Below are 67,615 nucleotides of genomic sequence, written 5' to 3'. Positions count from 1 at the left end.
TGTCATGAAGGCACCCCTCAATATGGTAGAGGACTGCTGCTCGAAGCTACGCAAGAGTCTTTAAGGGATTCAAACATGAGTAGTAGATAGTACAAGTGCATTCTCTAGTTTAATTTAGGGGGTGCAAGTTAGCATACTTTGTGTTTGACTTGATATTAAGGGGGTGTTTGGTTAAAAGGAGTTGGGGTCTAGAATCAGAATGGGAATGAGTGACTTCCCATTCCAACTGTTTGGTTAGGAGAAGTCTCGTTCCGATTCCGATTCTGAGATGGAATGAAAATGATCTAATCTACCTAAAACTCAATCCCTAGTCTTTTTTAAGGATTCAAATTTTTATTTCGATTCCAGTCACGAACCAAATACTTTAGAAGATTTAGTCATTCCAATTTTGATTACAATCCATTCCAATTCTTATTCCGATTTTGATTCCGATTGCATACCAAAGATCTCCTAGGAGTAAATCTATGTCAACCCAAAGGGTACCATCAGCCTACTCTTTAAAACAAACTAGGCAACTCAAGCTTTGCTTAAGAAAAGCTAGAGTCATGCTTAATTTGAAGCTAAATAACATGATCTTGAACCAAAAAAAGACAGGCTTGAAAATTCTGAGCCAAGCCAAAAAATCAGTGAAGCTCAATCACTCAACTCAATAAACCTCGAATATAATTTACTATATTGTATATTGTACAGACAGTGACTTATTTCATTAACAAATTGACTAATGTCTTTGTTTATTCTTACAATCAACTAAATGTTGATATAGACTTGAACCCAAGCATGAAATCAAGTTTGAATCAAGTTACAATTCAATTAAGTTAAATTGATTTTAGCTTACTTTAGGGTTACTAAGCTACTCGATCAGACTTATGTTTGACTAGATTTGAAATTAAGCTTGAAATAATGGTGAATAAAAAGTAAGCCGCTTCTCAAAATTTAAGATCAAAATTGATTTTAAACCAAGCTCAATTTAGCTCACGTACAGATTAGTCCACCCCCGTTTTCCATTCCAAAAGCTAGAATAAAAAAACCTAAATCTACATGCCCCCAACTCCAACCCAAAAATTGGCCCAATAATATCTACAAAATTTTGATCTGATGTAGTATAAAATTTCACCTCACAAATTTCAGCCCCTTGATTATACCATCCACTTCAAGCCGGTTTGTTGTTGATTTTAAAATCTTTAAATTGTTCATATCTGATCAGCCCATTTAAACTCATTTCTCATCAAACCATTTGAGGCCTTTTCAAGTCATCTCCTAGCCTACCTCCGTATCTTTTCCCTCGATTGTCACTCACATCTTTCTCATCAAACGCCCATCTATGTTACAAGGGAAGTGAAAGAGCAGAGACTTATATTTAGGGGGTTGATTTGGTATAATTGTAGAAAGATATCCTGCTAAGAACATTAACATCAACATTTAAATAACTAGTTCACATTATTTATCTTTTTATTAAAGAATTATGAATATTGGATTAGATAAATGTATTTGCTACATAAGGAATGTCTATGTCTTTTTGTTTAGTTAGTAAGAAGCTTCCGGTAAACTCCAAAATATAATTCTTTGATATCTATGGCAAAGTTTGAAAACCAATTGTTATATCCTAATTTTATCTTAAAGAACAAGGGTAATTATTATCAGGTAATTAACATCTAATCTTTTTTTAGGGAAGCCATTTGAAATAAAATGTATAGCTCCATAGATTACATTGACATGCACAACCAAGTTTATAAAAAAACTCCCAAATGCATTGAAAACAAAATGTAGCAAGACAAAAGCTATCATAAATTATTGTTAATGGTTAAAAAGAAAAAGAAAAAGAAAATAATTCCACTGATAAAATAGATTGTATAAACATAATATATAGTATAGTATAGTATAGTATAAAGTAAGTATAGTACAACATGTATGCATAGTCTCCACAAAGGTTAAATCCTAGTTAGCTTGACCTGTGCTCAAATGCAGCTCAATTTAATACTATTATAGTATAATGGTCACAACTTTGGTCAAGTATAGCTTACATTAATTTACTGTATAACTAACCCATGATTGAGAACAAAAATTCTTTGATGCCTGCATGAGAGAAGATCATATGGAGTGACCTTCCTTTTTTACCATGTATCCTATAGTATCTATCTTAAAGTGAAAATCAAAGAGTCAAAGTAGAACATGATTCCTCCTACTAATGGAATCTGTCCAACCCATGACTTACAAAAATTAAAAAAAAAAATACATGAATTGTCATCCATGAAGCCTTCATCTATTTCTTTTTCATGACCAAGTAATCTTCCCTCTTTGTTTATTTGTGAGGTTTTTATTGAGATTCATTGCCAAGTCTCAATCTAATTAGAATTTTATTTCTCATTGATCATTAATTTTAACAACTTTAAGATTCTATTCCTAGTATTGTTTTATTTAATTATTTTCTTCTAAAAATTTTTAGAATTTATGTCCTAATAGATTTTTGGTTTGTGAGTCAAGGTAGAAGTTAAATTTTCACCTACATGGTGGTCTATTTAAAAAAACCTTTAGTATCTTGTTAATATGTGGAACCATGTGGAAGATAATGAAAAAAGTGGTGGAAAGAAAGAGAGAGGAGATATTATTTATACATATGCAAACTCTTTTATGAGGAATCTTTGTGAGGTTTTAATCTCTATTCTTCTTTGAATAAATTATTTTTTCTCTTAATATTTTATTCTTTCATAATTTTTTTCTCATGATTCTATGCAAATATTTTTTGTTTAATATTTATTTTGAATCTTGGATCAGCATGGTTGATCTACTATATGTAGCATGCCGTTCTATATGGTATGAGAGCAAAAATTTTGATATTTGCCGTTTTGCATAATATTAAAGTCAGATTTTGAAATTGATGGCTCATATATTTGTAACTATATATGATATTAGAGACATAGGCTTTGAGAGTGGTTGAGCAATTTATGACTTTGATCAGATTTATTTGGAGCATAATTTTTTAAAGCAGTGACATGATTATTGGTAGTTCCCAAATTTGTAACTCAGTATGGTTGAAGAGCTTTCAATAATTCATAGTACAATGGTGCAAATATATGAACTTTTATTTGATGATTCAAGAGGTGAATTATCATGACCGAAGCTATTATTATCTCTATTAATGGGTTTAATTATGAGATGCCTGATCTTACCAACATCAATAAGGCTATTTTTACTGCTACCACTTATCTTCAAAAGTTGAGCAATACTTGTTATGCATATTAGAAGATCCTTATCAAATTTTATTTGATAGGCCAAGATTTATAGGATAGTTTGGATGAGTTAGAAATGATGCCAACAGATGAGATTGTGATAAAAAAGTAGAATTTAAAATCTCAAAAGATAATATGAATTCTTTAAATTTCAGCTGATAAAGAAAATTATCTTCATATCCAGAATGCAAAGGAGCTGAAGAAAGCATGGGATATTCTTATGATCATGCACTTAAATTTATGTAAGCCAAGACATCCCAAATGAAAATTACCTAAAGAGTGAATTTTGGTTCCCGACTTTCTGACAAATTTCAAAGAGGAACAAAATTAGTTTAAGATGAAGATTTGAAACAAGGGGATCTTGATTAGTTAAAGATTGGAGCAACTTTTGAAGAATCATAGTATGACAAGATTGATCATTTTGAGGATCAATTAAGTCCAGAAGAGAATCTTGAATAGGAAAAACTTGATCAGATGGCTGCTGTCTCAAATTCAAAAGAGATCATGACTGAAGAATTCACTAATTTTGGAATTATTTAGGAAAAGTCAAAGGATGCTACAATTGATCCAGTTTTGAAGCTCCATATTAAGAAATCAAATCATTAGAAAGAATTCTATGTTGAAGCTATCCAAAATCTAGATGTTTCTGATGGAGATTTAGTTAGCTATGAAGATGAAAAGCTGATTGTTTTAAAGTAGCTTCGGAGATCAAGGAATAAAAGGATCTGTTTGGTGGAGATGATTCTTATTGTGTCTTAGTATTGATTGATTTTGAAGCTACTTCAAAGTTTGAGCTGCTAGAAGACTTTATGTATAAAGATTTGGTTCTATATGTAAAAGCCAATTGTGTATAGATATTTGAAGCTCCTCAAATGGAGGCACATGGGTATGACCAAATTTTTATTTTTGAAGCTCCTCACAATTATTGTAACCGACAACTTGATGTTTGTTAGGATGAGCTAGATACTTAAAAGAGTTTCAGCATCGAGATCGTAGAGTGAATATCGAGAGAAAGTAGTGCAAGTCATCATCATCTTCGACATATGCATTAAAAAAGATGAGCTAGCAGAGAAATTATTGTTCGAGCCAATAAAGGAGTTCCATTGTTCAATTGTTAGTTCAATAAATTGTTACATATTTTTATTACTGGAGCAATGATGGCAGTGACTATAATGGCACTTTATGACATTGACAACTTCAGTATTATTAGTATGGACTTTGCAATAAGGGAGAGTATTGAGATTCATTGCCAAATTCCAATCCAATTAGGATTCCATTTTTAGATGATCATTGGTTTTAATGATTTTAGGATTCTACTCCTAGTATTGCTTTATTTAATTATTTTCTTTTAAAGATTGTTAAAATTTGTGTTCTAATAGATTTTTGATTTGTGAGTCAAAATAGGAGTCAAACTTCCATCCATATGGTGGCCTATTTAAAGAGATATTTGGTATCTTCTTAATATATGGAACAATGTGGAATCGTATGGAAGACGGTGGAAAAAGTGATGGAAAGAAGCATGTGAAGACTCTTTTATGAGAAATCTTTGTGAGATTTTGATCTCTATTCTTCTTTGAATAAATTATTTTTTTAATTTTTTATTCTTTCATATTTTTTTCTCATGATTCTCTATAAATATTATTTGTTTACTATTTGTTTTGGATCTTGAACTGGCACGATTAATCTATCATGTGTAGCATACCATTCTACAGCTCCCCCCTCTTCCTTGAGTCTCTTTCACCTTCGAATCTTCTTCCTCTTGAAAGCATCCATCCCAAGTATGTATCATGTGGCTATAGAGTATGTACTAGTAAATATCATGTTCTAAAACTATATATTAATTTGTTTGAAGGTATATATTAGAGTGCTACTAGGTATGTACTAAAGAAGATTAAAATATATATAAAAAATCTATCAAAAATATATTATCTGGACATGTGCTATGTATTGTTTGAACATGATATTTTGAAAAATATATATCAATTTATCTAGATATGTATCGATTTATCTGAAGGTATGTATTAAGTTGTTGCTGGGTATGTATTAAAGAAATTTAAAGTATGTATCAAAAATCCATCAAATGTATATGTATCACCTAGATATATATCGTATATTGACGAATACGATGTTTTAGAAATTGTTTCACTTTGCTTCGATATGTATTAATTTGTCTAAAGGTATGTATTAAGTCGTTGCTAAATATATATCAAAAAAGTTTAAAGTATATATCAGAAACTCGTCGAGTATATATTATTTGGATATATAGTAAATATTATATTTTGAAAACTATATATCAATTTTTTTGGAGTTGTATATGAATCATTAGATGATTGATTTGCTAGACATGTATCACCTGGCCATGCATTACGTACTAGTAAATATAGTCCATGGCCATAGACAGGATGGGGCTCGTATTTCAAAGGAGGACAAAAAAGATCGAGGTGGAGGAGGAAATCACTACTACAGAATAGGCTTATGGTAGTGCTTACTATGGCAGCGGTTCAAAAACCGCTGCCATAGCAAGTATAGCAGCGGTTATTCATAACAGCTACCATAGTAACTACAGCCATAGTCCAAACCTATTGTAGCGGTTATAAAATAACCACCGTAATAGGTTCTAGATATTATAGCGGTTGACTAACGATGATCATAGATTGGAGATATAGCAGCAGTTATAAATAACCACTGCCAAAGGTTCGACCTATAGCAGCAGTTATGTGTAACCGCTTCTATAGATTTGACATATGACAACAGTTATAGTAACCACTGCCATATCTCTGATCTATGACAGCGGTTAGGTGTAACCACTGTCATAGGTCAAACCTATGACAGTGGTTAATAATAACCGCTACTATAATTGATTATAGCAGCGGTTTAGTGCAACTGCTGCTATATAGACTAAATATATTTTTTTTTCATATTTTTTTTTGAATATGGTATAATTTTAAAATTTAAAGTCCATCTTCATCATTCATTATCTAAATAATTATCGTTAGAGAATAGTCACAAAAGACTGTCTCGATCCGATAGCCCTAACTATGTCGATTCATAAAATTTGATTTCGACAGTCACGAATGATCATATGATGATCTGATAGATAGAAACCACCGATAGATCTAAGAACTTACAACGATGATCTCGATAATATTTGTAGCATACTATCAAAATTTTACTTCAATCAGACATCATTATCATGGTCAATTTAGCATGGGATGATTTCAATCATTAAATAAAAAATGAGTAATGAAGTGGCCAAACGGTATCCAATTATAAGATAATTTTTTAGATAAATAATCTTTATTACTACTTTAATTATTTATACAATGGTGATCACAAAATCCAAACCGTGCTTACATGAACCATCCATGTTAAGCAAATTTTACAAAAGCACCAGCATAATTACTTAAGGACTTTAAGAATAAGTATCAAGAGACATAAATTTGGATTATTCATATATGTACTGTTTGAATTTTACGATCACCATCATACAAATGATTAAAGTAGTAGCAAAGTTCATTTATCTAAAAAATTATCTCATAATTGAATACTGTCTGGCCTTTTGATCACTTATTTTTTATTTAACGATCAAAATTATTTCGTGCTAAATTGACTATGATAATAATGTCTGATTGAAGTAAAATTTTGATAGTATACTATAAATATCATTGAGATCATCATTGCAAGTTTCTAACTCATCGGTGGTCTCTATCTATCAGATCATCATGCGATCATTCATGACCGTCGAAATTAAATTTTATTGATCGACATAGTTAGGGCTATCGGATCGAGGTGATCTTTTGTGACGATACTCTAACGATAATTACTTAGATAATGAATAGTAAATATGGATCTTAAATTTTAAAATTACATCATATTTAAAAAAATATAAAATTTATATTCTACTTATGACAGCGATTATTCATAATCGTTGCCATATGTTCTTATTGCAGCGATTATGCATGTATATGGTAGCAATTTTTAAAATTACTGCCATAGGTTAGGTCATTTTTTTCAGTTCTCCACCCTCTCTTTTTCATTTCGCGTCAGTGTTTTGATTTTCCTCCTCTCTCTCTCTCCTCTCTATTTGAGCCCTACCTTCTCCACCGTCGGCCCACCCCGTCGTCGCCCCCTTCCTCTAGTGCTGTCGCTGGCTCCCTCTTCCCCAATCACCCTCGACTCCTCGCCCCACCTCCCTCTTCCCCGACCTCCCTCAGCTCCGCCTCCCTCTTCTCTCGGCCCTACCTCCCTCGGCCCTGGCCTTCTTTAGCCCCACCTCCCTTTTCCCCCAATCCTGCCTCCCTTAGCCTCGACCTTCCCCAGCCCCGCCTCCCTTGGCCTTGGCCTTACCCAGCCCCGCCTTCCTCTTCCCCGGCTTCGCCTCCCTTTTCTCCCGGTCCCACCTCCCTCGGCCTCGGCCTTCCCCGGCCCCACCTCCCTCTTCTCTCGGCCCAGCCTTCTCCAGCCCTGCCTCCCTCTTCCCTCGACCCCACCACTAGCCCTCTTTGGCCCGACGCCCCACCTCCCTCGACCCCGACCACCTTTGGCCCTGGCCCCCTTTGGCCCTGCGTCGCGCCCTGCCGCCACCCCCTTCCTCTAGCACCACTGTCAGTGACCCTCACAGCTCTGTGTGACCCCTCTCCTCACAGCTGCAGGTATGATTTTTATTTTTTTTCATTTCATGTCATATTATTTTTATAATTATATTTATAATTATATTATAATAATATTTAATAATAATTATGTCATAATAATATTTAAAGAAAATCACCATCGGTGGGTTCTGGGCCTTGTCGGTGGCTGTGGGCCGTGCCATCGGGTTCTGGACCGTGCCGGTGGGTTCTGGACCGTGCCGGTGGGTTCTGGGCCATACCGGTGGGTTTCAAGTCATCGGGTTCTGGGCTGGGCCAACAGATTCTAGGTCAGGCCAGTGGGTTCTAGACCATCGAATTCTAGACCATGTCGATGGATTCTGGGCCGTGCCATTTTATGAAAAGTATTTTCTTTTTTTTTCTTTCTTTTTCTTATAAAGAGGCTATGATGATTTTGGACGGAAAATAGTTAATTCTTAGCATGATTTTAGTGATATTTCTCTCTTATTTTTTCTCTTCTTCTACAAATATTTTAATAATTCCGAATGGCAATGTGATCTTGGATGGTCTGCGGCTATTTAGCGGGCAATTGTTCATGGCCGATTTGGTTTACTTATAGCGGATATCGAAAGTAACGTTGTAATGCATGATTAAATAGTGAATTTGAGCCTCCCTTTTACATATTATTTTTATAATTATATTTATAATTATGTTATAATAATATTTAATAATAATTATGTCATAATAATATTTAAAGAAAACAGCCGTCGGCAGGTTCTAAGCCTTGTCGGCAGCTATGGGCAGTGTCGTTGGGTTCTGAGCTATCGAGTTCTAAGCAGTGTCGGTGGGTTCTGAACCATACCGATGAATTCTGGACCGAGTTGGCAGGTTCTGGGCCATACAGCGGGTTTTGAGCCATACTGATGGGTTCTGGGTCATCTGGTTCTAGGCCAGACCGGTGGGTTTTGGGTCGGACCGACGGGTTCTGGACTGTGCTAGTGGATTCTAGGCGAGCGGATTCTGGACTGTGCCGGCGGATTCTGTGCCATCGGATTCTGGACCATGCCACTTTACGAAAAGTATTTTCTTTTTTTTTTCTTTCTTTTATTTTATAAAGAGGCTATGATGATTTCGGATGAAAAATGATTAATTCTTAGCATGATTTTAGTGGTATTTCTCTTTTAGTTTTTCTCTTCTTCTATAAATATTTTAACAATTTCGAGCAGCAAGGTGACCTTGGATGAAAATCGAAAGTAACGTTGTAATGCATGATTAAATAGTGAATCTGAGCCTCCCTTTTACTTTAGAATTAATATAATTTTTGTTATAGAATTTATTATGTAAAATTTTTTTGACTACTGTTTAGTTCCTGTTGCTTTTGCTTGTTGCATTGTATAACAATAGACCCGTCAATTAATTAGTTGATGACGATGTTGGACCATACATACAAAGTGTTTCTTTAAGACAAAACTTATCTGGTGTTGTCGAAGTCCCAGATATATTTATCAGGAGTGATGGTGATATTCACATTGTAAATGCCATTAGGCGATGAGTTCAACATCTTGGTATAAATATTAATATTTATTTATTAATGCTCTACTAATATTATTGTTCAACAATATATTATATTGGTTAATGTTCATTAATGTTGCAAGTCATGATGGCACCAAAACATCATCTAGCTTTCACCCCCACCTCTCAGCAGGCTATTTTGCATCAGCTTCGGCTTTACAAGCACCACCGACATTTGAGCCTCCATCGGTAGCCACGTCTCCAGCACATACTCCACCTACCGATGAGGCTTCACCAACATCTATGTCGCACAATTTCAATGAGAGTAGGTTTTCATTATGTCAATTATTTATTTATTTTATATATAGTTATTGCACACTCTTATATATTCATAATGTATTTTTATTACAGGTGCATCATCCAATAGAATATTTTGCGGTTCCACACGCCAGCCGCATGTGTGGAACCACCAGCATCAGGTCATGATAGAGTACGATCAGGAGGGGAGGCCAGTAGGGGAGACCGCGCAGGAGATGCATTCCTTTTTTGGACTGCTTGTGAGGCAATCCGACATCATTTCCGTACTGCTTATAGATTGGCGATTAATGGATGCTGGTGTTAAGGATCGGATGTGAGAGAAGATTTAGATAAGTGTATCTTAATTATATATATACATGTGATATGTTTACACTATGTTTGATTAGAATAATTCTGTAACTGATTTCTGATAACTTTGTACAGAGAAGATACGAATTCTCAGATCATGAGAGGACTCGAGATGCCCGACTGTAGAAGATTGGAGAGTTATACCAGAACTATAAGATCAAACTCCATAGAGGGTGGCTAGAGCATCGTAGGGACACTAAGGAGGAGCTTGTTTCTTAAATCCAGGACTGTCCCCTGAGTCAGTGGGAGGGGATGGTCCGGCATTGGAGGAACCAGGAGTTTTGGGTTTAATTTGTAACTTATAAATTTTTTATTATACTAATAATTATATTTAATTTTAATTTATATAATTTAAATACTTTTTAGGCTGTCTCCTGTCAGAATTGGGAGAATCGAGCTGCTCAAGAGTACACGCATACTCTTGACCGTGAGTCTATGGCTGGTATTACAATAAAAGAGATTTTTTATGATAAATTTATTTATGACAGAAATATTTTTATTGCCAATAAGACTATTTGTGATGAAAAATTAAATTCATCGTTAATAATAAAATATTTATGATAAATTTTTTTTTATTATAAATAGCTATTATTTACGATAAAAATAATCATTATAAATAATAAAATATTTAATTTAATTTTAAATTTTTAAATATTCATGATGAAAATATTTTCATCATAAGTAATATAAGTATTTGTGATGAAAATTTATTTTTTATCACAAATAATAATTATTTACAATGAAAAATTTTCATCACTAATATTTAAAAAAAATAAAAATTTTTAAAAATTTAAAAGTTAGAGATTATTTATGATGAAAATATTATATTATAAATAATAGAGTATTTACGTTGGAAAGTATGTTTTCATCATAAATATTAACTTATTTACAATGAAAATATTTTATTGTTAATATATGAAAAAAATTAAAAAAATTTAAAAATTTAAAAATTATAAATTATTAGCAATGAAAATTTTTTATCATAAATAGTAGAGTATTTACGACGAAAATCTATTTTTCATCATCAATACTCTACTATTTATGATGAAAAATTTTCATCGCTAATATTCAAAAAAAATAAAAAATTTTAAAAATTTAAAAATTATAGATTATTTATGATAAAAATATTACATCATAAATAATTGAGTATTTATGATAAAAATTATCTTTTCATCGCCAATACTTTCTTATTTATGATAAAAAATTTTTATTGCTAATACATGAAAAAAATTAAAAAAAATTAAAAATTTAAAAATTATAGATTATTAATGACAAAAATAGTCTATTATTTACGATGAAAAAAATTAAAAATTGATCATTATTTACGACAATACTTTTCATCTCTAAGTTTCTCTAAATCTATCTCATTGCTCAATTTTGTATAGGTTGTTGGTCCTATAGATTGATCAAAGATCACAAAGTACAAAGATCTTGTATATGCCTAAGAACATAGGAAGGAGATGATACTGGATATTTATATGTTAAAATATGATCCATAAAAAGATTATTCACATGGTACTTGATCTTTATATGTTAAAACATGATACTGGATCTCAATTATTTACGTTAAAAAATTTTCATCGCTAATATTTAAAAAATAAAAAATTTAAAAATTACTAATTATTTACGATAAAATTTAAATTTTCATCGCTAATATTTTTAAAAAATAAAAAATATAAAAAATATAAAAATTATAGATTTTTTACGATGAAATACTAAAAATATCATAAATACTTCATTATTTACGATGAAATAATTTCATCGTTAATAATTAAAAAAATTAAAATTTTAAAAAAATGACTTCCGACACTGAAAAAGAATCATTCTTTCAGTATCCAGACTTTGTTGGATGATGCAACAAAATTCTTCACCCACAACCGAATCAACCATTTATAAGATTCAGGAGCAAATCGCCTCAGAAAATTAAATGCATGAAATTTGATTCAGAAAAAATATCAATTTCTAACTGTATAAAGAATAAAACTTTATCAACTCTTCGATGGACTAAATTATATTATTTATTTCTAAACCGTATGTGGAAGGCCTTTGCTGGATCCTTTAATATTATTTTTCAAGAGTGCATTCATGGTCTTAATTGGTATGCAATGATTGTTTGTCGTAGATACTCTCTAACTAGCTGAACTCTTATTATTGCTATCTAGTTCAAGATTTATCTTAAGATTGACATACTCTTGAGCAAGTATTATCCTTTCTACTATGCTCCTTTTGCATCAGATCTCAAGGGTTTTAACTGCTCGCAGATTAAATTTAAGTTCGGATGCTATTCAAACTTTTCGATCAACTCATGGCAGTGTTGCCAACAAAAAAGTAAATCTAATTAGTTAGATTTTTTTAATTATAAATTATGTTTGATTGTTAGTTAACATCTGTAATGGATCAGCAGAAAAATAATTCTCATCCGATGGTACATGATTATGTAATTTTATTACGTACGTAATTTTTTTATGTACGTAATTTTTTTAAAAAAAATTATAAATTAACTATTTATATAAATTTTTTATAAATTTTAAAAATTTTAAAATTTTAAAATTATAGATTATTAGTGACAAAAATTTTTCATCATAAATAGTTAGTATTTACGATGAAAAGCTATTTTCTATCGTCAATACTCCACTATTTACGATGAAAAATTTTTATTACTAATATTTAAAAAAATAAAAAATTTTAAAAATTAAAAAATTACATATTATTAGTGATGAAAATTTTTTATTATAAATAGTGGAGTATTTGCGATGGAAATCTATTTTTCATCGTCAATACTCTACTTTTTATGATGAAAAATTTTCATCATTAATATTTTAAAAAAATAAAAAAATTTAAAAATTTAAAAATTATAGATTATTTATGATAAAAATATTATATTATAAATAATTAAGTATTTATGATAAAAATTAACTTTCTATCGTAAATATTAAATTTTTTATGATGAAAAATTTTCATCGCTAATACTTAAAAAAATAAAAAAATTTAAAAATTTAAAAATTATAAATTATTTGTGATAAAAATTTTATGTCATAAATAATAGAGTATTTATAATGAAAAGTATATTTACGTTGTAAATACTTGCTTATTTATGATGAAAATTTTTTATTGCTAATACATGAAAAAATTTAAAAATTTTAAAAATAAAAAAAACTATAGATTATTAGCGATGAAAATTTTTCATCATAAATAGTTGAGTATTTATGACAAAAATCTACTTTTCGTTACCAATACTCTACTATTTATGATGAAAAATTTTCATCGCTAATATTTAAAAAAATAAAAAAATTTAAAAATTAAAAAATTATAGATTATTTACGATGAAATTATTACATTGTAAATAATTGAGTATTTATGATAAAAATTATCTTTTCATCATAAATACTTAATTATTTATGATAAAAAAATTTCATCGCTAATACTTAAAAAAATAAAAAATTTTAAAAATTTAAAAATTATAGATTATTTGTGATGAAAATATTACGTTGTAAATAATGGAGTATTTATGATGGAAAGTGAATTTTCATCACAAATAATTACTTATTTATGATAAACTTTTTTTATCGCTAATATATGAAAAAAATTAAAAAAAATTTAAAATTCAGAAACTATAGATTTTTAGTGACAAAAATAGTCTGTTATTTATGATGAAAAAAATCAAAAATTTATCATTATTTGTGACAATATCTTTCATCTCTAAGTTTCCCTGAATCTGTCTCATTGTTCAGTTTTGCATAAATTATTGGTTCTATGGACTGACCAGAGATAATAAAGTCTAAGGCCTTGTATCTATCCAAGAACATAGAAAGGAGATGATATTGAATTTTTATATGTTAAAACATGATCCACAAAAAGGTTATTCTCTTAGTACTTGATCTTTATATGTTAAAACATGATACTGGATCTCAATTATTTATGATAAAAAAATTTTATCACTAATATTTAAAAAAATAAAAAATTTAAAAATTACTGATTATTTATGATAAAAATTAAATTTTCATCGCTAATATTTTTAATAAATAAAAAATTTAAAAAATATAAAAATTATAGATTTTTTGTCATGAAATGCTAGAAATGTCGTAAATACTTCATTATTTATGATGAAATAATTTCGTCGTTAATAATTAAAAAATTAAAATTTTAAAAAAATAACTTCTAACATTAAAAAAGAATCATTCTCCTACTATGCAGACTTTATTGGATGATGCAATAAAATTTTTTGCCCACAACTGAATCAACCGTCTATAAGATCTAGGAGCAAACCGCCTCAGAAAATTAAATACAAAGAATTTGATTCAGAGAAAATGATAATTTTTAACTGTATAAAAAATAAAACTTTATCAACTGTTCGATGGACTAAACTATGTCATTTACTTCTAAATTGTATGCGGAAGGCTTTTGCTGGGTCCTTCAATATTAATTTTCAAGAGTGCATTCATGGTCTTAATTGGTATGCACTGATTGTTTGTCGCAGATACTCTCTAACTAGCTGAACTCTTATTATTGCTATTCAGTTCAAGATTTATCCTAAGATTGACATACTCTTGAGCAGGTATTATCCTTTTTACTATGCTCCTTTTGCATCAGATCTCAAGGATCTTAGCTGCTCGTAGATTATATTTAAGTTTGGATGTCCATTAAAATCTTTCGATCAACTCATGACAGTGTTGCCAACAAAAAAGTAAGTCTAATTAGTTAGATTTTTTTAATTATAAATTATGTTTGATTATTAGTTAACATCTGTAATGTATCAGTAGAAAGATAATTCTCATCCGACGGTACATGATTATGTAATTTTTTTACGTACGTAATTTTTTTATGTACATAAATTTTTTTGAAAAAAAATTATAAATTAACTATTTATATAAATTTTTTATAAATTATAATTTTTTTAAAAATTTATAAATTTAAAAAATTTAAAAACTACAGATTTTAGTGACGAAAATTTTTTATCATAAATAGTGGAGTATGTGTGATGAAAATATATTTTTTATCACCAATACTCCACTATTTACAACAAAAATTTTTCATTGCTAATATATTAAAAAAATAAAAAAATTTAAAAATTTAAAAATTATAGATTATTAGTGACGAAAATTTTTCATCATAAATAGTAGAGTATTTACGATGAAAATCTACTTTCTGTCATCAACACTCCACTATTTACGATAAAATATTTTTATCGCTAATATTTGAAAAAAATAAAAAAAATTAAAAATTTAAAAATTATAGATTATTTACGATGAAAATTGACTTTTCATCACCAATACTTTCTTATTTACAATGAAAAATTTTCATCGCTAATACATGAAAAAAATTAAAAAACTATAGATTTTTGGTGGGAAGAGAATTTTTTTAGTGGGAAAATAGGAGAAATTCTTTTTTTTGGTAGAAATTATTAGCGATGAAAATTATTTTTCATCGCTAATAACGTTATTAGCGATAATTTTTTTTTCATCACAAATAATTTTTTTTTAGCAAAATTTTCTAATCATAATTTTTTTTTTGAATTATTAGTGATGAAAATTGCTTTCCGTCGCTCATAACTTTATTAGCAACAAAAAATTGCATCGCTAATACTCCTACTTTCAATGTCAAATTGACATCCCTTCATGCGAAACTGCATGAAACCCTTTTTTTCTTCCCCCCTTCTTTCCCTGATCTCTCTCTCTCCCTAAGTTCTCCTCTCTCCGTGCGATCCTCTCCGTCTCTTCTCGCCGACGAGCCCCTCTCCACCACCGTCGTCTGCCGTCCGACCGCATTCATCGATCATGCCGCCCGCCGTCCGCCATCCGTCAGAGGTAAGGTTTTCAACCTTTTCTTTTTTGTGTTGATCGGGGGGCAGAGCCGTTCGCGGGGGGAGGGGGGGTGCCATGGGCCGCCAGCGGCGCCATGGGGCTAGGGAGGGGTCGGTCGATGGGGAGGGGGCGGGATCCAAATGTGGGCGGGGCGGGATGGGGCCAGAGAGAGGACTGGGTCTAGAGGCGATGGAGATAGGGTCGGGGAGGGGGTCGGCCAGCGGGGAGGTTGTCTGCCGGTGGGGAGGTGGGGCTCTAGGGCGTAGGCACGCGGGATGGGGTGGGGGGCGGGATGGGGCCGAGGAGGGGGCGGCCGGCGGTGATGGAGACGGGGCCGGGGAGGCTGTCGTCGGGGAGACGGGGCCGGGGAAACTGTCGCCTATGGAGATGGGGCCGGGGAGGGGGCGGCTGGCAGCCGAAGGAGATGGGCCCGAAGAGGGGGTGGCGGCGGGGAGGGGTTTGCACGATGGGGAGGAAGGGAAGAGAGAAAGGAGGGGGGAGAAGAAGAAAAGAAAAGAAAAGAAAAAAAAATTTAAAAGAAAAAATAAAAAAATAAAATATTAATAAAATATTTTATTATTTTATTAATAAAAATAAAATCTAAATCACAATGCGAATTGGATCGAGGTCAGGATCTGGATCGAGACCTCGATTCAGATAGGGATCCAGATCGGGATTTGATCCGGACGGTGCAGGGTCTGTGACAGTGCCAGCATCGTGGGAGCGGAGGCCGTAGGAGGCCAAGTCCGGGCGGTGCGGGGTGTGTGACGGCACGAGTACCGGCATCGTGAGAGCGGGGGTCACGGAGGTCGGGTCCAGGTGGTACGAGGTGTGTGATTGCACCGGCATCGTGGGAGTAAGGGCCATGGGAGACCGAGTCTGAAGCTCGTTCAGAAAAAAATTATTTAAAAAAAATATTTTTAGATAAAAAATATTTTAAAAAAATAAAAAATTATAAAATAAAATTTAGATAAAAAATATTTTAGAAAAAAAATTAAAAAACCATCGATTCCTCAGAATTAGGTTTCGTGTTATTATTTTGTATGCTCAACTGCTTATAGTTTATTTTATATTTGTTGCATAAATTTATTTTATATTTGTTGCATGCTCAACTACTTATAGTTTTTGTTATTATTATTTAATATTATATTCATTTATATATCAATAATTGTAGGTATGACATCAGGAGACAGACGACGACGTTCGTGTTCGCTGTCTACCTCGAAGGTTAAGGTGCTTTCATCGATTTCTACTACTGCACCAGTTCTGTCATCAGAACGTCCTGCATTGGCAGGTCTCAGTGAGACAGGTTCGAGTGAGGCGGATCCGAGTGGTATTATTATTATTTTTATATAATAGAATTTAATTTTTTTATTTGAATAGCTATCATATTAATGATTTATTTATTGTTATTTCAGGTCAGTCTCCATCGGTAGTGAGGTGAGGGCGAGGGCGAGGTCCATCGAAGAACCTCGCTCTAGAGCGTTGGAGACGCGATCACCTGAGACAGCGTCTCTGTATTGAGATACCACCCGACTACATCAGACCCATTAGGAGATGGTGCGAGCCATGGCAGACCAAGCTGGGTATCATATACCGCAGTTATGCCCCTGTGACGCTTTTCGATTGACGTCATATTGTACCATCTCAGAGAAGAATTTTTTACACCCACTTATAGGTAAAATAAATTATACAGTGAATATTTAATTAGTATGGTATTCTTCTAATATTTGTTATTGACAGGATATTTTTGATATTATTGATTTTGAGGAGGATCATGTGCGGCGAGCTATGGACGTTCATTTATCTTTGTGTTTCAAGGATTATCGCCACCGCATCCATCAGCATTGGTACCATATGATGCAGGATCATAGGGAGGAGGCAGTGCGACAGCGGCTCTATGATAGCATCATTATGGATGATTGGACTGTCATATGCTGGCATTATGAGGATCTGGCATATCAAGTTACACATCCAATTTTTTTTTAGTTTAATTATTGAATCATTTATTCTTAAATTAAATTTATTATCTATTAATTTGACTGGTAACTGTATAGAGAAGATGTGTCCAGAACGTCGCGAATCGGACGAGATAGACCGTACCGTATTGTGGGGATTCGAGATCGTTCGCTCGTCACATGGAGCAGATGGTAAGTAATTTTTAATTAGTATATAATTTTTTAGCTATTTAAATTTTTTTTAATTAATTATTCTCAAATTATAGAGAGATGTTGAGAGTGACGAGCTTCCTGATAGGATCGATATATACCTGCGGATCCACCAGCGATGGTCAGGAGAGTGGACGACGGAGAGTCAAAAGCTCTTTGTAAATTTTTTCAATTATTTTTTTCATTCGCAGTCTTATTTTTATTACAAAATTAAAATAATTATAACTTTAATTTTCAGGACCGTATGACAGACATGAGATCCCAGCCTACTCTTGAGGGCTCGATCGCACCCACAGATGATGAGATTTGTAATCAGGTGCTTGGTCTGAGATCCTATTATATTATGGGTTTAAGGTATGGGATCACTGCTCTCTCATCCTCATGCTCGTCTAGGGCTGACATCCATGCTGCTTGCGATGCTCGGCTGACGGAGGTGCAGAGATAGGCTACTAAGGATCGATAGCGAGCTTATGAGTTGGCTGCACGCGTCGACGAGCATTAGTGGCTCCAAATCCAAATGATGGAGCGAATGACGCAGATGGAGTGGATGATACAACCGATCAGACAGCAGCAGGTTGGTCCTAGCTCTTCCGAGCGCTTCTTTTTTCCAGCTCATTCTCCTTCTACAGATGCCGATATTTGACGGTCTCTTTATGTAGTTTTTTATTTTTATTTCAAATCTCTTATAATTTTAATTTAATATAATAAAATAATAAAATTTACTTATGATTTTATTGTGTCAATTTTTTATTTTTATTTTTAATTTATAAAAAATATTATAAATATAAATTAAAAATATATATTCATAAATTATTTTTTTTAAAAAATATTTGTAAATTATTAGCGATGAAATTATTCATGATAAAATATTGGTCACCAAAAATATTTTACTACGATGAAAAACTGATCGTAAATAAAATTTTTAATAAATTTAAAAATATTAAAATTTTATATTAAATTACTAATGATAAAAATATTTTTATTATAAATAATTGATATTTTATTAGTAATAAAAATTTATGTCAAAAATTACTGTATTTACAACGTAAGCTTTACGTCGTTAATATTTTTTAAATTTAATTTTTTTAAAAATTTATTATTAAATTATTAGCGATGAAAAGATTTTTGTCACTAATAATGACATTTGTGACTAAAACTTTTCATTGCTAATATTTTTCATAAATTTAATTTTTATAAATATTTTTAACTAAATTAATAGCGATGAAAAATTTTCATCGCAAATGTCCTTATTAGCGGTGAAAATCTTTCCGTCGCTAAAAGTTTTTAAAAATTTAATTTTTATAAAAATTTTTAATTAAATTAATAGTGATGAAAATATTTTTGTCATTATTAATCTATAATTATTAGCGACATTCAATTTTGTCGCAAATATTTTTTTTACGACTAAAATTTTTCGTCATAAATAGTTTTCAAAAAAATAAATTTTTTTAACAATGAAAATTTTTCATCGTAAATAAAGATTATTTGTCATGAAATTTTTTTTTCATCATAAAATATTATCAACGACACGATTATTGACGATAAAATATTAGCGACAAAAATTTTATCGCTAATAACTATTAGCGACGAAAGTAGGTTATTAGTGACGAAAAATTTTTGTCGCTAATAACTTGTTTTGTTGTAGCACAGTCATGTATATAGAGAGATAATAAATTTTGACCCCTAATTTATATTAAATTATTATTTTTTTGCTCGTTTCTAACAAGTTGATTGATTGTTATAGCTGACGAGAGTGGGGGTGATGCCCACCGGTAGCGCTATCTTTCGATCCAGTCATACGGGCAAGAAGGGCAGGCTAATGAATGCTGCGATCAGGAGGATTTTTGTAAGTAATAACTAGAGTATAATTAGTATGATTAGTATTATAGCATTTCTTATGAGATTTTATTTAAATTTATAATTACAGGAGCAGTTAGATGCGCTTGCGAGCGAGGGCTCGGACACCTCTGGCCCTCATGACCATCTATCTTAATTTTTGAGACCTGAGCACTCTGAGAGGATTCGTTGTAGGTCCGAACATACGCTGACGAGCTACTGGTCTGAGGCGAGCGTCTCCTCACATGCTTTCGAGGTCGTCAGTCAGGAGCAACTTGATAAGGTTTGGCGCAGGCAATTCAAGCTTAGGAGCATGCATCTCAGACTGAGAAGTGTGCATCTCAGCTATAGAGCATCATGTCCGCTACGGTGACACAGCTCTCTACTCACTTGGAGTTGATTTTTTGAGTATTCAGGATATGTTGGCCAGCATTTCAGCTCCAGCCCCTCCAGCTCTTGCTCCAGCTCCTGCTCCAGCCCTTCTCAGTGATGACAAGATGCTTGGAGAGAAAGATTTAGATTTAGCAGATTTTTGATATATTTTATTTTTATTTAAAAAATATTATAATACAATTTGATTAGTAATAAAATTTGAGTATTTGAGACATATTCCTGCATTAGTTTTATGTAAAATTTTTGGTTCTTTCAAGTTTTAACTTGAGCAATTATATATTGAACTACGTTTATCAGGTAAAAAAAGATGAAAAAAAATAAATTTATACTTTTTTTTGCTGTCCAATAGCCTACGGCAGTGGTTGCACGATCGCTGCCGTATCCATGCAAACTGTTATCATATATCTATGCCAACCGCTGCCATAACAGTGGTTCAATAATTACTAATGTAATCTACAATAGCGGTTTTCTAACTGTTGCTAGAGGATCTATAGCACCAGTTTAGGAATCGCTGCTGTAGATTCTCTAACCTAAACTGCTGCTATAGATGTTATAGCAACGGTTTACCAACCGCTGCTATATACCGCTGCGATAGATCTGATTTTAGCAATGTTTTAATAACCACTGCTATATCTATGTACGGCAGCGGTTACTGTAATCATTGTAATAACCGCTGTCATAGGTCTATGGTGATGGTGATAGTGACAGTGGTTGTAAAATCACTATCATAAATTATGACAGTAATTTTTTGGACTACGACAATGGTTCCATATAGATAAAAGGAAGGGTGGCTTGATATAAAATTAGACAGCGGTATTGGAGGACAATCTTACGGGCGACGTTAAATGTATTTTTTTTTTTTTTTGTTTTCAAAGTCGTGGGACAAACTAACTCCGTCAAAAAAAATCACATCTTATTTTGGCCCTTCGATTTTCACTTTATAATAGATATGATGGAAAATATGGCAAAAAAGAAAAACATGCTCCATACCATCCTTTCTTGTGCATGCACCAGAGGATTTTTTTTTGTTTCTTGCAGCCGATACATTCCACCCAGAACAATTGAGATACATGCATGAGTAGCTGCAATGAGTTGGATATGACTTAACAATACCTTCCCTTGAAATAAATCTGATTTCAATCGATCAAGCCAAGTATCCTTGGTGCACCCACGCTGTACAGTAGAGAGATTAGACAGAAAAGATGGCGGAAGCTCGGCTGTCTAGTCCTCAGTCCTCACATGAAGAAAAGCTACGGATAAAACAGTAAAAATGGAAAACCAAGGGTAAAATATGCCCCCCAATGCAGCTCCGATTCCGTGGGTAGGGCCGACACAGAGAATCCCAGTTAAATCCAAGCACTTCGGACAAAACCAGGTCCAAAAGACGCAGAAAGAAAGAAACAAAGCGAGAAAGAATACCATTTTTTTTTTTGGAGGAGAGAGGAAAGCGCTCTATTCCACCTCCAAAGGCAGAATATGTCACTCTTTTTATTCTTAACCCTTGGAGGGCAACCTACCGAGCCAGCCTAAAGCAATAACAAGAGCTCCGTCCTACCTAGTTTGGAGAGGAGTTGTTTTCTTAATCCTTGCCTTCTGTTGGTGGGTGCCGGACGGTGTGCTTAAAGCTCCCGTAACGTGTTCTTAATTTGAAAAAACTTTCTAGAGGGTATGGTGTGGTGTTTCAAATGAAATTCTTCTCCTCACGACTTTTTAAGCTCTCCATGATCACCACCACCTCAATCCTTGTCCCCCCACCTCTCTCTCTCTCTCTCTCTCTCCCCCCCTCCCCCCCCCCACCCCCCAACCCCCACCAACCCACCGCGCCTGCCCAATTCTCCCTAAGACAAGGCCATGTTGTAAGGCTTTTCAAGAAGTGGGGTTTGTTTGGCTTAGGTGGGATGAAAGAAGAGGTAAAATGGGTTGTGCCTGGCTCCCTGTATGCCACTGGCTTAGAGACTAATCTACCAACAGATTAGCTACTGCGGGTGGCGTGCGAGGAGCCAAGCATACTCTCTCTCTCTCTCTCTCTCTCTCTCTCTCTCTCTCTCTCTCTCTCTGTTGTTCTACATCTTATGTGTTCTTAGAATGCTAAAAAATGGGATGAACTGGATACGGCATATGTTAGTCTCAAGGTATCTAATCTTTGTATTATGCTTGGCAGCTGTAGAAGTGATTTGGCTTCCACAACTCATCAAGCAGAAGAAAGAAAGGTTTTCGCTACTAAAATCTCTCTCTCTCTCTCTCTCTCTCCTTCCTCTCCCCCCTTTAATTTGTAGGGCATCTATGTATCCATACTTGTGATTTTAGCTTAAAAATAAACATGTTGTCATCATTGACTACTTATGGGTATATGAATTTTGAGAACGATGACCAAGAGACGAGTTATCGATTTAGAAATGTGAGTTTGATTGGTGCAATATAGCATTGCCTCATAATTGTCTTGGTATCTTGGCCATTTTATATATTTCATCCAGTTTCTCTTTGTGCTAGTGAAGGTCTTCCATCGTTCAAAATAAAATTTAAGAAAAGAAGTTTCTTGATGTATGTTTGCTTCATGGTTAATGATGCACCAAAAATGATGTTTATGGAGAATGATATCATTGGTTTTAGCTTCTTTTCTTAATTTTTTCTTCAATCTATTATCAGTTAATAGATCAGGGAAGCATTCATTTGGTTAATTGTGAAGAAAATCAAGAGGAAATCTCTCTCCTTGATTCTTTCGTTACCAGATGACCCATTCTTAGACAGGTTTTTGTATTCCCTTCAACTTCTTAGTGAATGAATAGCTAGGTTTCTTGAAATGTGCTTACCTCTTGGTTGATCATGCACGAGTACTAATGTTAATAGAAATGGTATCATAGGTTTTGGCTTTTGTTTTCTCTTCATTGGTCAGAAAAGTATTCTTAAATGTTGAGGGTGAAGATGTATTTTTTTTCTTTAAAGAAAAAATTGTATGGAAATCCGTCTCCTCCATTCTCTCCTTTATTGTAGATAACCCCTCCATAGATAGTTTTGATATCTTAATGACAATTATTGAACCCGAAATTTTCATTGTTTATTCATGACATGAATGTAATTTTGGTAGAACAACTTGAATCTCTTGATTACAGGGACAAGATAAAAATAAAGAAGGAAAAAATAAAACCGAAAAATTTTATAATTATGTGAAAAATATAACATAAAAATAAGTCAATGAGATCCCTAGTTTTGGAGAAGGTTTTTGGTAATATATCTGAAAGAAGAGTGTAAATCCTCTCTAACCCTAGTTAGAAGAAACTCATGCAACTAGGATATGTAGCAGTTTTCTATGGGTTGTGTAACTTGGCTCCCCATTTAATACATTGGGTGGCTGGTTTTAAATGAAAAGAGAATTTTACCAAAATTTTTGCCTGCAGGCTTTGTCCACAACCTGCATTGAAGAGGATATCCTTCCAGAAAAAATATATTTTATTGCTATTAGTTGATATGACTCATATATAACACATTACTAATATTCTATGATGGAGAACCCTTGAGCTGCCATCTTATTTTACATTCTAATATTCTCATCAACCTCCTAGACTGTCTATGAAGCCCTTTCCTTTTCTCCCAAACGTTAACTACACACATCAAACTCCAAGATCACTCCTTAAAAACTCAAAACTTTAACTAGATACAACTGTTGTAATTTTGTTTGGACCACCATATGTCTCTTTGCAAGTGGATTACAATATAGGGCCAAGAATTCTGAAACCATAGTTTCACCAAGAATTCAGTTTCATATTACCATTTGTTTGTTTTTAGACTTTTTCTCCCTTTCCTTCAACACAATGTTCCTCCTAGAGCACCGTGACCTCTCCTGGCCCACTTAGTTGCAAGTCCTTTAGGAGCTCATCAAAGAGAAAAAGCTTTTGTACCAAAAAGATTGCTTACCGTGTCCACTAAATGAGCAGCCTCTCAATTGAGCCTGGCATGCTCTTTTGTTGTTTTGCTCCCGTCCGTGGAACCGAGACAAAAGTATTCTATTTCTCCAGGGACAACTGTCAGCTTTCCATTTTCCCAAGGTCTGACAGGCTGATGTCCAAGTCTCATATGTTTCACGGCGTTATGGAGCAGAGGCTGAACTCTGACCCCTCTCTACGGCTGTGGTCCTTTCCGCTTCCCACATCGCCCTCTTTTTGGTGAAAAATAACTTACAAACATCACAAAACAATCCTCAAACATAACATATAAATTTTTCACAAGCTGATCCTCAATCTTTTTGAGCAATGCTAGTTCTGAATTTTTATTTTTTCCAACGTCATGGTTTGAGTACTTTTTACAGTAGTAATTGATTCAGCTGATATAGTTATTAGATATTGATATCACTGTCATAGATTTGAATAATGGCCATCATCTAATTTTGGCTGGGTTTTCTTCTATCTTGAGTTAAAGAAGAATAAAAATAATAAAAAATTATGAGGATTGGACCATATTTTTTTTTTTCTTGTTCTTTTGTGTGGTAAGGGGTTGTTGTCAACTTGGTATCTTAGGTTGTGAGCAGTTTTAATTTCTTTGTCAGTTGGTTTTAGCTTTTGTGGTCACATGAATTTGTCATCCAATTAACATGCATGGATAATGCTGGACATTCTTTTCACGTGTAGTACGCGCAAACATTTAAATTTATGTTTGCATATTTAAAAAATGGCATGGTTCAATTATTAGTTGATTTACGGTCAAATGCAATTATTCATGTAAATCTGTTCTATGTGGTATATTTGGGTCTTTGATTGCTAGCATCAAGGGTCCCCGAAGAATTATGTCATGTATTAAGCTCTTTTTCTTTCTAAAATCATGCAAGGTAAAATATTTGTTGGATGATAGTTGGTATGTGAGAAGCAATTTGTCCAAATAAAGATATTTAGAAAATAAAGAATTTACTCTATGTAAAAATAAAGGTGGTTCCCTTAGTCGACTCATCAGATACCTGATCTGTCCTTAATAGGATAGATTTATCCAATCCATTTAAACTCGGAGGTGGATATAAATTTTAAATATAACATTCAAAGCAGGTTCAAGTTGGGGATGGATAATTAATGGTATACGGTGCCTTGAACTCGATCCAATATAATATAACTTTAATCCAACTCCCCTCCCCCTCCGGTTCAGTTGATAAATGATAACAATCACAGCCCCATTTGCCTTGGTTGTCCCTCTTCCCTTAGAAATTATTGTTGCTGAAAATTAGAAAACATATATATTCTATAAAAATCACAATAGTTAATTATTCTTGTCTATTTTATTTCTAAGCTCTCAATTAATTTGGCTTATGTATGAACTATTCTTATTAGAATACATTGTAGTTGTTGATGTACTCTAAAATTTTCTCTATTGGAATCAAAAGTTAGATCATAAAACAATAAACTACGAGCTTCTCTCATTATATCTTAGTTGTAATCTTATTAATTATAATTATAAGTTATAATTATCCGATCCAATCCAACCTATCTTGTCGGTCCGATCCGACCAACCTCATCCCGCCCCATCTACTTAACCGACTTGGCCCAAGAGCCAAGATAGGTATGAGATGAGCATGGTGCAGGATTTTTAATTGGGGTCGGCCTGACCCACATGAAACATGAATGTAGCATGTGGCCAGCTTATTAATAAAATTTAGTAGGCAAATATGGAATACTATAATAGTATAGTCCAAATAAACCAGCTGCCCAATACAATTAAGAAATTACTTAGGGTATGGTTGGTTATATTTTTTTATTTTTGATTTTAAAAAAATATGTTTTATTTTTTTTGATTTTCGTTATTGAGTAAAAATAAAAAAATAAAAAATATGTTTGGTAATTACATTGCCATAAAGCAAAAACCAACGTTTGGGGATGGCAGATGAAGAGCTCAACGCGAGAGAAAGATTCAGGAAGAAAGGGAGAAGGAGATGGGGAGGTAAAGAGCTCGATGAGGGAAAAGGATTCGGGCTCTTTACATTTTGGTTTGGCATTTTAGATGTACGGAAGCAAAAAAAAGCAGAAAAACAAGTTTGAAAAAATAAAAAATTTTTGTTTTACATATAAAGTAATTATTTTGATTATTTTGATTTTTACTTTTTACTTTTTATGATGTTATCAAATATTATTTTTTAATTTTTATTTTTTAAAAATTAAAAAATAAAAAAAATATTTTTTTAATGACTAATCAAACGCACCCTTGGAATCTAAGTTGCACTATAGGTCAAGTTGCATCGCTTGACTTATAATATGGAAGCTCACTATTTTTATTTGCGATTCAACTGTAGTTTGAGTTGCGAGATCGATTAAAAAAAGGAAAATGCAACATAAACTGAGACATTCTACTTACAAGATGTATGGTGGATGTGGGGCAGGAGGTGCGAACTATTCACTTCTAATCTCAAAAAAGCATGAAGTCTAGATGCAGCGGCTCATCCGACTTTCTGCATGATGCTGTAGCTACCCTTCTCTCTCTCTTGTAAGCAATCCCCGGTGCCCCCTTCTTTCTCCTGCGCCCTCCCACTTTTCTCTTGTGAGACCCCTCTTCACTGCTCTTCTTCATGCACGCCTCCCCAGGCGCCGCTACCACCACAACCCACACCCCCCCCCCTCCTCCTTTTTCCTTTCTTTCTCAGAGTCATCCCATACTTCCCTCTCTCTCTCTCTCTCTCTCTCTCTCTCTCTGACACACACACAAAGGATCTAAGGGTTGTGTTTTTGGATTTCCCTCACCAAGATACAAGTTCTTGGGTTTCATAAAAATTATTTTTGGGGACTTAGTGGAGGGCTTAGCTTTTGAAGATTTTTTGGAGACCTCGGATAGCAATGGATCGTAGGAGATTGAAGGTTTTGGCTGCAAGCACTTGCGATCTCAGGGTGGATAGATTCTGCCTTTATCTATTCAAAAATCCATGGCTTGAGTTTTGCTTAGCAATTTACTTTGAGGTTTTAGTGTTTGTCGTCAACTTACAGACCTTTAATCTTGAACAAAAATTGACGACTTTTCAAGATTGTTTTATTAGACAAATACTTTGTCAAAATGACTTGGTATGCAGAGGTAGATGGAATAACAAATACAAATTTTGAAGTGGATCAAAACCTAGTTTAGATATAATATCTTAAATATGATTTTTAGGGAGAGTGTAGTTTGATACCTTGTCTCAGTATCTGGAAAGTTTTTTGTCATAATTCAATTGGGAAGTATCCAAAATGTTGTGGTGATTGCGGCTATTCACTGAATAGGACATGAGATCCTGACATTAGGGTTATGGCTGTATGGCTTGAATATTTGGCTCTGAAACTTTGTAATTGGGAGTTGGAATAGTGCACTAATTATCTGTTGGTACATATAAACCATTCTCACTATCAAGCCACATGGCAATATCAGGATTGTTTGAATTATAAGTCTATTTTCTGATCAGGTCAAGTCGGTTGTATACCAATCTGTTGATCTGTGTTAATCTTCAGCTCATCATTTTATTGATATAACCTAACTTGAGTTGATTCTTAATGAAACATGATGCTCAACTCAGTCAGTTACCGATTTACGATAAGGCACATAGGTTCAAGACTAATGTGACCTTAAAAACATAGATGATTATCTCGTAGCTGGCATCCAGTTCAGCAGTAGCTGTCTTTCAGTCATTTTACAGCTAAGCTCTATATGGGCAAACAACCCACGATCTTCATACAGCTAGCCATTCTGTTGTAATAAACTAACGACCTAACAAACTCTTAAAACGACCTAACGATCTATGAGTGCCCCCTCTATATAAACCATAAAGTAAGTCATAACTCACAGTGGTGAGACTCTGTTGAATCTTTTCAGCTCCCCCACTGAAAAAAATAAGAGTTCTCACTCTGTTCTCCTACAATCTTCTCTCTTATCTTCCAGTCTTTCCATTTCTACTACTACTTCTCAAGGCTCCAACTGATTTAATCATTGGAGGATCTTAATCCGGAGAGAACCCCGTCGGATCTAGGACTTCTTTTGCAGGATTTCTTATGGACTTCACCAAACTGCACTCAAAAGCACTCCAGCTCGGTGCAAGACCGATCTCGCCATCTATCTTTCGAAGCCTTGCGATATCAGATTGGTGCTAGAGGAAGGACAGCATGTCCCCAGAAATCACGATAAGAATATTCTTTATTAGGGATGGCTATTAGCGACGGTTGATTGAGATATTTATCGATGAATAATTGGCCAAAAAAAAATCGTTGTTAAAGGATTGAAGATCTATTAGCCACGGACTATTTTGTTATTTGCGACGGCAATAACTCTTAAATTTTAAATATTTATTATTTAATCTTAAATAGTGATTAATAATCACTTTAGCAATGTAGCACTCGTAATTGCTAATATAAAGCCCTAAAACCTCCCTATTCCTGACTGATATTTTTTTGCTGCGCCCCCGCATCTCCAATTCTTCTCCTACCTTCGATCCACCTTCTTCCGTCGTTGCACTATCGAAACCCTACCAGAGCCCCCATCCCCGCCCCAATTCCCATGCCGTCATCCTTGCATCCGATCCATCGTCCCCCGTGCCAAAGCTGTCGTCCCTGCGCCCCCACCTCTCCCTTTTTTCCTGCCTCCTCCATTCTTCCCCCACCACATTGTCAAAAGCCTACCAAAGCCCCCTCCCCACACTGCTGTTACCATGCCAAATCCATCACTCTTGCATCAGATCCACCATCTCTATGCCGGATCCATCGTCTCCCATACCAGATCCATCATCTCTCGCATCGGATCAGCTGTCTATGCACCAGATCCATAGTTCCCATGCCCTCATCATCCTCCCTCACCATTCTCTCCTCTTTTTTCCATCCCTTAGTGAGTAGTAGCAACGACGACGATGATGGAGCTATCTCCACACATCGTTCCCTCCTCTTTCAATTTTTCATATTTAAATTTAAATTTATGATGTTTGTTTAAATTGATAATATTTGAATTTAATTTATGCATGGGACGAGCATCCTGACCCTCCCCATTTGTAATACTGTTCGATATTTTGAAACCTCTGGAATGGGATTTGCCTGGATGCTCTACTGGAGTGGTAGAGGGTACTGCCTCCATAGATGCCTCGATCGATTTAGTCCATCGACACAGGATGTGCGACTTGACTGCCCTGGGTGATAATCCCTAGTGCCTAGGTTGCATGGCCCGATCATCCTGCGGTCGAAGCCTGCGTGTGCGGGATACACATCCCGGCCCTCCCCATTTGCAATGCTACTCGATCTTTTGGAACCCCCATAGGGGGATTTGCTTGGATGCCTTGCTGGGGTGCTAGGGGGGCCGCCTCCGTGGCTGCCCCAACTCAGTCCATCGATATGGGATTTGCGACCTGACTATCTTGAACGGTAGTCCTAGGTACACAGGACATACAGCCTAGTCATCTGGCATGTCTCAAGTCTGCATGTACGAGACGCACGTCCCAACCCTCCCTATTTGTAATGCTGCTTGGTACTTTGGAACCTCCAAATATAAAAATTTTAAAAATATTGCATTGCATAGAATCATAGATCCATCTTTTGATTAATGTAATTATTCTACGGTATTTGTATATTTATATATTTCTATACGGATAAGAGAATTATGTATATTGGTCAATTGATTATCCAATATAGACAGTTGAAAAAATATAATTAATTCTATAGATCATTATAGTAATTAAATGGTATATTGAGGGTTCAAAAAAATTTCAAACCATATTTTTCTTTAGTTTTCCTCATACATCTTAAGCTGTGTGGGGAGAACTATGAAAAAATACGATCAAAATTTTTTTGAGCCACTATTATGTATCGTTTGATTACTGTAATTGATCTATAGAATTAATATAATTTCTGAATGAGATAAAACTTTCTATACCTATTAGTTGATGGTAGGATACATTTATTATATAAGCCAACTGAAATAATAAAATAATCATTTAGCAATTGCCTTGTATTTGTATATGCAGAATTCTTAGGTAGTGTATCATAGACCATAGTTGGATGGATCATCGAATAATCGACGGGATGATTTCTACTGAATATAGGGAGGGCATAGAGTACTTCTGTGATTATGCTTTTGAAAATATGACACTCTTACATCAAGGATGGGCTCGTTGTCTCTTGTAAGAGATGTGGTAATAGAGAAATGTTTGATAGGAATACAATGATTGTCCATTTATATAGAAGTAGATTTATATCCAACTACAAGCATTGATATCTGCATGGAAAGATGTGAGAGACTGTTGTAAGGGTTACAAGTGAGTAGGATAGGGATATAGATAGAGTGGTAGATATGATTATGGATGCGGTCGGTCTTGAATTTAACTAAGATGTGAAGGATGATCCAGAAGTGGGCAACGATAAGTTCTATCATATGCTGAGAGATGCTGATGAACCACTATGGTTGAAATGTTAAATACACACTGTATTATTAGTTATATCAAAGTTATTAAACTCGAAGATCAAATTTTATATGACAGTCAATTGTTATGATAGAATGGTAGCAATCATAAAGAAAATGCTACCGAAAGATTAGAAGCTTGTTGAAAGCTTCTATGCTTCAAAAAAAATGGTGAAAGAGTTAGGTATGTGATACGAGAAGATAAATGCATGCTGTAATAATTGCATGCTTTTCTATAAGGAAGACCAACTGAAGAGCTAATGTGACGTATGCGGTGAAAGCCGATTTAATCCGAGACAAGAGGGTAGGAATCAAAAGGATATACCATATAAGATTCTTCAATACCTTCTCCTCACTCCTAAGCTTCGGAGGCCCTACTTGTCCAAGAGTACTGTTGGACAGATGAGATGGCACAAAGAAGGGATTCTTAAGCACTCTGATATGATGTATGATTCATCAGACAGTGAGGCATAGAAAAAATTTGATGCTTGCCACCCTTTATTTGCTCAAAAATCATGCAATATCTGACTGAATCTATCTATCGATGGGTTTACACCGTTTCATCATGTAGCGGTTCTTTATTCATGTTGGCTAGCCTTTATTACTCCATACAATCTGTCGTCTGGGATGTGTATGAAAGAACATAATATCTTTCTTACATTAGTCATTCCTGAACCACGACACCCTACAGAGAAGCATTGATATATATATCTAAGGTCTCCTGTTGATGAGCTAAAATTCTTATAGTCCGATGGCATATGCACTTTTACTGTATCGAAAAAATAAAATTTTATAATGAAGGCTGCATTGATGTGGACTATAAGCGAATGATACCAAACATTTGAAATAGTCGATAAGTAATGGTAAGTATATCAATCATCTGAAGAAAAGAGTCGACCCCAAGGATAAAGGAGTTGACTCTAGTACGTTGGAGAGGACTGGCACATAGTGGAGTCGACCCCAAGTAAGGAGACAGTATAACGGTTAGTTTTCTTTATCTTTATGGTGTACTTATTTTATTTGCTTTTCATACTTACCTTGTATCATTTTAATTCTTACATTACTTGTTATAATTATATAATTAATCTGTGAATCTATTTATTTTTAATTTCAGAGATTATAGGATGTCTACTTTTAGAGGACAGAGCTCTCGAGAAGAGAGCTCTCGTGGGGCCAGCTCATATGGTTCTGCGGCACCTATACTATATAGTAAACTTTAATACTTTAAAAAAAAAATTAGATTATTTTATCCTCCATTATTAATATAATATTCTTTATGATGTTTTGCTACTTTCAGGATTGGACAGCATAGGGTCACTGTTGGGGGTATTTTGGTACTAGCCCAAAGACATGGGACCCGAAAGACTTCTGAACCATGCCACTAGTCACACATGTGCTGTGTGTAAGAGTTGGTGTGGTGCTTCCAAGCCTTGAGAGGCCACAAGAGGAGTTAGGGTGTTGGCTTCGAGAGACTAGGACGTGTGATCCTAGGGTTAAGACAGGAGTGATCTTAGAATGGAGGCAGTGTGTAGCTCTCCATGGGCTTGAGGTCTAGGTATTGAGGACTTCGAGCAGCTTGGTTGGTACTCTGGAGACTTGAAGACACAAAGTAGAGTAAGAAACTAGAGTCAAGACTGAAGACTGCTGAAAGGAGTAGTTTCAGGGTCTTAGTCGACTCAGACTAAGACTGAATCGACTAAGTTGAAGATGAGTCGACTTAGTCCTAGTTTGGGTGACTATGTCTCAGAAAATAAAAAATAAGATATTGGATAAACTATGGCACAGCATGCAGGTGAGTCAACTCAGGGCCAATCTAAGTCGACTTAGTCCCAGATAAGTCAACTCAGTCCCAATCTGTGTCGACTCAAGCACGGGCTGATAGTGAAGATGGATTTTTTGTTTGTGTCTAGGATCGGGTTTGATCCTAGAGATCTTAAGGCCTGATTTGAGAGGTCTTAAGGGGGCTAACTCAGGATTTGGTCAGGGATTAAATCCATAGGATGAGAGCATGTGAGATATGGATGTACATGGGCTCGATAAGTGCTTTCATGTATGGGTTAGTCAAGAAAATTTTTTGATCAGACCATACTGGCTATGTATATATATACATAGATTGTATTTGAATTTAATACAATGAAATTCAATTGATCTTTTCTCCCTAACTCTCTCTCTTTCTCTCTGGTTCCAATGCCAAAACCCTAGCATCTCCTCATGTCTCCATCGTTTGCTTCCGTATTTCTTCTTCATTTTTTGGATTAACACCCAGGTCCATACAAGGTGATCCTCATCTGGTATGAAAGTTATACCAGAGGTCCAATAATTGGTATCAGAGCAATGCAGTAGGTTGAGCAGCACGGCGCAGCAGGTTGAGTGTGGAGGAGGAAGAAGAACATCAGATTTTCAGTAGAAGGATCAGCAGAAGTTCAGATCTAAAGGTTTCTCTAGATTTTGTAAGGAAGAAAGAGATCTAGAGGTGGTTGTCCACCTCCCTGTCAGTTTTTTTTTTCCAGATCTATATCTTGTACTGTTTTAATTCGATGTGATCATGGATAGCAGTGGGATAAAGCTGAAATTTGAGAAGTTTGACGGAAAGGAGAGTTTTACTATATGGAAGGTTAAAGTAGAGGATCTGCTAGTTCAGATGGAGCTGGATTTGGCCTTGAAGGATAGGTGGGAGGAGATGGATGACTAGTAGTGGATGTCCTTGGAGAAAAGGGCATGTGCCATAATTAGAACTTGTCTGACAGATGAGGTTTTGTATGGCACGTTGGAGGAGAGAACATCCAAGGGTTTGTGGTAGAGGTTGCATCAGTTGTACATGGGGAAGAACATGTGCTACAAGTTGATGCTGAAGAAGCAACTATATAGCCTTCAGATGCAAAAAGGCAAGGATGTTGCGATACACATTCAGCAGTTCGATCGGATGAGCATGGACTTGCTCAATATTGGGATGGAGCTCGAAGAGGAGGACAAGAGTCTATTGCTGCTATGTTCGCTATTTGAGAGCTTCAATTCATTGGTGACGATGCTGTTGTACGGTAAAAATATACTAGTGTATGAGGAGATCGTATCAGTGCTTAGGTCCAACAAGCAGCGGGAGCGGAGGACGAAGGGGGAGGTCCTCTAGGAGGGTCTTGTAGTTTCAGAGAGGTCCAAAAAAAAAAAAGAAAAATAGCAAGCAAGTGAGGTGAAGACAGTCCAAGAAGGGTAGCAAGAAGGGTAGGAAGTGCTTCAAGTGTGGTGAAGCAGAGCACTTTAAGTGGCAGTATCCGCTTTGGAAGAAGTGCAAAAGAGGAGAAAAGATGGATTCCATAGATTTAGTCACTGAGTCAGAAGAGTCAGATGAACTCTTGGTGGTTTCGGAGGAGCCCACGGGGTGCGGAGTATCCAAGATAACTTCAGAGAGATCCACGAAGTGCGAAGGATTCGAAAGGACAGCGATGGTGATCAAGGTGCAGCAGCAGGCACAACAAGACAACATTGAGTGGTTGGCCTCGGATGACTCGATAGAGTCGACTTTTGCAGCATCAGAAGGATTTTAGGTTTAAGTAGAGCATCGGACAGAGGCGGCTTCATAGGTGGAGGGAGATGTGATACGAGTTCAAAGTAGAGGGATGCAAAAAAAAGACCTACATCCCAGCACCACCACCAGAGTTGCACATAGCCAGATGGAGAGAATTGTGCAGGTGGAGAGGCATGACTTTGAGGAGATCGTGTCAGGTAGAGCATCAGTTGCAGTGAGCGCCGGTTTAAGAATGCTGCAGTTTCTCCAGAGAAGTCCAAGACGAGTGGTGTAGCTGCCAAGTAGAAGGGAGCCTATAAATTTCAAGGTGGTGCCAAGATGTAAGCTAGGTTCTTCAGCTATGAAGGCGGTCATCCCAAAGATCTCCAAGGAAGCTTAGAAGCTGAAGAAGGTTGGCGGTGGCAAAGATGTTCGTACAAAGGGCTGTGAGGGTATGTAGTGACAGCAGGATAGTGTAGGAGGATATTGCTAGGTGTGCCAAGACTTGGGAGGATCAAGGTAGAGATTGTAGGAGTTGGTGTAGTGCTCCCAAGCTTTAGAAGGCCACAAGAGGAGTCAGGGTGTTGGCTCTGAGAGACTAGGCAGATGTGGTCCTAGGGCTAGAACGAAAGTGGTCCTAGGGTGGAGGTGGTGTATAGCTCTCCATGGACTTGAGTTTCAGATATTGAGGACTTCGAGGGGCTTGGTTGGTGCTCTAGAGTCTTGGAGATACAAAGCCTTAATCGACTCAGACTGAGATTGGATCGACTAAGTTGAAGATGAGTCGACTCAGTTTCAGTCTGGATTGACTATATTTTAGAGAACAGAAAGCAGAATCTCGGATAAACTATGGCACGGCACATAGGTGAGTCGACTCAAGATCAGTCTGAATCGACTCAGTCCCAAATAAGTCGACTCAGTCCTAGTCTGAGCTGACTCAAGTGGGGGTTGCCAGTGAAGATAGATTTTTTATTTCTTTATAGGATTGTGTTTGATCCTAGAGATTTTAAGGTCTGGTTCGAGAAGTTTTAAGGGGGCTAACTCAGGGTTTGGACTAGGATTAAGTTCATGAGATGGGAACATGTGAGACATGGATGTACATGGGCTCGATGAGTGCTTTCATGTATGGGTTAGCTAAGAGAGCTTTTTGGTCAGGTCTTATTAGCTATATGTATATATATACATAGATTGTATTAGGATTTAATACAGTGGAATCTAATTGATCTTTTCTCCCTAACTCTCTCTTTTTCTCTGATTCCAGTGCCAAAACCCTAGCATCTCCTCATGTCTCCATTGTTTGCTTCTGCATTTCTTCTTTATTTGATGGATTAACACCTAGGTCCGTGCAAGGTGATCCTCATCTGGTACGGGAGTTGTACCAAAGATCCAACACTGTAGCATTCACCCTGGGTCACTTGGCTTTGACAAAGGCTTTAATTGCCTCCCCCCATTTTTTCCATCCCATCCTCCCATCAGTATCATAACAAGATAAAAAGGAAAAGAGAAAAAGGTGGAGGAGAGAGAAAAGATGGAGGGTATTTTTGTCTGTGGGTGCCCACACACCCTGTGCGTGTCCAACCCCTTTCTCGACCCCCCAGGCCTTCCTCAGCCCGCAGGCCTCCTTCGGCCTTTGCAGCCTCTTTATAGTCCCGTCACATCATCCCATTAAAAATGAGAATAATCATGAGTAAAGCAAGCTCTTTCCACACTCTCAGCTCCTGCTTGTCAGCCTGTGCCATCAGTAGGTGGGCCTCCCACATGTCATGAGGTGACATTATCAGGCATGATTCTGGAGGACATTGTTAGCTCTAGAGATTGATTTTGATGAATAACAAAATATTTGAGTATATATTTAAACTAATAAATTTCTTAAGATAATATTTCAAAAAAAAAATTATAGAGTATCAAGAGAGATTTTAAAGATAAAATTGAGAACAAATAAGAAGAATTTGGAGGCTTTTGGAGTATAATGCACATCTGAAACAAGATTTTTCTTCTCCAAAGATTGGAATTGAAGAGAATTTTAAAAAAAATTCACAAAAAGTTCAGAGGAGAGCACCTCGAGTCGACTTAAGATGGTTCTAAGTCGACTCAAGTTGAAACCGTGAAGAAAAAATATTTTGGCATGCAAGAGTTTTAATCGATATGCTCTCGAGTCGACACAAGTTGGGCATGAGTCAACTCAAATGAACAGTAACAAAAAAAGTAAAGCTTTAGAGCAAAAAAATTTCGATCGAGCAGAGGGATCGAGTCAACTCAAATTGGTCGAGTCGAGATCTCAAAAAATAATAGAGAGTATGATTTTTGGGATAAAAATTTGAAACAGACTCGCAGGCATGTCGAGTCGACTCAAGGCACGTTGAATCAACTTAAAGCTCAAGTTGAGTCGACTCAAATCTCTATGGTTAGTTCTATCAAATTTTCAAAATTACATAGTCTACTTTCCAACGGCCATATTCAGTCTTCCAACAGTCTGAAACATCACTCTAACCCATCAAACATTGGAAAATACCTACAAAACTCGTGGGAGACAAGACTTGTCACAAGAATCATTGAGAGAAAGCAAAAGTCAAGTGAAAAAGGCCAAAGTGCATTGAAAAGAAAGCATTCAATTTTTAACTCATTGATACATCAAATCAAGAGATTTTCTTCAGTAAGAAGATAAGTTCATCTACTCAAAAGTTTCCACAAAAGAAGATTCAAGAGATTCATCGATATTTTTGCTCATTAAAAGAGCTTTTTATTTTTAATTATTGTTCTACTTTTGTCTTTGTTATAACTAGCTTCAATAGAATTTTGAAGCTAGGAGATAGGCCCATCCAAGTCTGAGAATTAGATTGTAAGCCAAGAATTAGCTTGGAATTGGTTGTGATTGGTGATCTAGTATAAAATCAACTGGATTTTAATTTATGAGTCTAAAAAAACTATCCAATTGTAATCTTAGATAAATTATAGTAAAATTTTTAAGTGAATCTTGGAGAGTGGACATAGGTGCAAGGGACACCGAACCACTATTAATTTTGATGTTTGTGATTGTTGCTTGTCCTCTAACTTTTCATTGCTCCTATATTTCTGCTTATTTAGTTGCATTTGAATTCAGCACTCACCAATACTTCACTACTTTGAAAAACTGCACATTACTTGTTTAAATTTTTGAAAAACCCAATTCATCCTTCCTCTTGGATTGTCTTACTAGGCAACAAGTGGTATTAAAACTTGATACTCACTTATATTTGATCTAATGATCAAGAGTTAAGATCAAATGACAACACAAATGAGTGCATCTCTTGTCGAAGGGCAATCGACCAACTGTCCATCTTTGTTCGATCAATGAAACAAATTATACTAATTGAAAAGCATGCATGTGCATTTACATTCAACTACTTGATTATCAACTTTGAAGAGTAATAATCAAAGGTCCATACACATTCATAATTAAAATAAATGGTAAAGATATTACCAAATCCGAAGAGAATTGGGATAAGCATGACATGAGAATGATAGAATTAAATGCTAAGGCTATAAATGTTCTATATTGTACATTAGATCTTAATGAGTTTAGTAGGATTTCTATATATGCATCAGCTAAAAAGATTTAGGATAGGTTAGAGGTCACCCATGAGGGTAGCAATCAAGTAAAAGAGTCCAAAATAAATACGTTTGTGCACAAATATGAATTATTTAAAATAAAAGTAAATGAGTCTATTTCTGAAATATTTACTAGATTTATTGATATTATCAATAGTTTGAAAAGCTTAAAAAAATCTTATTCTAATAATAAGCTTGTTTGCAAAATCCTTAGGTCACTTCTGAAGACTTGGGAAGTGAAGGTCACCACCATTCAAGAAGTCAAAGACCTCAACAAGCTACTATTGGAAGAACTTCTTGAGTCTCTAATGACTCGAGTTAACCATGAGGTATAATATGAAGGAAGAAACTAAAAAGAAAAAGACCATCGCTCTCAAGACTACTACCTCTAAGGATGATGAAAGTGAAGAATCTGATGAAGAAGAGGAAAAAAAAGACTTGGCCTTGATCGTAAGGAAGTTCAAGAGGTTCATGAGGAAGAAGAAGCAAAGCTTTAAGAAGAAGACCTTCAAAGGTGAGTCAAGTAAGAAAAAGGAAAAAGAAAAGGAGAAGGAGCTGCCTATTTGTTTTGAGTGTAAGAATCCCAATTATTTTAGAATGGACTACTGTCTCCTCAAGAAATCATCCAAAAAATTCAAAAAGGAGGCAATGATAGCCACTTGAAACAATAGTGAGGACTCAAGCTCTAAAGAAGAAACTCAAAAGGTGGCAAACCTTTGCTTGATGGCTCATCAAGGGGAAGTAAATGCTGAAAACTTCCTAGATTTTATATTTGATGAATTACAAGATACTTTTTCTGAACTTATGACTGAATATAGAAAAGTAACTTTGAAAAATAAAAAATTAAAAAAGCTAAATCTTGAACTTAACCATGAAAAAGGAAAGATTTCTGAAAAACTTAATACACTAACTTGTGAAAATCAGAAATTAAGTGATGAACTAAAGAAGATTAAACCATTTATAGAGAAATTTACTTATAGCTCCAAAAAACTGCATATGTTATTAAATAAACAAAGAGCTATTTTTAACAAGATCGGATTAGGATTTAAATCTCAAAAGAAGTAAAAATTACTAAAAAATCTATTTGTTAAAGCTTCATCAAATTCTACTTCAAATATTTCATGTTATTGCTGTGAAAAAATTAGTCATAAATCCTATGCATGTGATTTTAGAAAATTAAATAAAAAAATGATTAAAATGATTTGAGTTCCAAAAAGAACCATGAGTACTAACCCTAAAAGATCCAAGATGACTTGGGTACCTAAAAACTCTACTTGATTTTCTTGTGTAGGAGTGTCTTGCAGTCCAGGGGAGAAAAAGCTTTGGTATCTTGATAGTAGCTATTCAAGGTACATGACAGGTGATAAATCTCAATTTAACACTTTTGAACCTAAAGATGCAGCAGTGGTTATATTTGGAGATAATAGGAAAAGGTGTATCATTGGTGTCGGTAACATTCGTATCACTCCCTTCATCTCTATTCAAAATGTAATATTAGTCAATAGATTGAAATATAATTTACTTAGTATTAGTCAATTTTGTGATAAAAGATTTAAAAAAACTTTTGAGTCTTTATTATGCATAGTCTTTAGTCCCAATGATAATGGCATCATGTTCATTGGACATAGACATGACAATATCTATATGGTGGATCTAGATGATCTTCACATGAAGAATGATCAATATTTTATTGCAATGGATGTCAAAGTTTATGAGACTAGCTAGTTATGGTATTATAGATAGGTCATGCAAGCATGGATTTGCTTTCAAAACTCATTAAGAAAGATCTTGTTAAAGGCCTACCAAAATTAAACTTTGAAAAGAATAGAATTTATGATACTTGTCAATTTGGAAAACAGATTAGAAACTCTTTTCAAGCAAAAGGTATGGTTTCAATATCTAGACCTTTAGAATTGCTTCATACGGATTTATTTGGACCCACTTGGTCCACGAGCTTAGGACGTAAGAAATATGGTCTTGTTATTGTAGATGATTTTTCAAGACTTACTTGGGTAATGTTTTTAGCACAAAAGGATAAAGCTTTTAATACATTCACTCAATTTTATCGCAAAGTTTCAAATAAAAAGGACACATCTATTGTATGCATTCATAATGATCATGGCACCGAATTTAAAAATCAGTATTTTAAAAATTTTTATAATGAGAAAAAAATTGATCATAATTTTTCTACACCTAGAACACCTCAACAAAATAGGATAGCAGAAAAAAATTATACCTTACAAAAAATGGCATGTACAATATTATGTGAAAGTGATTTATCTAGATATTTTTGAGTGAAAGCTATCAACACCGCATGCTATATTTTAAATCATGTATTATTTTGACCTATTCTAAAGAAAACTCCATATATATGAACTTTGGAAAGAAAAAACCAAATATAAACTATTTTCATATTTTGGGTTGTAGATGTTTTATACTAAATAGTGGAAAGGATAATTTAGAAATATTCGATGTCAAGTCGAATGAGGGTATCTTATTAGGATGCTCCACATCAAGTAAGGCATATAGAGTCTTTAACAAAAGAACTCTTGTTGTTGAAGAATCTATTCATATGATTTTTAGTGAATCTAATGATAAATCTCCTAGAAAGAAAGATATTTTAGAGAAAAATATAAAAATTTTAGACAACAAAATGGATAATCTCACACTAAAGGATGATCCTCCCTAAAATGAAGAAGATGATGCAAAAAAAGATGATGAAGAAGAGAAGCATGAAGAACCCACTCCAAGCCAAAAGGATGATCTACCTAAAGAGTGGAGGTATGCTTATGGACATTCAAAAGATTTAATTATACGTGATCTATCACAAAGGGTAAGAACTCATTTTTTTTAAGAAATATAAATAATTATCTAGCATTTGTATCTCAAATTAAACCCAAAACTATTGAAGAGACTAAAAGTGACCCAAATTGGATAAATGCTATACAAAAGAAACTAAATCAATTTGAAAGAAATAAAGTTTAAATATTAACTGAATGACCTAACAACTATCTAGTGATTGAAACTAAATAGATTTTTAAAAAAAATTAGATAAAAATAAAATTATTGTTGAAAATAAATCTAGAGTAGTAGCTAAAGAATATAATCAAGAGAAAGGTATTGATTTTGATGAAATTTTTACTCCAGTAGCTAGATTAGAAGAAATTAGGCTATTACTTGCATTTGCCTATTTTATAAACTTCAAATTATATCAAATAGATGTTAAAAGTATATTTCTTAATGGTTATATAGTTGAGGAAGTGTGTGTTAAGTGACCATCAAGTTTTAAAAATCATGCATTTTCAAACCATGTCTTTAAACTACATAAAGCTTTATATAGACTAAAATAAGTCCCACATGTATGGTATGAAAGGTTAAGTAAATTTTTATTAGATAATGAATTCACTAGAAGAAATATGATAAAATATTATCTTTAAAAAGAAAAGATGATAATCTATTAGTGGTATAAATTTATGTGGATGATATTATCTTTGGTGCTACTAATAAATCTCTTTGTCAAGAATTTGTCAAGCTTATATAGGAAGAATTTGAGATGAGCATGATGAAAGAGCTGAACTTCTTTCTCGAACTCCAAATCAAGTAAAATGAAGAAGAAATCTCTATCAACCAAACAAAATACATAAAAAAAATACTCGAGAAGTTTGGAATGGAGACTTCAAGATCGATTGACACACCTATGAGTCTCTCCTGTAAGCTTGACAAAAATAAAAGGGATAAGAAAGTAGATACTAAATTATATAAAGGTATGATAAGCTCTCTACTCTATTTTACTATAAGTAGGCTAGATATTATGTTTAGTATTTGCATATGTGCTAGGTATCAATCAGATTCTAGAGAATCTTATTTACTTGTTGTTAAAAAAAATTTTAAATTATTATCTGGCATACTTAATGTAGGCTTATGGTATGATAGATTATCACCTTTTGAGTTAATTGGATACTTTGATGTTGATTTTACTGGATGTAAACTAGATAGAAAAAGCACAAGTGGCATATGTCAATTTTTTAAAGTTAATTTGATCTCATGGTTTAGCAAGAAATAAAACTCAGTAACATTATCTATGATCGAGGCTAAATATATTGCTATAGAAAGTTGTTGTACTCCAATCATGTGGATTAAATAATAACTTGAAGATTTTGACATTAAACTTAATAAAATTTTAATAAGATATGACAACACAAGTGCAATCAATTTAACTAAAAATTTAATTCAACATTCAAGATTTAAACATATTGAGATAAAACATCACTTCATAAGAGATCATATATAAAATAATGATGTACTGCTTGTGTTTGTTAGTACTGATGAATAATTAGCTGATATTTTTATCAAATCTCTTAGTGAAAAAAAAATTAGCATCATTAGAAGAGATCGAGGGATTTGCTATCATTCAAATTAGATCTCATCCTCTTTGCCAAAACTAAATTAATTCAAATTCAAAACAATCAATTTTATCTATATAATCATTGATTGACCTCTTTTGAAGACCCCCAAAGTCTCTAGTGCACTAAATAATCAATGAAACAATGATATGTTTCAAACTCGTACTCAAGTCAACTCAAACAAAAATTTGAGTCGACTCATGCTCGAGTCAACTCGAGTATAACTCCAAGTCAACTCGACTGTCATGGCTATAGGCATTTAAATGGATCTGTAACTCCTTGTGATGCCTTAAAACCACCTCAATCTCTTTCATGAGGGTCCCCCTTTTCTCCAAAAACCCTTCCATCAGTTTCTCCTTCAATCTTTGCCCTCTATCTCCCTATCAATCCTTGATTTGTGGTTGGTTTGAGTGAGATGGTGCGGACAAGGCACCTTAGGCATAGAACTCTTTCAAGTCGAAGTATTGAACAACGAGAATGAAGGAAGAAAACCCGACTAGATCAATTAGCATCTCAAGCGGCTGAGTCATCCAACCTACTATGCAACTCGAAGAAAATGAGTTGAATGAGGTTAAGGATCAAGGTATGGAGACTTCTCCTTCTCCATAGCCCACTCCATTTGAGAGAATGGCTACTAGAGCCATTGCAATGGGGAGGAGAGTGGACTTTGCTTTCTTTGAGGGATATCATTTCTCCATAGGTCCATGATTTAAGAGGATGGGATGGAAAAATTTTTGTTGTTCAAATATCCCCACGTCCCTAGGTTGGTAAGGAAATTTTATGCAAATTTAAGAAGAGAAGTAGATGATGTAGCTACCACTGCAAAAGGTGTACATTTTAAGGCTTCAGAAGAAATTCTAACTCTCATGTTTGGCCTACCTAGAGATGGGGTTGTACCCAAAAGAATGTCTGATAAAAAGACTACACTGAGAGTGATTGTAGAAAGAGAGGATGTAGTAGGAGACATTCTAGCCCCGACTCTTTCAATAGAGATGAGGATATTGCATCACATCATAGGAGGGATTTTCATTCCTAAGTTGGAGAGACATGATTTTGTGTCAGAGAGAGAGCTGAATGTGATGTATCATATTATTCAGGGTATCCCTCTGAATTTTCTTGAGATTATGATGCACCAGATTAGAGAGGTAGCGGCGAAGAATAAGGTTTGTTTACTTTATGGGATGGCATTGACTAGATTATTTGAGACAATAGGAATTTCTCTAGAAAATGAGGGTTTTAAGAAGTAGTCTCACTTTAAGGTTTATGATGCTAAGGCATTGACTTGAATGAAGTATCATGTGGAAGCTAGGAGATGGGTGAAGAATATATCTGGACAGAAGAGAAGAGAATCTAGAGTCGAGGAGTCAGGAGAGCCTTCTTCTCCTATTGCCTCTAAAGCTCTATCTATTTTTCTTTCCTCATCTAGGGCTGCCCCAAATCTTACTTCACCAGCCATACCTCAGTTCACACCTCCTACAGTTTTTGTTCCTCAACCAGCAGCTATTGATTCAGCATCCTTGGAGAGGCTGGATGATCTGATTTCAGCTAGAGTTAGTGGAGAGATACGGACTTTGTATGAGAAGATAGAGAGCATTCAGACCGAGATGAGATCTATATCCGAGAGGCTTACTACCTTGGAGCAGAGAGAGTTGAGGCTCGATGCACTAGATGATGTTTTTGATTTGGCTGGACAGATGCCCGACTGAGGGGGAGCCTTGAGTCCAGGGGCACTAAGATGCTTACTGCTATGGAGGACTTGGACAGTTTGGCACTGAGATGCAGTCAGCCGCCCTCAGACGATTCGCACGAGCTCAGTAAGAGGGCATGCTTTCTGTTTTATCTTTCATTAGTAGATTGTTAAGCATGATTGAGTGGATTGTCCTAAGAGCAATACCAGTAACTGCCAGAGCTTTCATGGCCCATCCTGCTCCTGCTTACCCTCAGCCTACTCAGCCTCAGTCCACTCCACATCCTCCTTCTCAGCCTTCCACCAGCCAAGCTAAACCTCCATTCAAAGTTTATACTAGAGCTGGTGTAGGATTTTTAGCACACAGCATAGGACCATCATCCAGAATCCGAAGTAGGAGAGTTGGACCTTCCATTTTGCGAGCAAGTTCATCTGAGACTCTAGAGATTCCATCTGATGATGATGGGCAGAGCTACACTTATAGGCTCACTCAGACTCTCTAGGATATCTATGTATCTAGGTAGTCATATAGTTATATCCATGTACTGGTTGATCTCCTATGTATCATTGGTATACCGCATTTCTATTTTGGGCAGTATATTCATTTTGACTGATACGTTGTAAAACTTTATTTCAATGCAATGAACCTTACTTATTATGGTTTGCTTATGAAAGATGAATGCTTGTATGATATGTTTTGAGTGGTAATGTTAATTGATACATTGACTTTATACTCTTGCACTATTATGTTGTGTGTTATACCATGTATCATATTGGTCAATATGCACTCTCTATTATGAATGATGACAAAAAGGGGGAGAAAGATATAAAATATAAGCACATAAAAGCAAGATTTCAAACAATTTTAAAGTGATAATGATCTCATGCATTTTTAGAATGAATAAGAGCAAATGACTTCAATTTTTTTATGATCAAGTGATAAAATATGGTATTCTTATAAAAACCTAGGCACAAGCTAAGGGGGAGCAAAGTGACAAAATTAAACCTCTTTTGAATTCTCATGGCAATCATATTCCAAATTGCTGAAATCTTGATTTAAATGCCTAACTTGTGACTTGATACATGACATTCAAATTGAAAATACATGAGTTTCATCAATTTCTTAGAACACTCTCAATTATCAAAGTTTATGTTCTCTATGCCTTATATCATTTGTTTATATACTCAAAGTTTTGTCATCATCAAAAAGAAAGAGATTGTTAGCCCCAGGGATTGATTTTGATGAATAACAAAATGTTTGAGTATATATTTGGACTAATAAATTTTCTAAGATAATATTTTATAAAAAATTATAGAGTATCAAGAGAGATTTTAAAGATAAAATTGAAAATAAATAAGAAAAATTTGGAGGCTTTTGGAGTGTGATGGACATCTAAAACAAGGTTGGAAAAGAACATCCAAAGACTGGAATTGAAGAGCATTTCAAAAGAAAAAATTCATAAAAAGTTTAGAGGAGAGCACATCGAGTCGACTCAAGATGGTTTCAAGTTGACTCAAGTTGAAACAGTGAAGAAAAAGTATTTTGGCATACAAGAGTTCTAGCTGGCACGCTCTCGAGTAGACTCAAGTTGGGCATGAGTTGACTCAAATAAACAGTAACAGAAAAAATAAAGCTTCAGAATAGAAAAAATTTCGATCGAGTAGAGGGGTTGAGTTGACTCAAATTGATCAAGTCGAGGTCTTAGAAAATAACATAGAATATGATTTTTGAGATAAAAGTTTGAAGCAGACTCGCAGGCTAGTCGAGTCGACTCGAGGCACGTCGAGTCAACTCAAAGCTCAAGTCGAGTTGACTCAAGGGTCAGTTGAGTCGACTCAAATCTCAACGGCTAGTTTTGTAGAATTTTCAAAACTGCACAATTCACTTTTCAATGGCCATATTCAGTCTTCCAACGGTCTAAAATATCAATCTAACCTATCAAACATTGGAAAACACTTATAAAACTCATGGGAGACAAGACTTATCACAAGAATTATTGAGATGAAGCAAAAGTCAAGTAAAAAAGACCAAAATGCATTAAAAGAGAGCATTCAATTTCTAACTCATTGATACCTCAAATCAAGAGATTTTCTCGAGCAAGAAAATAAGTTCATCAGCTCAAAAGTTTTCACAAAAGAAGATTCAAGAGCTTCATCGATATTTTTGCTCATTAAAGGAGCTTTTTGTTTTCAATTGTTGTTCCACTTTTATCTTAATGGTAACTAACTTTAATAAGATTTTGAAGCTAGAGGATAGGCTCATCCAAATATGAAAATTAGATTGTAAGTCAAAGATTGACTTGAGGTTGGTTGTGGTTAGTGATCCAATGTAAAACCAACTGAATTTTGGATAGTTAGCCTGAAAATACTATCCGACTGTAATCTTGGACAGATTATGATGGAATTCCCAAGTGGGTCTTAAGGAGTGGACGTAGGTGTAAGATGCGCTGAACCACTATAAATTTTGATGTTTGTGATTGTTGCTTGCCCTCTAACTTTTTATTGCTCTTATATTTCTACTTAGTTGCACTTGAATTTAGCACTCACTAATACTTCACTACTTTGAAAAATTGTACATTACTTGTTTAAATTTTTGAAAAATCCAACTCACCCCCCCCCCCTCTTAGGTTATCTTACTGGGCAACAGACATTTAATTGGAGACAAATATCTCTGACAATCCCATGCTCTCCCATGACTAACAAATCTGGTAATGAGCGGACAGTCTATTCTGACAACCTACAGGCCCAAGTCTAACAAACTCCAATCTCTATCTATAAGAAGAAGCCAAAAGAAGGACCTCAAGGTACGCGATCTCCTCTCTTCCAAAATACTCGTTCCTCCCTCTGTTGAGCAAAAAACCAACTTGAGCATCAGAAGGTCCCACTGGAGCCACCTCCGATTGAAAATTTTTCTTGCAGGTCCTGCCGCCGCCATCATGCCGCTGTCGATCTGCCGTCGCCGTTCGACTCTAGGCATCCCGATCTCAAGATGAATTTCTGCATCAATAGAATGATCCCAGAGAAAAAATTCAAATCCGTTTGTAGGAAGAAGTAAGCATCCAATGAGAGGAGCTTCATCGTGCTGCTCCAACATCGGGATTATCCTCATCGGCCGTCTATCTCCAAATTAGTCAGATGATCCAACTATCCATGAACCGGCCGACATCGACCAAAGTTCTTCGGGATCATCCTCGTCGGTCTCAAAACTGAAAGGAAGCTCCAAGCAAGGGAAGAGACTACAACTTTTAGAGAATTTTTTTTTTTTTAAATTTTCGAATCACTTTTGTTTCTACGTCTGTATTCAAATTTTAAATTTAAATTTTGAACAGAATTCGTATGAGAAAAGAGATCACAGTGGATCAACATTCAGATAAGAAAAAATAAAGAGAGAGAGAGAGAGAGAGAGAGAGGGGCCCTTCCTTTCCCTCTGCCATCCTGTCACCAGTGACCGCCAAAAAAAAAAAAAAGGGGGAAAGAGAAAAAAGGTGGGGAAGAGGGGGAAGGGACTGGCTGTCACCATACTTCCCTGTCACGCATGCCTCCTCCGGCACCGGAGCCGGCTTCGCCGCCCCCGCGCGGCCTCTCTCGATGTCAAAGACCAGATCTGGCGGCCCCCGGGCTTCCCTGTCGCGCGTCGGGGCCTGGTCGGCGGTCCCGCATACCCTGCTCCCCTCACGAGTGTCGAGGCCTAGTCGCCCTGCTCCCCTGGCGCACGCTGAGCCTGGTCGTCCTGCTCTCCTCCATCTTGCACCGGAGCCTAATCGGTGGTCCCGCGCGCTCCCCTCGCGCGCATCGAGGCCTGGTCATCTTGCTCTCCCCCATTGAGCGTCGAGGCAGATCGGTGGCCCCGACGATCTCCAGCTCCTCCCCGCGTGCTCCCTGCGTGCCAAGGCCTCCAACGGCGGCGACTGGTCCAAAGTCAAAGAAAAAAAAAAAAAAGGAAAAAAGGAAAAGAGAAAATGAAAGAAGATGGATATGTGGGAAAGGGAAGAGGAGGCAAAGGATGAGAAAAAGGAGAAAAATCTCCATGTGCTCAGCTTCGAAAGATGCCGAGGCCGCCTACATGCGGTCTCATGTGTGCCCATCCATGCACCGAATCTCGAGCGTGACGGCACCAAAGCCCATGGTGGATAATGCACCACGTTACCTCTTATATTCCGATGATTTCTGATGGTACCCCGTCCGTCGTGCCTATGCTTCAGGAACTACCCACGGTCATTTGAACGTGGCAGGTATAATCACTCCCCTTGCCCCATCCCATCATAGGTGGCAGCGAAAGGAAGACAAAATGATAGAGAAGACAAAAAAAAGAAAAGGAAAAAGAAACGAAGAAAGAGGAAAAGTGACGCGAGAAAAAAAAAAAAAAGTTTGCGGGTCCTCTTTCTGCATGTGCACCATGCCTGTACACCGAGATGGCCAACAAGCAGTCGCAAGTCAGCTCAAAACTGAATAAATATGATAAGAGACTCTCAAATCTCTTTATCTATTCTCTTTTTGTCAGATAATGATCTCTGAACGTCTGAGCTGAGGTAAGAATCAGATAAAAGTAAAACTTAAGATCGAGTTGGGGTGAAGAGCACACTGGCCAAGGCACATGATGAAAAAGCCAAGCAAAACCAAGGACTCCCAAGTAGATCAGGAAAAGCTTTTATATTGATGCGACAGGACAAAAAGAAAGAGTCAAGATGGGGAGAGGCCTTTTCAATGCCCATTTGTGCCTGTAGGGAGAGGCTCTTTCAACGGCCTAACTGAAGGAGGCCAGATGGCCCTTTTCATACCCCAGCAAGGAAAAAGATCCCGTCGGGACCTTTGGATCTTTAATGCCCTTCGAAAGGTGCCTGAGATCCCTGAGGTCAAAGTGGACTAAACCCTGTAGGGATCTCTGGATTCTTTATGCCCTTTGAAAGGCACTTGAGATCTCCAAGGCCACAGCGAACCAGACCCTATGGGGACCTCCAGATCTTTGATGCCCTTCAAGAGGCATCTGAGATCTCCGAGGCCACAGCGGATCAGATCCTGTGGGGACCTCGGATCCTTGATGCCCTTCGAGAGGGCCTGAGATCCTTGAGGACACAGCGGACTAGACCCTGTAGGAACCTATGGATCCTTGATGCCCCTTGGGAGACACTTGAGATCTTCGAGGTCATAGCAGACTAGACCCTGTGGGGACCTCTGGATCCTTGATGCCCTTCGAAAAGTGCCTGAGATCCTTAAGGCCACAACAGACCAGACCTTATGGGGACCTCTAGATTCTTGATGCCCTTTAGAAGGTGCCTAAAATCCCCAAGGCCACATCGGACCAAATCCAGTGGGGACCTCCAGATCTTTGATGCCCTTCGGGAGGCACCTGAGATTTTCGAGGTCACAGTGGATCAGACCCTATGGGGACCTCCAGATCTTTGATGTCCTCCGGGAGGTACTTAAAATCCCTGAGGTCACAGCGGGACCAAACCCTGTGGGGACCTCTGGATCTTTGATGTCCTTCGGGAGGCGCCAAAGATCCTCGAGGCCACAGCGAGACTAGACCCAGTGGAGACCTCTGGATCCTTGATGCCCTTCAAGAGGTACCTAAGATCCTCGAGGCCACAGCAGACCAAACCTTGTAGGGATCTCCAGATCCTTGATGCCCTTCGGGAGGCACCTGAGATTTTTGAGGCCACAGCGGACAAAAGATGGCCTTTGATTGGCTTAATCTTGGGAAATAAAAGATGACTTTTAATCGGCTCAATCATTGAAGATCGGAAAGATGATTTTTGATCAGCTTACTCTCAAAAAATGCAAGACGACCTTTGATCGGCCAATTATTGCAGATAATAAGACAGTCTTTGATTGGCTTTAAAAAGTAGCTCCCATATGAGCCTTATCAAACTCTTGCATATTCAGCTTCGAACGGTGCCGAGGCCATCCGGACACAATCTCATGTGCATCCATCCATATGTCGGTCTTCAGACTGAGTCAAATTCTATGAGGGATGACCAGCTATGCTGAGCTGTGCTATTCCCTGGGTCACTTGAATCTGATAGACATCAATGCCTCTCCAGTCACATCCCATTCCCCCATAAGCAACAGGACCAAAAAAGAAAAAGAAAGAGAAAAGAGAGAAAACAAAAAGAAAAGTGGAGGATGAAAAGGAGGCTACAGCTTCCCCCATGTGCCCGACATGCACTCGACCGGCCTCGAGGCCCACCAACAAAAGAGGAAGAGGAGGAGGCTACGGCCTCCCCCATGCACCCGATGCGTGCTCAGCTGGCCCTAAGGCCCGCCGACAAAAAAGAAGAAGAGGAGACTACAGCCTCCCCCACGCGCCTGACGCACGCTCGGCTGGCCCCGAGGCCCACTGATGAAGAAGAATAAGAAGAGGAGGCGATGGCCTCCCACGCACCCGATGCACGTTCGGCCGGCCCCGAGGCCCACCGACAAGGAAAAAGAAGAGGAGGCTATGGCCTCCCCAACGCACTTGATGCACGCTCAGCCAGCCCCGAGGCCCATCGACGAAGAAGAAGTGGAGGCCATGCATTCGGTCGGCCCCGAGGCCTGCCGACAAGGAAGAAGAAGAGGAGGCTACGGCCTCCCCCACGCACCTGACATGCGCTTGACCGACCCCGAGGCCCGCTGATGAGGAGGAAGAGGAGGAGGCTATGGCCTCCCCCATGCACCTGATAAATGCTCGGCCAGCCCCAAGGCCCACCGACAAAGAAGAAGAAGAGGAGGAGGCTACGGCCTCCCCCATGCACCTGATGTGCACTCGGTCAGCTCTGAGGCCCACCAACAAGGAAGAAGAAGAGGAGGCTACAGCCTCCCCCACGCGCCTAACGCATGCTCGGCCGACCCCAAGGCCCGCTGACGAGGAAGAAGAGGGAGGAGGGGGAGGCCGTGGGCCTCCCACGAGAGTCCCCTGTGTTGTGGTGCGTTCGAGGCCCCTTGCATAGCCGGGGTCCATCAACATGACCCCCGAGGCTGCCTCTGCGTGCCCAGCCCCCTTTGGCCGCCGACAACATCCGTGCTTCTCCTTTGGCTGACAATGCCTTTGCGTGCTTCCTTCGATCGAGATTCCCTCCATGTGAGTGCCGCTCCTAGCCAATGCCTCCTCCATTCACCTCGACAATGAATCCACATGCACGCCCTTCTAGTCAAGCCCACTTCTGCTTCTGTGCGTGTGCTCCAATGATGAGGCCAACATTGTTAAGGCCCCCACCAAAAAAAAAAGAAGAAGAAGAAGAAAAGAAAAAGAAGGCCAGAGAAAAATGAAGAAAGGAGAGAGCCTAATCTAGACTGATCCAAGGCTCACATATCCAGCCCAAGCCAGATAACAAGGGGTCGAGCAGAACTCACAGGCCTTCAAACAAAACTCATGATAAAAAGCTCTTGAGCTACCATCCACTATTCTCCTTTTTTCTTCTCGCAGGACCATTGGACACCAAAGTCAGATCTAAGCAGAGGACAAAAACAAGGCCGACTAGAAGGAGGCCAACCCCTGAAGGTCGAGGAAGCTGACCTGACGAGGCCGATCAAAAGGAGGCCAACCCTAGAAGGTCGATCGAAGAAGTCTTCATGGAGGAAGAAGACCCCCACACATACCATCAGTAATATTTTCTAAAAATATTTTTTAATAGAGAACTTTTATTTCAAGCCTACAGGTCTCATCTGTTCATCAATCTATAGAGAAAGCGAGGAAGGCCGGATGGCCCAGATGGGGAAAGACCATTTGGCCCTTTTGTGTCCCAGGAGAGAGGTCCTTTCAACGGCTCTTTTTGTATCCCAGCAAAAAACCAACAGCTTTTGATTGACCCATTGAAGGAGCCTCTGATCGGTTTTAAAAAATCAATGGCCTTTGATCGGCCCATCGAAGGAGCCTTCGATTGACTTTGAAAAATCAACGACTTTTGATTAATCCATCGAAGGAGCCTCTGATCGGCTTTAAAAAATCAACGATCTTCAATCGGCCCATAGGAGCCTCAGATTGACCTTAAAAATCAGCTCCCAATAAGCCTTATCAGCTCCCGACTGTGCCTCAGATTTACTCTGGGTTGCCTAAACAGGATACATGCCATGATTTGCTGCCCCACGTATCTGGCGCACACAATAACTTCTCTCGAAATAGAAAAAAAAGAGGAAGAAGAAAGGTTTTGGCACGTCTTCGGCACACCTGAAGTACTTCCTTCATCCAACTCAATTTTGATTCGAACTCAAGAGTGGGGGGCTAGTGTTCGGGATATTTTGATACTAGCCCGAAGATATGGGACCCGAAAGACTTTTGAACCATGCCCCCAGTTGCACATATACTGCAGCATTCACCTTGGATCACCTGGCTCTGATCGAGACTTTAATTGCCTCCCCCCTTTTTTCCATCCCATCCTCCCATTAGCATCATAACAAGATAAAAAAAGACAAAAAAAAATGGAGAGAGAAAAGTGGTAGATATTTCTGTCCGTGGGTGCCTGCGCTTTTTGTGTGTGTCCGACCCCTTCCTCGGCCCACTAGGTCTTCCATAGCCAGCAGGTCTCCTTCGACCTCCTTATAGCCCCATCACATCATCCCATTAAAAATAAAAATAATCATAAGTAAAGCAAGCTCCTCCCACACTCTCAGTTCTTGCTCGTCAGCCCATACCATCAGTAGGTGGGCCCCCCACATGCCATGAGGTGATATTATCGAGTATGATTCTCAAGGATATTTAATGAGAGATGAAAATCTCTTACAATTCCATGCTCTCCCATGACTAACAAAATTGGTAGTAGGCGGATAGCCTATTCTGACAATTTACAGGCTCAGACCTAACAAACTCTGATCTCTATCTATAAGAAACCAAAAGAAGGACCCCACGATACACGACCTCCTCTCTCCTAATATGCTCGCTCCTCCCTCTGTTGAGTAAAAAACTGACATAAGCATTGAAAGATCTCCACTGGAGCCACCTTCGATTGGAGATTTTTTTTGTAGGTTCTGCCATCATCGATCTACCCTCGCCACCCGACTCCAGCCATCCCGACCTCGAGATGAATTTATGCATCAACAGTCAACATTGACCCCACAGTCACATGGAGCAACGGCCAGCTCTCAGCTTTAGCATTATGGTAGAAGATCTGCCTGGCTCATGGCACCTTCGACGTGATTGAAGGATAGAGAGCTCATCTATGTTCAGAGCCATATGTAAGTACTAGATCTTCAAGAAATATGTTTAAAGTTTAGGTATTTTAGAATCAATATTTATTATTCAAAATCAATTTTGCAGGATATTTAGAGAGCTTGGATGTCCCGTGTGGTTACTAGAATCATCCGACGATTGATGCCGGGGTCGGTGAATGAGTTATCCAGTTGGCCGTCAGGGGCTCGTGATGTAGCCTGAGAGATGTTCCTGATAAGTCAAAAATATTTAATTTTTAAATTTATGGTATATTTGTATTCTATTTATTAATACATGCTTGTTTCTAATTGCAGGAGTAGTATCAATTTGAGGCTCCTCAAGATGAGGAGACTGACTGTCAGACCTTCGAGGAGGTGGCCACACATAGATTCTGAAATAGATTGTACAACCTTAAGCAGTCTGTCATAGAGTTCTCCAGTTTCAAGTCACCATCAGACTTAAAGTCTTTCACGGATCATTGGATGTGGGGAGATATATGGGAGGCCCTCTATAACCAGTGGAGTAGTGAGGACTACTCTGGCAGATGGCAAAGGGCCTAACAGAATCAGACATCCAGTAGGATCTGATCAAGCACATCGATGGCTTTGTTGGCACACATGTTATAGTAGATAGATTGATAAAAATTTTAAACTTATATTAATCTCATATTTAGTTAATCATATATATATTTTTATTAACTTAATTTTATTATTTACTTATTGTAGATATGGTAGCTGGGTCATATATCAGGACAACTGTAGTTGTGGGAGGCTACATACTAGTCTAAGAAGATCGATGATTACTTAGATTGTAGGTCCAGATGGATCACGATAACTTAAAATATTATTTATTAAATTTTTATATATACTGATATGTATAATAGTACTAATAATTTTTTAAACTGTATAGACAAGTTATGCAGAGTACGTCATAGCGCGACATGATAAGGATCCATCCTCTCAGCCCCTTTTTGACCTTGAAGGATGGCTTAGGGCCATCGGAGAGATGAGTAGGAGCCGACTCATAGGGTTTGGGCATAGCTTCGATCTTTCAGTAACTTGCTGGTCTTCGACATCTTCCTCTTAGACCACGACGATCCAGATGTGGGGTGATGCACATGCACAAGTCGAGAAGGTCGTGCAAAGATTTTTTTGTCGGTGACCTTAGAGTTTTCGAGATGCCATTCGTGAGACTGTTGTTGAGATTCTTTGGAATTCATATCTATGCAATCAACTGAGCTCGTTGTTACAGCCATCACAGCAGATAAGTCAAGTAGTATTAATAAATTCTTTCACTTATTTTAAATTTTTATATTTAGAAGCTTCATATAGTTAGGCTTATGTCGGGAGAAGAAAATCTAGAGATAAAAAATCAATCTATTCATTTGATGGATGGATTGAAGATATAAATATATTTGTATCATCGAATGAGACATGTAGAAATAATCTGTTCGAGAATTAAAAAAGTATATCGAAATATATCCCTTCATACCGTTTAAACTTCAAGCGGGAGGAAGGGGGTACCCAAGAGATCAAAATTCAATCTAAACATCTGATAGATAGGCCAAAGGCATCTATAACTCTATATCATTGAGTGAAATAGGTAAAAAAAAATCATTCAAAAATTGAAGGAGTATATTGAAATATATCCCTCCGTGTCGGTTTAGACTTCAAGCAGGAGAGAGGGGGTATCCAGGAGGTCAAAATTCAATATAACTATCTAATAAATTGGTTGGAGATGTCTATAGCTCTGTATCATCGAATATAATATTTAAAAATAATTCATTCAAAAATCAGAGTATATCAAAATATAACCTTCCGTAAAGATTTAAGCTTGAGGCACATCAATTATTTTAATTTTATAATTTTAATTAATTTAGTTTTTAAAATTATTAATAATATCATATTTTTTTATTATAAAATTAATGAGAATTAGAAATTCAGTATATTTTAGGTAAAGACATCATCATTTAGGAATTATAGGATTTTGAATAATTGAAAGATTTTATCATGTTTTCATCTTAGAGTGATTTTATTTTATATCCATCTTAGATAGATTTTTATCTTGTTTTCATTTTATAGAGATTTTATTTTATTTTCACCATATTTAAGAGATTTATCTCATTTTCATATGGAGAGAATTTTATTTTTATCTTAGAGAGATTTTATCTTGTTTTCATCTTATTTGAAAGATTTTATTTTATTTCCATATTGAGATATATGATTTTTATTTTTATTAGGATGTAATTTTATTTTCATCTTATTTAAGAGTCTATTTAAAGACTCCTATTGTATTAAAGGAGACTGCTTGAAATGACAACTTGAAAATCCTAAAGTGGATTATTTCTTTCTCTTAACTTTTTTATTTTTCTTTGACTATTTTTCTTCCTCTTGATTTCTTTATTTTTCTTTCATTTTATTTTTTTTCCTATTTGCTATCTTGATTTTTTTTAGTGCTACATCAAATTGGTATCAAAGCATTCTCAGATCACTTTCTATGTATTGTGCAAATTATTTTGAGATAATTGATCTTGTTTCATGTAAGGTATGGTTCTTTTATTAAACCTTGTGACTTATTCAAATTGAGAGTAGCTTCTATGATTACTTAGGTCCTTTCTTTTATTTCATAATTCTCTAAATTCAAAAAAAAAAGAAAAGAAGAATTTGAATCATTTTGTTGGCCTTATTTTGTTTGTATTTATTTTCAATAGCTCAGTTATATCCATCACCTCTTTGATATTGCATGAGTTAAAAAAACATAGGCATTGCATTTAACTTTATATTCCTTATTGTGGTTGTATTTCTCTATGATTACAACATATATCACTTTTGTCCTTGCTCTTCCTTACCACCATGATGATTGATAATTTGAAAGATGATTATTCTGCTATAAAAAAAGAGCTTGAATCAGTTAAAATATTTCAAACTGCATTCTAAAAGACTTTAAACCAAATATACCAATCATTAGACTGACTTCAAACTGAGCTTAATGAGTTTAATACTAATCAGGTTGATCACCACATAGATATAGCTAATCTCATCGATTAGCAGATCGAACGCTAACTATCCCTGAGAGAGTCCAGACTAGGTAAACATCCTCCAAAGGATGACCATACTAGTAGTCAACCCATTCATCAGCTTTCTTTCCAGACTCTTAAGCCAATTGGTGGTCCGAGTCATGTCTTGCAGACTACTTAGTCCTTTCGGACACCTCCTATTTACATGTCAGTCCCTTCAATTTCCCATCATTCCATAAATAATTTTCAAAGTCCTCATAATCATAGGATATTGGGAATGTATCCTAAAGCCAATCGTCTAGCTATAAATAGTTATACTTTTTTTATATAAATCATAAATAAATCAATAAATATTACCTAGTAGTTCATCATATTTTTGCATCTTTCTTATAGAACTCTTATAATTATGATGAAGTCCTTAGAACTATAAACACTCGATAAAGACGATGAGGATTTATTGAATAGTTCTTAAATTTTATTCATAGCCAAATGATACGTTATTAATAAAACGATAATGCTTATTAAGTATAGGTCATTGTGTACCATATGGATTGCTTATCTTCGTAACCAAAGAGTGTGGAGACATTGGTATGGCATACAGAACATGACTCAGCTGTGGAGCGCTCTACTATCAAGAGCAGCTCACGAAGGATATGGGTATAAATATCTCTCTGACTTGAGATCACCACGGTTACTTGCAAGCAACTTACTGTGCTTTGGTATTAGACTATCCGTATTTATAATACAGTGATGAAAAATTTTTAGACACCATCAAGTACTTACGAAGTTTGTGTGTGAGTCAAGATGAAATTGACCTCTCTTGGTTATAGGAGATAATGCTTCACTGTATTTTAATTCAGTAAAATCTTGACCAAAGTAATCTTTGTGATTAGTCACAAAATTTATAAGGTTGAAATACAATATGAAAGACTCATTAAGGGTTTGACAGTTAATCCTAAAGTCATCCTAAGCATTGAGAGTCAAGGGGATGAATTATGTAGTAACCATATGCCAAGGTTCTTGAATGATGCTTTGCAAAATTCAACCTATCCAGATATCGAGTATCATTACTAGATGGTTACTTCGATTAGTATAGAAAATAATTTTTGCACTACCGACTTAGTGTTTGAACCTATGAAGTCACGTATATAGTCGAGCGGTGTAGGAAAGGCTTGACCTAAGAACTATATATTCAATTTAGAAATAGGTGACTTGATTGAGCAAATAGATTTACTTAATTAAGAATTAAGCTCTAGGTCAAACGAAATTAAACACTGGCTGTGTCATGCTAGTACTGGGCATTAGCTGTAGGATTAATTCTGGGGATGAACTCGGACTAATTTGTAATCCAAGATTTGAGGGGAAATTGGGTTCAAGTCCTAATTTGATTAGGACTTGAATTTCTGATCAGCTTTTGGTTTAATTGTTTTGATGGCTCAATGAGAGGAGATTTGGTTTGAGTCCTAATTTGGTTAGGACCCAAACTTCTATCTAAATAGGAGTTTGAAATTTGATTTTAAATAAAAAAATTAGAATAGGGTGTAGTGTTTTCAGCATGTGAAACTATGTTCACGCACTGAAAATAGAACTCTATTTTTAGCATGCGAATAGGTTTCGCATGCTGAAAAAAAAAGGTTTTTCAATTTATTTTTCTTCTTTTTGATGATTTAAAATATGATTTTAAATTAAAGTTTAAAAAAATAAAAAATGAAGAGATAAACTCAGCGAACAAACAGAAATTGTTCGCACGTCGAGAATAGAATTGGATCTAATGCTTATTATTTAGAGTTATCTTTTGATTTGAAATTTAGTATAATTTCAATGTTGTGGACTTATATTCTTATCAGAGCACATTTGAGCTTTCTACTATGCATGCAGGAGTTCCTACTGGTTGCACTACATCTTCAGTGCTAGATCTAATTCTTCCTCCACTTCCGTCATAGTCATCGGACCGTATTGAGTGCATTATCACTAATGAGATTGTTTCTTCTGCTTATTGTGGATTTCAAAGATTTTGATTAAGTGGTAGGATCGATCAGATTTAGATGCTACTTGGATTCATGAGGATGAGTTACATCACATTCATCGAGATCTCTTAGAGGCCCACCGTAATTTCTCACCAGAGGCAAGTTGTTTCCTACCAATAAGAAATGATGAGAATTAGAAATTTAGCACATTTTAGGTGAAGACATCATAATTTAGGAATTGTAAGATTTTGAATAATTGAGAGATTTTATCTTATTTTTATTTTCAAGAGATTTTATCTTATTTTCATCTTAGAGAGATTTTATCTTATTTTCATCCTATTTAAGAGATTTTATCTCATATCCACATTGAGAGAATCTTGTTTCTATCTTATAAAGATTTTATCATGTTTCTATCTAATTTAAGAGTTTTTATCTTATTTTTATATTGAGGGATATAATTTTTACTTTTATTAGAATGTGATTTTATTTCTATCTTATTTGAGAGTCTATTTAAAGACTCCTATTATATTGAAGGAGACTACTTGGAATGACAACTTGAAAATTCTAAAGTGGGCTATTTTTTTCTCTTTTAAATTCTTTATTTTTCTTTGACTGTTTTTCTTTCTCTTGATTTTTTTATTTTTCTTTCATTTTATTTTTCTTTCTATTGACTATCTTGATTTTTCTTAGTGCCGCATCAAGGATGCTGGGACATCTAGCTCTCATCCACCTACTGCTGTAGATGACATACAGGAGGAGGAGGATCTTCGTTAATTTTTTTAATTTTGATATAATTTTTTTAATTTTAATATTTGAATAATATTATCTTGTATGATTGGATAATTCATACTTTTTATATAATATTAGTTTTTCATTTATAATAATGATAGTTAATTGTTAGTTGTTATAACATCCATAAATATATGTTGGTTGTTAATTTAATTATAGCAGATATTACTAAATATATTTTTTATAATTTTTTTAAAAAAATTTATTATTAGCAATGGCTAAATCTATGGCTAATACCATCACTAACTATTAGCCATGGCTGTCGCTTAATTATTAGCAACGGCTTATAGTAGTCGCTAATATATTTTTAAATTTTTAATTTAAATTAAAAAATAATCTAAAAATTATTATATGCAACGGATATACCGTTGCTAATTATTATCGTTAATACTTTATTAGCAATGATTTTTTTCGCCATCGCTAATAATGGTCTTCAGCATCTAATATTTTTTCGATGGTTTATTGGCAATAGTGTGCCATCGCTAATAATATTAGCGATAGCTTTTCAGCAACTGGCGATGGTATTTAGCCATCGCATCATCGCTAATAGTATTAGCGATGGTTAAGTCATCGCTAATAGTATTAGCAATGGTTAAGTCATCGCTAATAGTATTAAGTAATTTTTTTATAGTAAATTTTGGTAGAATTGATGAACAAGAAGGCATAAAATCATCCTTTACATGTACCATCTTCTTCAGGAGATGCTCAAGAGAATGCTTAACCTCCAATTACAGTTGATCCACAATAATTTGATCTCTTAGTTCAACAGGTCTAAGCCTTTACTGCTACGGTACAACAACTTCGGTGTACTACTGAGCAGCAGCAAAAAACAACCTCTCAAGAAGCTCAATCTCATCACACTCAGCAACCAATTCATCAAAATCCTCATCGTGATCACTTTCTTGATCATGTAGATCAATTTTGGAAAGCAAAATCTACTTCACACAATTAGAAACCACACTAGAAAGAAGGTCTTGGATAAAAAATTCAAGATCTTAAGAAAAGATTGATAAAAATATAGCTTTGAGGCCACCCCCAAAGTAAAAGAAATTTCAATCTGCGGTCTCCTTTCTTCCAAAAAATTCTAAATGAACCGATTCCCTTCTAATTTAAGATGCCAATGGTGAAAACATTTGATGGTTCCACTGATCTCCTGGACCAACTTGAAGATTTTAGATCCATTATGAGGTTACAAGGGACATCTGATGTCCTACTTTGTATTGCCTTCCCGATTATCCTTAAAAAATCCACAAGAATTTGATTCTTCGGACTCCAGCCAAGATCTATTTTCTCCTTTAAATAGTTGGCAAAGCTATTCATTACTTATTTTGGTAATAATTGAGTCCATTTGAACATACTAACAGTCTTTTCACTATTAAACAGTAGGAGGACGAATCTCTTCGAGAATACACGGCATGCTTTAATGCCGCTATACTAGAAGTAAAAAACTTCTATGAGTCCATTGTAATGACTGCTTTGAAGCAAGGACTCTATAGCAATCGACTAATTTTATCTCTTAACAAGAATTATCCAGATACTTATAAGCAAATGTTGGTCTGGATTCGAAAATATGCTCAAGCTAAAGAAGAGGAGAGCATACTTCACCCGACGAAGAAAGAAAAGAATGAAAAAAAGTAGCCTCAAAAAGAAGATCATGAAAATCAATAAGGAAGCAATTCTAATCGATCTCAAAAAAATCCGATGTCCAAAAGTCCACCTTGATGATTTGACACCTACATCTCACTATCTGCTCTTCGAACCTAATAAAAATCGAAGACCAAGGATATCTTCACCAACCTAATCTTATGAAGACTCCATCGATAAGAAGAGATAAGAGGAAGTATTATCGCTTTCATCGAAATCATAGCCATAATACTGAAGAATGCCGGCAACTTAAAGATGAGATTGAGGTACTGTTCCATCAAGGTCATCTTGGCAAGTATGTGCGAGATTGAGTAAACCAAATTACCGAACAATGATCCAACAATGAAAATGAGCTCAACATGCCCACTGCTAGGGTCATTAACTTGATCTCAAGTCTCGATGGAGCTCAGGGATTAACAAAAGTAACCAAAGATCCTTCTCCGAAGTGGTAACATACTAACAATATAATTTTATTTTCTGATGATGATGTCAAAGGGATCCAAACTCCTCATAATAATATTATTGTCATCTCTATGACAATAGTAAAATATGATGTAAAAAGGATATTAGTTGATAATAGAAGCTCTGCTGACATGTTGTTCTATGATGCATTTCAAAAAATAAATATGTTAGACAATTAAAACAAATCAGTGCTCTGCTGGTTGGATTCTCTGGAGATTCTGTAGCTGTGAAAGAAAAAATTATTCTATCAGGCACCATAGAAAGAGAACCTCACTAGTCTACTATACGGCTTATTTTTCTAATTATCAAGATATCGTCAGCTTACAATATTATCCTCGACAGACCTGGGCTCAACACTCTCAAGATTGTAGTTTCCACTTATTACTTATTAGTTTAGTTCCAAACCAAGAATAGAGTCAGAGAGATATGGAAAGATCAAAAGCTTGCTAAGCAATGCTTCTTGATAGCTACAAAGAAGAAGAAATTAGTAGAGGCTTTATCAATCAAAATACCTGATCAAAAGGATAAGATTGAGATCAGCAAAAATTGAGGAGAACTAGCCAAACAACTTATTATTGTTCCTTTAGGTGAAGATCCAGAGAAAATTATTCAAATCAGATCTCAAATGAAATTTGATCTAAGAAAAAAATTGATATCTTTTCTTCAGACAAATGCTGACATCTTTGCCTGATTAGCCTTTGACATGCCTAGAATCTCCACCAATATCATTCTATATAACCCAAATGTTGATCCAAAATATAAATCAGTGTAATAAAAGAAAAGAAGCTGTACTCCAGAAAAGCAAAAAGCAATATATGAGAAAGTTGATAAGCTCTTAAAAGTTGAGTTTATCAGAGAAGCACAATATTCGAAGTGGATTACAAATATTGTCATGATAAAAAAGGTGAATGAAAAATAGAGGATCTATATTGATTGTACTAACCTCAACAAAGCCTACCCAAAAGATAACTTTTTTCTTTCAAGTATTGATCAACTTATTGATGCTACTTCAGGACATAAATTATTGAGTTTTGTGGATACTTTTTCTGACTATAATCAGATTAGAATAGCTCTTGAGAATGAAAAAAATATAACCTTTGTTATTGAAAAAGATTTATATTGTTATAAAATGATACTTTTTGCTCTTAAAAATACAGGTGCTACATACCAATGTTTAGTCAACAAGATCTTCAAGCAACAAATTGGTTGCAATATGAAAATCTATATTGATGATACGTTGGTGAAAAGCATTGAGTTAGATCTACACGTTACCGATCTAGAAGAAGTTTTTGAAGAATTATGTAAATATCAAATAAAGCTCAACCCCAATAAATGTGCTTTTGGAGTAATATCGAAAAAATTTTTGCATTTTTTTATAACTCAAAGAGGAATCGAAGCTAATCTCGAAAAAATCTGAGCACTACTTGAGATGAAATATCCAAGCATAATAAAGAAGGTACCATGGCTTATTGGATGGATAGCATCGCTCAATTGATTTATATCCAGATCCATTGAGAAATGTCTTTCTTTCTTCAAAATTTTAAGACAAATTAATGACTTTAACTAGATAGACGAGTATCGAGCTACCTTCGATGATCTTAAGGAATACTTCGACATAGCTCCATTACTATCAAAGCCAATTGAAGGTAAAAAATTATTCATGTATTTATCTATTTCAACTAATGTTGTTAGTTCAATTTTAGTTCGAGATAATGCAAGAACACAGAAGCCAATCTATTATACTAGAAAACTACTTCGAGATGCTGAAATTTAATATTTTAAAATCAAAAAGATGATTTACGCTCTCATTACATCAGCTAGACCACTTCGACCTTATTTTCAAGTCATTCAGTTATTCTCACTGATCAACCTTTGAAATCAGTCCTATAATAACTTGATACTTCAAGTCAAATAGCCAAGTGGATAATTGAATTGAGTGAATTCGATATTCTTTACTGACCTCGATCTTCATTAAAGGCTCAAATATTAGCTAATTTTATTATGGAATGTTCTATCTCTGATGAAGAACCAATCTCAGAAGGTCTAAAAAATATTGATGAAAATTCTTCTTGGGTGCTACATATTGATAGAGTATCAAATTTAAAAGAAAGTGAAGCTGGTTTGATTCTGACCGGTCCAAAAGGTGTTATCATCGAGCATGCTCTGAGATTCAACTTTAACCCTTCAAACAATAGAGTGGAATATGAAGTACTTATTGCTGGACTCAAAATGGCCAAAGAGCTTAATGTTAAAAGACTTAAAGTTTTTACTGACTCTCAGCTGATCATCGGATAGGTATGAAATCAATTTGAAGCTAAAGATTCTATAACATCTCAATATTTATAGAACATAAAAGAATTATTAAAAAATTTTAAAAATTTAAAAATTATACAAATACCAAGATCGGAGAATGTCTGAGCAGATGCTCTATCACATCTAGCCACATCAGATTTTTCTTAACTTAACTAAAAAGTTCTTATTGATGTTCTTAAAAAGTCTAGTATTAAAGCCTTATCAATTGTCTAAATTGAGCATGAGCCAAGTTGGATCGATCCATTAATAGATTATATTATAAAAAAATTTATCAACTGATCCAATTAAATTAAGAAGAATTAAAAGATAAGCTCTATGGTATGCCATTCAGGACAATCGATTATACAAAAGAGCATATTCATTTCCATAACTTCGGTACTTATGACTGTCGGAAGCTAATTATACTCTTCAAAAAATCCATAAAAAAATCTACAGTAATCACTTAAGGGACAGATCACTGGCTTACAAAGTCATTTGACAAGATTATTATTGGCCTACCATCCAAAAAGATGCTGCTGACCTCATCAATAGATGTGATCAGTATCAAAGATATATCAATATTCAGCATCAGCCTGCAGTCGAACTCATTTTCATTACAGCATCCTAGCCTTTTGCTATGTGGGGAATAGATATTTTTGGACCTTTTTCAATGGCTACAGGATAAAATTTTTTTTTGATTATAGCTATTGATTATTTCACCAAATGGATGAAAACTGAACCACTAGCATAAATCATCAAGTAGAAGAAGCAAGATTTTGTATGAAAATCAATTATTTATCATTTTAGTTTACCTTGGATCATAATCATCGATAATGGATGGTAATTAGATAATCAAAAATTTAAAGAATCTTGTTCTAGGCTTCATATAAATCATCATCTTACTTCGATGGGACATCCACAATCAAATGGAGAAGCAGAAGTCACCAACAGAACTATCCTTCAAGATCTGAAGATAAAGCTCACTGAAGTGAAAGGTCTGTGGTCAGAGAAACTCTATAGTGTTCTCTGAGCATATAGAACTATACCTTAGAAACCAACTGGAGAAATACCTTTTAACCTCACTTTTAGAGTAGAAGCTGTAACACCAGTAGAGATCGATTTATCGACGATTAGAATAAAAAAATTTTATGAAAAAAATAATTCAGATCGGCTGAGGACTAGTTTAGATCTACTTGATAAAATTAGAGAAAGAGCTCAGATCGGTATAGCAATCTATAAATAAAAAATAGCCAGATACTATAATACTCAGGTGCAACCCAAAGCCTTTCATGAGGGAGATTTAGTCCTTCACCAAGCTGAAATTTCAAAATCCATAGAATAAAAAAAAATTCCAAATTGGAAAGGACCTTATCGAATAACAAAAGTGATTCATCCAGGAGCTTACCAAATTAAGAATTTAGATGGCACAATTATTCCACAAATCTGAAATACTGAGAATCTCAGAATGTACTATCAATAAAGTCTTTTCAATAAAGTCTTTAATTTTTATCCCAATGAAGATAAATTTTTGATTATCTAAATGAAGATAATTTTCTACTGAAGGATTCTTTTTCATCCAAACTAGATTGGTAAAAATCGATCAAACAAAGGTGCTTATAAATGAAATTCATATCCGAATTAGATCGTTACCAAACCAATCAGAAAAGATAAACCTATCCAAATGAGGCTATGATATTTGGCCAAACAAAAATAGTATAAAGAATTTTATCCAAATGAGGTCATGACACCCGACTAAAAAAGAGATGATACTTGTCCAAATGAGGTCATGAGATTTGACCAAAGGAGGATGAAAAAAGATAAGTATCCAAACAAGATCGAAAAACACTGGATTAAGGCTATAACAATCCTGACCAAACCAGGATAACTTAGAGTGAGATATCTGATCTCTGAATTGGACCTCAGACGTGAGATACTCAATCTCCGAATTGGACCTCATGAAAAATATGAGATATCCGATCTTCGGATTGGACCTCATGAATGAGAAATGTGAGACACCTGATCTCTAGATCAAACCCCATAAATTCTCATTAAAATATTCAATTTTCAGGATAAGTTCAACAGAGATACAGTGAAAAGCATCTAAGTCTACAAATTGAGATCTGCTATATTAGTTTAATGCAATCAATGACTAAAGTCGCAGAAAAGCATCACGGATCAAAATTCTATAGATAAAAGACCCAATCTACCACTCTGAACTCAGATAAAGGTACTTCTATAATCTTTACAATAAATTATAAGAGATTAATTTATCTCTAGTCAGTTGATTTGATTCAACTCACTTCAAAGATAAGCTTATATGTTAAATTTAGCCACATCGGCTTCATTATTGGTTTGACTGAGGTTGATCAATATTTGTTAATGCTTCAATTGCTTACCTAACCGAGGTTAGATTATGTGTACTCATAATCTAATCAAAGTCAAATGATGATCATCTATTGTGGATGACCTAAACATATGTTTGAGACATTAAGGCCCAGATTGGATTAATCAAGATCGGTGCCATCCAAAGTAAAGAGAAAAAATATGAACTTGAAGAAGAATTCTTTTCATTAATATCAAAAATATTTACAGAAGCCCACATCGGGCTAATACCAAAATTTGAAGAAGGGAAAAAGAATTATAAGGATAATTCAGACCTTAGTCTGAGGAATATTTGCTGAAGGAGCTGAAGCAAGACTCTTGTCAGCCAATTCCATTGGAGTAACTTTGACGACAGGGACCTTGGCTAAATTGGCTGAGACTTTGATCGGAAGAACTTTGATAGGAGTAGCAGGTGGCACCATAGTCGGACCTCGAAGGCAGTTTCAGAGGCCACTTTAGCTGTTGCTATCAAAGCTGCCTCCATAGTGACCTTGCTGAGATCAAGATAGGGAAAAAGTTTTATAATTTAACTTCTGCAACTCAGGAAGTCGTAGTCGAGGGCTCCCTCTGAAAACTCCGTCACTTCATTTTGAAAAATATCTGAATTCTTGTAATCTTCAATGACTCTTGAAAGACACTCCTTATCCTTATCGAGCTGCTTTTGATATAGGAGAAGGGCCTCGTCATGCTTTTCGGATTCGATCTCCTTCAATTCAACCTCCAGCTCTAAAATCTTCTCAGTGCCTTTTTGCAGCTAAATCTCCTGATCGTTTATCTGACATTGGTTGTCTAGGAGCTGCTTATTTTTCTCCTTTATGGAGTTCATTTTTTCTTAGAGCTATTTCTTTGGTCCCTCTACAAGCTTGCTCCCTTTGGCAGTCTTCTTCTCTGCTACCTTCTTGGCCTCTTCGACCACTTTCTTAGACTCCTTCTCATCCTTGAATCTCTCTACTAGAGACTTTTTATTCTCAAAAAATCATATTAAGTGCTAATTAAGCAACCTAAAAAATATGACAGACTGCAACAAAAAAAAAAGAGTAAATATGGTTAGATCGATAAAAAGCTGACATTAAAAAAAAGGAAAAAAGAATAGAGAGTAACGAAGACTTATGTCCATAATGCTATTGAATCCAAAATTTATTATCTACTCGATGGAGAGGTCCCTCTTTCGAGCATCTAAATCCTTTTGGGGCATCATGGTGCATAACAGGTCCTTGTCGAGCCTCAGTGTCTCCAGAAGTGATGCTTGGGCTACATCAATCTTCTCCGATGAAGAAGATAGTAGGTTGACGTTGGAAGTCTAGGATCTTGGCTACTAATTTGCCAATCGAACTGACTTCGTCAATGTTGGAGGAGGTGCAGAAGAAGGAGCCTGCCTTGGGTGCACAGACACCTCCTTTGGTGGTGGACAGACCACCTTGGTAGATTGTCGATGTAGGATTTTTATCACCGGTGGCACAATAGAGATTGGGGCAGCATCTACATCTATCATTATAGCCCTAAGTGATGATCAGGGGGTAGCCGATTTGGATGGAACAGCAATCTCCTTACTCTTCTTTGAAGCAGACTGATCAGTTAGATCTTACTTTCTCTTTTTTACATCAGTCAACCTCTTTGGATCGAACTTCATTATTGCTACCACAAAAGGAGGAATATTGTTAAAAAACTAAAAATGATGAAATGACAAAAAATGATGATGAAGTAATAAAAAAAATTGACATCAGACTTATCCTGAGAAGAGATTTGACTGATGCCGGTGTCAAACAAGAACTGATTGGACATCAGTAGAATCACCTTGGATATCTTCATACTCAATAGTTTTGCAAAAGCCTCCTTATCCCCATATAATATTTCATTATTAGAATTTCATTTGATTTTAGGCTTATGCTAATTATAGCTAAAATCCCATGGAACATCGGAAGAAACAAACAAAAAATAGTTTTTCCAATTATGTATTGAAGATGGAAGAGCATGATCAAATTTGCATTTGGGTCGAGGTAAAAAATACCATCAGTCTTTTTCATAAGGATGTTTCTTTAGGACAAATAGTATCCTAAAGAGGGAGATCGTAAGTTCTATGGCAGAGAATTTATAGCAAATAATGAAGATTATGATTATCCTAATGGCATTGGGAGTGATTTGAGTTGGATGAAGTCTGTAAAAGTCCAAAACATTACTAAAGAATAGATGTAAGGGAGA

The 67,615-nt window shown here is 35.7% G+C and overlaps 1 long non-coding RNA gene across 1 annotated transcript; it reads left to right on the top strand.

Annotated features, from left to right (window-relative positions):
* The first annotated feature begins 21,537 nt into the window (after positions 1-21,537).
* Positions 21,538-47,092, top strand: LOC114912792 (uncharacterized). Its single transcript, XR_012142173.1, has 6 exons — positions 21,538-22,102; positions 22,354-22,402; positions 37,865-38,164; positions 38,942-38,999; positions 46,368-46,544; positions 46,660-47,092. It is a non-coding gene; the product is annotated as an uncharacterized lncRNA (long non-coding RNA).
* Positions 47,093-67,615: the final 20,523 nt, after the last annotated feature.

Source organism: Elaeis guineensis, chromosome 6, assembly GCF_000442705.2.
Source record: "Elaeis guineensis isolate ETL-2024a chromosome 6, EG11, whole genome shotgun sequence".
NCBI lineage: Eukaryota > Viridiplantae > Streptophyta > Magnoliopsida > Arecales > Arecaceae > Elaeis > Elaeis guineensis.
This window is presented reverse-complemented; position numbering and strand designations above follow the sequence as displayed.